Source organism: Suricata suricatta, chromosome 4, assembly GCF_006229205.1.
Source record: "Suricata suricatta isolate VVHF042 chromosome 4, meerkat_22Aug2017_6uvM2_HiC, whole genome shotgun sequence".
Taxonomy (NCBI): domain Eukaryota; kingdom Metazoa; phylum Chordata; class Mammalia; order Carnivora; family Herpestidae; genus Suricata; species Suricata suricatta.
In genome coordinates this window covers 19,039,312-19,111,400 of record NC_043703.1, presented here as the reverse complement: position 1 = coordinate 19,111,400, position 72,089 = coordinate 19,039,312, and the positions used below count along the sequence as shown (strand labels likewise).

The window sequence follows — 72,089 nt, the reverse complement described above, 5'->3', positions numbered from 1 at the left end:
ATTTTTAACACACGATGTATGGATAAGAAGACTGTGGTTTCTCCATTCAATGGCATAATACTCAGCAATTAAAAAGAATGCATTCCTGATACATGGGTGAAGTTCAAAAGCATTAGGATAAATAAAATAATTTTATATATTATAAATTATGTATACAATATTAAATTTATAAAGTTATAAATACAAAAGATTCCAAGCCATTTAGTTGGATTTTTATGACATTCTGGGGAAGGGAAAACTCTATGAACTAAAAACAGATGTGAGGGGCCATAATTAGGAAAGGCATGACTTCAAAGAAGCAAAAGTAGACATTTTAATTTGATGGAAATGGTCTAATTACAGAGGTGTGTAATTGTACAGATGGTTGCATGACTATATATATTTGTTTAAACTTTTTTAAATTGTACAAATTTAATGATACAGTTTTGCATGTTTTTAATATCTAAAATAGAGAATTTTAAAGGAATATGCCTTAAGGAGTTTGCTTGATAAAGCCTTTAATTTTCTTTTTAATCTGACTTGGGAAAACTAGAATCTGGGTGTTCTGAGTGACACATAGCATCACAGATAAAGCAACTAGGTTAGCAATTTCTCCATTTCCTAGACCCAAGTATATCAGCCTGACATTCTAATACCTGGTCAGAATAGTTTCTCAGAAAATAATAGAAATTTTATTCATGGAAAAAGATGTGGTTCTTAGCCAAATAAATAAAGCTGAATGTTAAATCCAAAGAATGAAACAAGCGTTTTAACAAGAGACCATATCAAAGGTTAGAAAAAGCTGATTCGAATTTATGAAACAGGGTGACTAAGTAAGTTTGAGCATTTTAGCTACTATTTATCTGCATGTACTATGAAAATAATATAATCTAACCCTTTTGTAATTTTTCTAAAAGCAGATTAGTTACTTTATGCTGATAGGATCCCAAAGCAAAGTTTGTAGTAAATAAACACAATTCTCAATGTGCTTCCACATTTTATCATTTCAAATGTGTTTTTATAATATTTTAATTATATGAGATTTTAAAAATCTATTAAACTTTGGGGAAAAAAAACCGTTTGAAGTTTCAGATTCGTCAAGAAGAAAAAAGCAACTACAAACTCTGAGCTGAAACTCATTTCATATTTTGATTTTTGTTCCCAGTGCAAGTGGTAATTCCTTCTGCCTCCCCACATAACAATTAGAGTCATTATCCACTGCTTTATTGTAATGCTACATACACCAACCTGTAAATTATCATCCATACCCTCTAAAACTACAAAGTGGCTGACTGTAGTAAAGGGTAATTTATTGATTACAATTTCCCGTTTTCATATCCTGCTAATGAATACAGGATACATTCTCATCCTACTGATAAAATGCAGTCCTTTGCTCCACTGAGATGTCAAATCCTGCAGAATATCCTGTTGAGCTAGAAAGATCTAAGAATGGAGATGATATGAATGAATACAGCATTGTAATTCTTACACATTTTTCTTTGCCAATACTGTGTATGAGGACACAGAATTACAAAAAATCTAAAGAAAAGAAAAACTGTCCATTTTAATAAGGATAAGACTGAATGTACCATTACTATCACGCTGACACAATGAAAAATCTTCAGTCTAAGCTCCAAGCGCTGAGAAATCTCAAAGTCATATACTGTTTCCTTTAATTGTCCAATTAAGACTATAAAGATATAAGAAATATATAATCTTCATAAATCAAATAAACCACCTACTAAGTGAATAAAGAAAATGATGATAATATTACTTGTGGAAATGACTTACATGGTTAAAGAAAGTAGGCAAAAAATGAAAATAAGAGCATTATAGGGGTGCCTGGGTGGCGCAGTCAGCTAAGCATCTGACCTTGGCTCAGGTCATGATCTTGCAATTCCTGAGGTCAATCCCCACAATGGGGTCTCTGCTGCCAGTGCAAAGCCCACTTCAGATTCTCTGTCTCCTTTCTCTCTGCCCCCTCTCTGTTCACAAGGATGTGTTCTTTTTTCCGCTCAAAAAATGATAAACATTAAGAAAAAAAAATAATAGCATTATACTATTCAATATGCAGAAGTTAAGTATAGTAAAAATCTAATAGCGCAAGACATGCAACCCTCCATTTTCCTCTCATAATAATAATAAAGATTAAGTTGGTTTTCAGAAACCAACATTTGTTGATGAATTTAGGGAGGCAATATTTAGATATACTGTGCACAGCACAATGAAGTCACCCCCCCCCCCCATATTTTTTTAAGTGGAGAAAAAAAAAAGGATCCTATGTTAAGATTATCAGGCATTTATTTGCTACAGCCCTGGGAAAGAAATAGTGGTTTCATACAGGTCTGTTGACCTTACTTATGCATAAGAAGATAAATAGTTGTATCTGTCCTGTTTCTCTTCCTCTTTCCCTCTCTCTCTCTCCACCCTCATTATCACAAGATGGTTGCAACAGTGTCAGGCATCATGCCCTCACAATGCAATATCTAAAAGTTGAAAGAGGGCATGTTTTAAATGTTCATTTAAAATGTCAAATGTTATTTATGGAATATATTGAAAGACTATCTTATCCTAGATTCTAAACGCCACTGAATGTCGTGTTTCATTTTCAGAATATGAGCTAAAATTAAGTATTCACACATTTCAAAGAGTTAAGATACACACAAAACCAGAACAACGGGAAAATATCAGTCATCCTTTGAAGATTTGTTTTTAACTCACTGGTGCCATTTCAGAAAGTGAGTAAAATATACTTTATGTAATTTTAAGTATATGGAAGAGGAGAAATATTTATAAACTAGTTTTCTTCAAATGGAAGCTTTAAAAAATACTTGATCCATTAAATGTTCTTGGAAAAATAATCCCTTGATCAGTGAAGCTTAAGAAACATAATTCATATTCAATTATTTAGAACTCTTGGTAGCCATGCTATAAAGAAGTTTTTAATGTTTTCAACCCACAGAAATCGTGGTTTGTATGTGCATGAAACTGTTAACAAAATATCATTTCAAATTACAAAATCATTTTCTGTTCTATTGAAGGTTGACATTTCTACAAAGCATTGAATTCAAATATGGAATTGTCTTATGATGATGATTCACAAAATATTGCATGTGTCCACTTCCATTATATATTTGGATGGCTGGTATTGAAAGAGAACGGAGAAGACAATCATAACCGGATTAAACATATGAGTATGTTAATAACTGGCTTATTAAAATCAGATTCAAAATTTAGATTCAAAAATTAAGACTCAAGTTGTTAATGGGTTAAACTATGTGGCTAAGGACGTTCCAATTTTGGAAATACTTTTAAATATCAATGTATAAAAGCACCCATTCATAATCTTTTCTGAAGATCATATATTAATGAATGTTTTAGTGTCTTTCATTTTTAAATAAGTATAGCAATATTAAAATTCAGTTGTTTCTCTCCTTGAATCAAATTAAGTACTCTATATTTTTTCCCAAATATGAAGAGTAATAAGAAGAACAGATGGAAACCCTAGAAGTGAGAAACATAATTTCTGAAAATAAAAATTTAGTGGGTGGAGGTACCTGGGTGGCTCAGTTGGTTAAGCGTGTCACTTCGGCTCAGGTCATGACCTCACAGTCTCCTGAGTTTGAGCCTTGCCTTGGGCTTCACACTGACAGAGCAGGACCTGCTTGGGATTCTCTCCCACCCTCTCTCTCCGCCTCACTCTCTCTCTCTCTCTCTCTCTCTCTCTCTCTCTCTCTCTCAAAATAACTAAATAAACATGAAAAAAATTATACTGGGTATACTTAGCCAAATGAAGAGAACAAAAGAAAGACTAAATGACTTTGGTAGTAGAACAACAAATAATTCAAGATAAAGAACAGAAAGAAACAATATTTCAAATAATACTTGGAGCCTCAGGAGGTTTAATGGCATCACAAGGTCAAAGGTGCATGGAGCTAAAATGACATAAAAAGAGGATAGGACAGAAAAAAATTTCTTTATTTAATGTTTATTTTTGAGAGACAGAGAGAGAGAGAGAGACAGAACGCAAGTGGGGGACCGGCAGAGAGAGAGGGAGACACAGAATCTGAAGCAGACTCCAGGCTCTGAGCTATTACCACAGAGTCCAACACAGGGCTCAAACCCACAAACCATGATCATGACCTGAGCTGAAAATGACTGTGTTATTAACCAACTGAGCCCTCCAGGCGCTCCAGAAGAAAAATTCCTAAAAGATGTCATGGTTGAAAATTTCCCAAATTTTAGGAAATGATTTGTAGATAGATGTTAAAAAATAAAATTAAACGTACAAATAGACTTGAACAAGGCCATACCAGGCACCCATAGTCAAAGTGTTCAAAGTCAGGGATGAAAAGGAAATTGCCATAACAGCAAAAGGAAAATGACATATAGAATACAATGGAACAGCAGTCCGATTAATGAGTCAATTACAAATGATGGTGACAAGAAGAGAGTGGACATTTTTAAATTGATGAAGGAAAAAAGATATCAACCCCAAATTGTAATTTCAGTAATAATATAATTCCTGACTGACAGTAAAATATAGGCATTTTTGATAGAATTTAAAAAAAAAAGAATCTGTGGCTAGAAGAACTGAACTAAAAGAAAGTTAAACTAAATTGTTTCAGCTGAAAGGGAAAGGATACCAGATGGCCCCCTGAGTTCCTGTAACAGAACAAGGAGATAAGAAATGGTAAATAAATGCTTAAATCCAGAAACTTTTATTTTTGACACTTTCCTACTTTTTTTTTTATAAAACGTATAATTGACTAAGACTAAAATTATAACACTGTCTTGGAGCTTTGTCATGTAAGCCTGTATTACATGTAACCATTATAATGTAAAGACAGATTGTAATTTTGCTCATTTTTAAGATTATAATATACGCTGAATCAGAGCACAGAATTAATGGAAATATCTCCAAATAGTTTTGTGGAGTTTGCAATAAAAGTGCTCAAAAGTGAAGTTTAAAGTTTATCAGTTATCAACCATATAAAATTGGGATTTCTTTTATTTATCCATCCTGAAAATCTCTGCCTTTTATTATATATGTGTAATTGTTGTTATGATTGGGTTTATGCCTACTATTTTAGTTTTCTTTTTAAATTTTCTTTTTTTCTTTCTTTGTTTCTCTGACCTCCCTTTCCAGTCTGTTTTTCCACTATTTGGATGTTTTCTTAAATAGAATTTTAATTTGAATGTTGTATTTTTGTGGTGTTTACACTAAGGTTTATAACATATCTTCAGTAGATCTCACACCTAAAGATGTTTAATTTTTGTTTCACATGCATAATCATACACAAAATGTGAGGGAAATGTGTATCCCATAAAAACATTCATTAAAATTATCTTTCTTTTTTCCTCATCAACATTCTCTACCCACTGAAATTCTTTTATACTTCTTTTATATGTGTAACAAAAAAGTGTCTTCAGTGTTTTTCCCCCCTAACTTGCTTTTTACCTATTATCTGTTCCTCCCACTTCTCCTGATTCTTTTTATTTATTTTTGAGAGAGAGAGAGAGAGAGAGAGAGAGAGAGCAGGGAAGAGACAAAGAGACGGAATCCCAGGCAGGTTCCACAGAGCCTGACGTAGGGCTCAAACCCACGAACTGCGAAATCATGACCTGAGCCGAAGTCAAGAGTCAACACTTAATGTACTGAGCCACCCAGGCGCCCCTTACTTCTCTTTATTCTACCTTATAAAACTTCCAATTTTCACTGAAAGGGTCCTCCTAGAGTTGGATTGCAGCGAGCAAAGAATATATGGGAAGAGTAGGGCCTGTTCTCCATCAACAAGGAGATGGGATCCCAACTAAAAACAATGCTACATTAATTATTTTGCATTCTGTTCTAATAAACATTTGTACACACATAGTATGGAATTGTTTCAGATTTCATGAGTCTCAGTTGTTATCACCCATTCTTTTTACTTGTATTTCTCATCACCCAATTTTTGTTGGGAGCCGTAGGAGTTTTGGCCGCCTCAGGCAAGGACATATCGCTCTCCAGGGAGCAACCAGAAAAACAAGATTTACATCTGGAGGCTAGGAGAGTGCATTTCCTGGTCCAGGATTTCGCAGACTGTCCTACTGAGCCAGACGTAAAAAGCCAAAATGTACAAAAGATCAAACCGCATTTTGGTTTATGCAGCGCTAATCTGGGCGCTTCTTTGATGCTGTGTCGGGAGTTTCAGTTTCCGTTTTCCCCTTTCTCTAATTTTCATTTGACTCTTGTTACCTGGCAACCGACCTGGGTCAGTTCCGCGCCCCAAACCCTATATAAGAGGAATTACTTTCTTAATAAAAAAAGAGGCTTGATCAGATACCGTGGTCTGTCTTCACTCTCTGTGCGCCCCTTCCTGCCCTTTCTCTCCCTCCCTCAGGATCAAGAACCAAGGATTTTCCGCCCTGCTGGCCGGGCGGACCGGCAAATTTTCAGCTCTTTTATTGTAATTAGTGTAGTAGAAAACACTATGCTATGTCAAAAGCTCTAGATTGAAAGCTTCTGACGTAAAATGTAATCTTTATCATTTATCAGGCATGTAACCTTGGGAAAATTACTTAGCCACTCTATTTCTGTTTCCTACTCTATAACATGAGTATAAGAATAGTAACCTACTCTGGTAGCTATCATAGGCATTAAATTAATGTGCAAGAAGTTCTTAGAACGATGACTAAACCTATGCTTCAGTAAACGATAGGTATTTTCTTCAGTTTGAATCCATCTTTAAGGATCTTTTTGTTAATAGTGTTTCAGGGGAGGTCTATTTTATAAGCCTTTTCATAAATAAAAAATTTTTTTGCTACTCTTACAACTGAATTAGCAAAAATAAATTGAGGAATCTCAAAACTGTAAAATCAGTCTGCAAAATTCCTTTTTCACTAGTGTTTGGTATTGCAGCACTGTCTCAGTTTACCTTGAATTTTGTCTCTCGGCATACAATTTTATCTACCTGATTTTTTTTTTTGTAATTATAATCCAGTTGTATTTTTAGAGTGTATCTATTTTATTGGCTTTTTAAAAAATTTTTAAGGTTTTATTTATTTTTAAGAGACAGAAAGTGTGAGCAGGGGACGGTCAGCGAGGGAGGGAGATACAGAATCCAAAGACAGGCTCCAGGCTCTGAGATAGCTGTCACCACACAGCCTGATGCCAGGCTCAAACCCACGAACTGCAAGATCATGGCCTGAGCCAAGTCAGACGCTTAATTGACTGAGCCACCCAGGCTCCCCTGGCCTTTTAATTACTATAGTTGCTTGAATTGATCTGACACATGGTAGTTTGTATACAATTTCGATCTTATATATGAGAAAGATTCATATTGTGAATTTTAAAAATGTTTTTGCATTCTCCCTCAAAATACAAAGTTTCTATATGTTGGGTCATGTTTCCTGCTGTTGTACATCATTTTCTTTCTCACCATGTTTATCCCTTTGCACTTCTCTTCTGTATTTGGGAATGCTATGCAAGCTTGCCTTCCATATTATTGATTTGATTTTTCCACAGAATCAGTTCTCTTTTACCCTAAAAGTAGTTTTTTTTTTTTTTTTTCAGTTCTACTGTTTCCATTTACTACTATGCCTCAGTTCACTACCAAGCATTCATCATGCCTTGGTCATTTTGCTATTTCTTAGCTTATTATCTCTTTACAGAGGCAAAATTCTTTTATAGTGATCTGAGTTATGACAGTGTCCTAAAACCTGATCCTTCATCCAAATGATTCTGCTTTAGGAGTATCTGCTTCTTCTGGGTCTCCTAGATTCATTTACTCTTCCTTTTATGTATTACGTTTTTCTTAATTACCTTTCTTTTAGCCTCATTACTATTTCAGTGAAATGGTGAGATATGTCCAAGTGATTACTCCACAGTTTATTTTGAATTATGTAGTATATAAGACAATAATGTAAGACCAAGATTACAAAAATTGATAAATGTGTACAAGGTAGAAGGTGAATGTGGGATAGGAAAGCTACTGAAGTCTTTGTATCATAAAATTCATGTTGTATGTGACTTGGACATTTAAATCAATGCATGAGGAGCAATTCAGATTAATGCTGTCTGGTTAATTACTTAAATCACATTCTCACCTGGACAGTAGATTTGAATATCTCCTAGTTTGCTATTATATACCAGTATCAATCACAGTTCTATTGACTTGTATCTTTCTTCTATCCTCACTGCATGGGTCTTTTTTATTCTACATAAATAAAATGTGTAGAAAATTTTGACATAAAGCTTCTACTGCTGCTGAAGTTACTCTTCCATAATTCTTACATCATAGGCCACTGACTGTCCCTTTCCTCAAAATATCCCTATATTCCACATACATTGCAACTCACTATTATATATTCCCATAATGCAGTGTTTTAATCAGTTTTGCATTAACTAATTAAGTGAAGTTATTTTATTAAAAAATATTTGGTTGTCAAATATTATGCTGGCATTTGAAGTGGTGAAGAAAGTAGTTCTCTGCATCACAAAGTACTGAAGGAGGCCGGGTTTTTTACATATGAGACAGACTGACTAATATCTACAGAGTCAGTGGACAGATGGTAGGAGAGGCATGAAGTACCTTATCTATTTGTATGTCCTCTCTTTCATAGAGTAAAGGCTTGGTATGCCAAAACAAATGCCTAGGTTGGTTTTATCTCAATCTCATTCCATCTGTGTTTTAATTAGTATCAATTCCTCCAAGATTTTGGTATTAATTGCTTATGAGTTTAGCTTCAAATGCTATTGAGTGTTTGGGTTTTTATCTATATTTGTATAGAATTTTTAATGACAAATCAGTAGTAGATGATTTAGTTAGATTCTACTTTAAACTTTAGCAAGATGACTTCTAGATTTTAAAGGTTGGATAATTCAATGAAGTAGTACGAATCATTGATTAAAAATCCATGTCAAAGTCAAGGTGACTTCATTCTTCTCATTCTTCCAACTAATAGTTTAAATGACTATCAGCTGCCAGCCATGTTGTCATTTTCAGTGGTGGACTGAGAACCATAAATGTTATCAGCTTCATTAGGTTTGATATTTATTGAGAAAACAGATAACATATAATCACACAAAAGAATTTAACTCAGATAAGTACAAAATAAAAAGGGTGGTAGATGGTAGCATATTACAAGTGGATATGGTCTAGTTTCACATCTCAGGATAGAGACAATAAACTGATATCCACAGTTTAAATAGGAACAACTTATCATAGGGAAGAGATAAAATTACCACAAGTATGGATGGGCAAAAGTCTTGGGGTACAACGGGGCACAGTGTGCCAAAAGCTGCTAGATGGAGAGTAAAGTTGATTAATACTTGGACAAAAGGAATATCTGTTAGAAATGCTTGAGTCTTACTGGCAATGTTAAATGCTTTGTTCTTTATCTTTAGACAAACTAGATGTCATTGCATGGCAAAAGCAGAGATAATTAAATTCAGTTTTTGATATATTTACATTCCCTTGAACTGTTTTTTCTAATCATAGCCACTGTGCTGGCCACAAAATTTTGCACTAGTCATTTTCAACTGTTCAATAGCCATATGTGATCTTTGGCTACCATACTGGACAGCATAAGTATATTTTCATCACTGCAGAGTTCTACAGGACAGTGCTGGTGTAGAGAATGTAGCGTGAATCATACGGGAACCAGAGAGGGAACAGTTAACCCAGCAGTAAGAAATCTGTTGTCCAAGTAAGAGCCAAGAGCAATTGGTATGGGTATCAGTTTATTAGAGTTGCCGTAACAAAGTACCATTGACTATGAGGTTTAAATAACAAAAATTTAGTCTTTCATAATTTCCAGGCTAGCAGTCTGAAATCAAGGTTTTCATAGGGCCATGCTCCCTTGAAAGATACTCAGGAAGAGTCTATTTCATAACTTTTCCTTAGCTCTCAGCCTTGCCAACAATCCTTGGCTTTTGGATTATGAATTTATCACTCCAATCTCTGCCTTTGTCATCACACACCCTCCTCTCTAGGTGTCTTTGGGTCTTTGGTCAGTTCAGAACTTACCAATGCAATATCTGATATGTAGATACACAGAACACTCTCGCATGCCAATTTATTTTTTTAAAACATACACTGAGAGTGTGTAGGTACTATTAAGATCTTTCAAGTTTTATTCTTGTCTCCCTAAGCAAGTTACAAATAATATGAGACCTTTAACTTAACTATATACCTAATATAGTACTTGATAAATATTTGTTGATTATCACAATTAAGTGATAATGAAATTATATAGTTTAATTTTTGGAATCAATTCCACAACAGAAGAACATCATCATTAAATATCAAGTAAATATTCAAAAACCAAATGAATATTTTAAGTGGATTCTATATCCTCACATTTGAATTTTACATGGTAATGAAAGCATTTCACATTTTGTTAACTTGACAACTATGAAATTAATAAAACAAATGATATAAGATCCACGTTTAACGAACAAAAACTTTGGAAGCCATCAGTGTGGAAATTAAAATGCCTGTTTTATAAAAGCATTTGGAACTCTAGAATAATATATTTCATTTATTACAATGTGAAACTTGCATCTTTCATGAAAGTATAAGCCAAAGAGCAGCTGCTCTAATCAGAGTCATCAAAATGCCATGGAATTTGTAAAAAAGGGGTTTTATCCACAGAATGTGTAATGGTTTGTTTGAACACAGCTGCAGTTCGGATTTTCAAGCTGACCCCCATCTGGACACAACTACTGATGCCTTCTGAAAGATTCTCAACAGAGCTCAAATGACCAACAGAGTAGGTTGAAACAGAAGAACAGATGGTGAGGTAAGTGAACAGGATGATAATTTTCAATTATGAAAAAAAACTTATCCCCTTAACTTCCTAAAAAATATTCTAGAATTTGAAATTAATGCCCAATACTAAAGAACTTGCTTGGGGTTTTGAGGAAAAGGGATCTGTGTGTGAAATAAAGCGTTGGAAAGTTGTTCTTTTTAATAATATTTAGATAGGTGGTTTTAAGTCCATTTTCCTGGCTTTAGAATCTGATTTTAGAAGCACAGAGAATCATTAGGAAAATCCCCCTACACGTCCACTGTTTAGTTTCTCATTCAACTAAATTCTGGTTTTGAAGTAATTGTAGGCTAGACACATATCTCATTATTTTCAGTGATAGTTGACAATACAATGTGCAATTTTAAACCGCTGAATTTCACATTCTAACACAAAACCAGTATTATTTATAAATATTCTAGTTATCAAAATTTGAATTATAAAGTTCATATTATATAATGAATACATAAAATATTGCATATATTGGTAAAAATAAAAAGTTTTCAAACCATTAAAATAATGCATGTTATAAACATACATATATATATATAATTTGAATTTACTCTGCTACAAATTACAAGAAATGAAAAAATTATATTTCAAGTTTTTTGTGATTATACAATATAAGTATTTTTTATTACTGGTGCCTAGAACATGTCTATAAAATTATTGGAATTTTTATGTATTGCCAGTATAATTCAAAATATTGGAACTGTTCAATTTAAAACACATTATTTGAATCTCATGGATTATTCTATATAATTTATACTTAAAAATTTCATAATTACTAAAATAAATGTCCTAAAGATCAATTCTTTCTTATTTTTACACATTGTAAACCTGTTTATTATATGATTTTATAGCATACACTGAATTCACACACGTTAATACTTATGTGACATATCGAGTCATCTGCATTGAACCAATGTATTTATGTAAATTTAGAATATGCTAGAACTATTATTTTATTTTTCTGAAATATCACTAGAACATACAAGAATATGTATATGCTTCACCTATGTTTTTATTTCACAAATAGTGATTGTTTTAGTTCTTGCACTGTGTTTTCTGACTTCAACAGTTGCAAACATTTAGCTTTTAAGAAACCAAAGAGTTTGGAGAAAAAATCATCAACTTGTTCACAAGTTAAAACCAGTAATTAAATGTTTGTTAGAGCATTGAATTTGAGACCTTTTAGCTGCTCTTCTATCAGATTATTTAGATTACTCTTTTCATGTTGCTGAGTTTCTATTTCATTACCAATGCAAAAGGAGCAATCCATGTTGTTTTAAAAACCTGGGATAATGGATTTATGTAATCTACAACGTACTTTGGAAATTGCTATTATTTTTGTTTGTATTATGATGTGATTGTGAATGAATGAGAGTTACATTTTAGAGTATAAATAAACTTGAAACTGAAGATAATGTAGAAAGGAAAATTCCAAAACATACTGATCAAAAGGAAGTGTGCCCTCAGATTCGTCATAATCATCAAAGGCAACTTAAAAGTTTAACATAGGGGCGCCTGGGTGGCTCAGTTGGTTAAGCGTCCAGCTTCCAGCTTCAGCTCACGTCATGATCTCGTGGTTCATGGGTTTGAGCCCCACATCAGGCTCTGTGCTGACAGCTCAGAGCCTGGAGCCTACTTTGGATTCTGTGAATCCCTCTCTCTCTGACCCTCCCCTGTTCGTGCTCTCTCTCTCTGTCTCTCAAAAATAAATAAAAAATGTTTAAAATAATTAAAAAAATAAAAGTTTAATATAACATGGAATTAAGTAAGTGAAAGGCAGAGACACAGACCATATAAAGAAAGTTGAAAGAATACAAAGTACAGCAATGAAGTCTGTGTGAATTATTAAACCTTGGCATTTTGTCTGGCTGCTAATGTAAAATAAGTTATACATTTTTATTCTCTTACCAAGAAAATATATAGATTAAGAGTTGTAGAAAATTCATGTGAAAATGTATTGTGCATACATCGTGTATTAAAAACCACTTAAACATAGGCTTATAAAGACTTACATATGTAACTATCATGTTAAAAATCAGTATAAAACAAAGTGTACTGACTTTACTTTTCTTGATATTTAATAACATTTGAACCACATATTATGTGAACTAGTCCATTAATCCATCCCTAAATTTTTAAAAAAAATTTTTAATGTTTATTTATTTTTGAGAGAATATGAGCTAAAAAGACACAGAGAGACACACAGAATCTGAAGCAGGCTCTAGGCTCTGAGTTATCAGAGAACCGATGCAGGGCTTGAACCCACAAATCATGAGAAAATGACCCGAGTCAAAGTCGCTGAGCCACCCAGGTGTCCCATACCTAAAATTATTATTAGTATTTCCACAGATGAGTGAAAGAACACACACTGCATATTTCCCACATACTCAGTGCCTTTGTATCTGCTACAATAATTTTCCATTACCTAAGTACAAAGTGTATCCAGATCCAAGGGAATGAAAATCCCTTTAGAACATATGTTCTGTTCACCACACACAGGCTACCTTAATTCTCAACTAAGACTTTTTACTGATACCTAAACTCGCTACCAAGAAGAAAAGCAAAATGAACATTTTGCCTAACCAACTAGCATTTTACCCTACTACTTAGAATGTTTAAATTCAAATTCCCTTATGTGTGTTACCCAGTCCTTCAGTATCTGAACTTTTCTTCCCTCCTCAATCTCATCTTCCCATCAGTTGTTGCATTTTGTGCCCCAACACCTGAACTACTTCCAGTCCCCTAAACACAACAGTTATTTACCTTGCCTCACTGTTTCTTCACAACAGATGCTCCATATCTACCTAGATGTTTCTCCATTATTCTCCTTTAACTGGGTAACTCTTACCTCTCCATTCAAGATGAACTTTTTTTTCTAATTTTGGAAATTTTCTATCACCACCCAATCTGAGTTTCAAGCCCTCATCTGTCCCCCTAGAACTGAGAGCATCCTCTTAAATTCCTAATGTCCACAGTGTAAGGAAGAGCAAGAGTATTCACTATGCATACTCTTAATCTCCTGAGTTTAGTTTAGAACTTGACAAACAGAAAGTACATAAGTATTTGCTAGTAATGTATATGATTTCTGACAAAATACATTAAATGAAGATTTAGTCAATACTGATTGTGAGCAAGTGTTTTAATTAAACAGAATTAAACGAGAAGTGGAACACCTGGATGACTCAGCCTGTGGAGCACATAATTCCTGGTCTCAGGATTGTGAGTTAAAGCCCCACATTGGGTACAGAGATGACTTAAAAATAAAATCGTAAAAAATAAGTGAGATGGGAGAAATGGTCATTTGATAAGCAAACAAATGCATGGTAATATTTTTTGTTAGAACTATTTATAGATTCCATCCGTTTGGTTTTATTTTTGTATTTAGATTTGTGTGTGTGTGTGTGTGTGCATGTTTGCTTAGCACACAAAAATCTTTTGTTGTGTTGTAAAGAATAGTGTATTTTAAGTAACTATTTCACATTTATTATTTCCTGAAAGTACCATTTTACATTATTATACAGTTATGTTTATATTACGTACAAGGTAACTAGAAGCTCCTCTGATTAATCACCAAATAGCAGAAAGGAAAAATAAGAATGAAGAAAATAACATAAGGAGATTATTGCCCAGATCCCCCTCTTAAAAAGTTTCTCAGTTTGTAACTGCATTTCTCAGTTTCTCCTATCCTCCATCCAAAAATAATTTAACCAAGTCAATGATCAGGAGGATAAATGTGTTCCATGATATCAAAAGTGCTTTTTTATTTTAATTTTCATTAGTTCTCTATTTGCAAGTTCTTGGTTTAGGTGTATAAGCCTTCAAACATATTGAGATTTTGAGTGGGTATATGAATCTCACTATTAGATGTCTAACAAATACATTAGCATTCATCTGGGCAACATGATATCTGAACATTCTGTAAGGTTTGTTAAAATACAAAAGAAGAAAATATAATAATAAATTTTTCTAATAATTGGGTAGCTTGCCAGTGAGGACTTAATTATTTAATTTATTAATACAGAAAAAGTGAATTATTAAATATGTATTAGGGTATTCAAGTTCATATAAGTAATTTCCAAATTAATCTTGTTTATCGAGGTGCAGGGAGAAATGCATTATTATAGTTTAACATGTACTAAATAACAACTTTTGTCATCCTAGTCTATAAAACTAACCCATTTATTGATTATCATAATTGTTAGTTTACAGTGATGAAAATAAAGAACCATATTAAATTATTAGATAACTTGCCCAAAGTCAAATAAATATTCATGGCAGAGCACACATTAGAATACTATGCTTTCTGAGTTTAAGTTACTTGTTCTATTAGACAATGATACCTAAAATGTATGTTGTATGTAATTTCAGTTTTGAAGTGGTTTGTAGAAGAATGAAAAAAAGATTACCTTTCTGGCAATTGTGAAATAAAATATTTTACTATTTCATTTATTAGTAGGCAGTTGTAGCCAGAAGTTGTGATAAACATTCAAATTTTCTTCATTGTAAAAAATATGTAACTAATTTCTTATTTTATATAATAAATTTTACAAAAAGAAAAAATCTATTAAATACAACTTTTATAGAGTCCATACTTGGTAATGGGTATGGGTATAAGAATCATGTTATTTTATCTACAAAAACTTCAAATGAAATAAGCTTCAGAAAGGGATTAGATTTTCCTATTAGTTACTGAAATCTGGCTTTTAATTTGGTGAACCATGGCAGAAAATACTTTGACATAAAATATAATCAGTAACCCTTGGGGAATAGCCAATTGTACCTTTCTTTCAGAACTGTTCTAAAAAAAATACACAAATTTAAGCTATTTTAAGTTTATATAAATTTCATTCCATTGAAAAAAAATAATGGACTTTCCTTAAATGTAAAATGTAGAAAAAATGGTTATCCTCACTATACAAACTGTTGGTGATTAAATTGAAAAACCATTTACTTTGATTTTTTAGTGATAAGTTTCTATGTTTTCATCCATTCCATCTATCGACTCTTACTTAACTAAAGGTCTGTTTTTCATCAGGCGCTATGCTAACTATTGGGGATACAAAAAAGTTTAGGACACAATTCCTTTCCTCTAGAAACTAAAAGTAACTGAGCAAAGCAGAGAAATGGTATTTAAAACTGGATGGCCTGCAGGTGTCGGGATTAAATGGTCTAGAAGGGAAATTGCAAATGATATACATACTTACCTGAAAACCTATATTTTCACTTAAGTCATCTCCTACAATCCTTACTCCCACAGGTCCAGTGACACCGGCCTCCTTGCTATTTCTCAAGTACACCAGGTAGGCTCTTATCTTGGCCTTGGCTTTTCCTTGGAATTCTCTTTCTCCTGATAATTCCAACACATTTGCAATAATTTTGCTCAAATCGTCTTCTCAATGAAATCTACCTTCTCCATAGTGTTAAAAAATTAAACCCAGAAATTATATTCTTCATCCTTCATCTGATTCCTTGACCTACTCTCTCTCATGGCACTTATTTTGATAACAATATTATTTACTTTTTATTTACTCTGCTTCACACAGTAGAAATAAGCTACAAAGGTAGCAGGACCTATGTTTATGATTTTTCACTTTTTGTAACAAGTTGCTAACAGTGATGACCTAATGAATGAAGTCATACAATTTACAATTTTACGCTCCTTTGTCAATCTTTGTATGGAAGACACAGGCTTTTTTTTTTTTTTTTTCATTAAATGTGGCTTTAATGACTGGTGTTCTGCATAATCTTTCTTGAATCAAACTCATCTATACCGTGCCATTTAAAATTCAGGGTTTTTTTTAAAGCAGAAAATGAGAAAGAAAAAGCAGTCTACAGTAATATATCTATATGGAAAATACATCTCAATAGGGTGCCTCAAAAATCTGGAATTGTGAGTATATTATCATTCTAGATGTTTCTTTGGGAAATAAGCCTTAACTTTATCATGTATTATTCCCAACACATGTTAACACTTTAGCCACAGGAGATTACAGCTTATATAAAGTCAAAGAATCCCACATAAAATGAAAGCAGGATAGTAAGTGAATGAAATATTACCTATTTTCTTAGGCTTTGAGAACATTCTGCAGTTGTCACTACAACATAAAATGTGACATAGTTTCCACACTTGTTTTTCCATAGCATTGAGGTCAGATTTTTACAGGAAGAAAATTACTTTTACATTCATAATGCATTCCTAACATATAATACCTAAGTGTGTTTTAACTCATTAAATAAATGTCTATGTTCTTTCTTCTATAATCCTTCCGCTTTTAGAATGTTATAATAAATATACTCTTTTCCTTATATATACTTGAATGATAATGTCTATTACATTTGCAATTAGAAAAAATAAGTATAAGTAAATTAGATTTGACTAAACATCCATTCCAGGGTTAAAAGTATGTGGCCACAGCTGGACTTAACATCTTTAAACCTCGCTTATTACAGTAGATACAGATCTTCTCCATGGTAGTAGACATAAATTTATTTTGGGGAAGAATTCATACGATCAAAATCCACCTCTGAATTAAGCCAAACTAGAAGGGTATAATGCATCAAATTGGAAAACTTTAGGATGAGTTAAAAAAAAAACAAACTATATTGTTATTTGATATTCTATAGCCATTGTACCAAAAGGTGAATTTTTAGATAGAGGTCAATGACATCATTTGGATTTTACTGTTTGGATGATTTCTAAGTCACAGATCAGTATTTTTTTTTATTATATCTTTTGTGGAATATCAAAAATGTTATTCTTAGTTTCAATACTAGGGTCTTTTTTCTCTTGAGTAAATAATTTTGTTTTAGAGTTTTGGTAGGTAGGCTGAATAATGGCTTCCCAAGGTATCTTGAGATTAATTCCTAAAGCCTATACTTACTACCTGAAATGGCAAAAGTAAGTTTGAAGATTTGACTAAGAAAACTGAGATGAGATTATCCTGCATTATCCCAGTGGACCCTAAATGTAATCATATATGTCATTATCAAAGAGAGAGGAAAAGTTAACCACAGAAGAGGTAAAAGGGAAATTATCACAGAAGCAAAGCATTGCAGGAAGACTTGGTGATGCGCATTTCTGGTGTTAAAGATGTCCAAGAAAGGGATCCTGAGCAATGACTGCAGTTCTAGAATTTGAAAATGATGAGAACATAGATTCCTTAGAGTCACTGAAAAAGGGTAGGCCTACCAACAACGCTGGTTTTGAACTGGTGAAACTCATTTCAGACTTATGATCTCCATAGCTATAAGACAATATATTTATGTTATTTTAAACCATTAAGTTTGTGGTAATGTTATAATGGCAATAGGAAATCAATGAACATGGTAAATCATGTAACTATTCATGCTAACGTTTTTGCCTTTGTCTTTAAAAAGCTAGGATCAAACTGTCATCCGAATTTTAATCAGCACAGCTGGTTGGTCTTAATGGCATTTAATTTATTCAGCCCCATCTCATTTTCCCTTCATGTCTATCACTTCTGATTTTCAAGTCTATCCAGTAATATTTGCTGTATTGTATGCATTACATAAGGTCAGCAAAATGCATCCAACAATTTCATTTGCTTTCTTTGATTTTCTTTCTTACCATTTTCATCTTAAGGATCTGGAACTTTATGGGGTGCCTGGGTGGCTCAGTCGGTTGGGCTTCCGACTTCGGCTCAGGTCAGATCTCACGTTCGTGGGTTCGAGCCCCGCGTCGGGCTCTGTGCTGACAGCTAGCTCAGAGCCTGGAGCTTGCTTCCAGTTCTGTGTCTCCTTCTCTCTCTCCTCCTCCGCCTCTCATGCTCTATCAAAAATAAATAAAAATATTAAAAAAAAAAAGGATCTGGAACTTTGTAATGGATTTCCTAAAATATGATGGCTCTTAGTGACCTTTGAAGTATCACACCAAGGGGATTTTTATCTCCCTGTGGCCTGAGGCACTGCCGGGTAGTAAGTTAAGGACTTAAGAAGATACTTTAAATCTTATATACTCTAGAGTGCTATTAATGACACTGAAGCAGTAGTGCACTAAATATACTGTTATATATTCAGCACAACACAGCAGGTTTCATGATCTATATATTTTACCTTTCCTACAGAACAGTACTGTGCAGAAAGAATACCCATTGATCATGTACTTTGTGTATATTATTGTATTCTTAAAGGAAAAACTATTTTATGTTTCTGAAGCATGGCTATGAGCTTGTGCTTATGCAAAGGAGATCAGACATCTCTCATAAATTTTAAGAATTTTAACAAGCCTCTGCTCTAAATGTCAAAAATATGTATGAGATCCCCGTATTTATTTGTAGTTTCATTTGAAATAGTTGAAACCTAAAAATTAAATAAAACTTTTTTCCTACGCATAGAGATATTCTGCCGTATTATCTCTATCATCCTTGTGTTGATCTTTCAATGTTAGGCCTTTGATACACATATGGAGTCCACCTTACATAAAGTATAGAAATCTAGTGGTGACAATTTTTCTATATATATGCTGTACTAATGAATTTAAATGAAAATTGAAGAGGCCAACATTAAACTTATCTTGAAATTATTTAAAAAACATGTTTTTGGTCTGAATTGGCCTGTCAATATTTCCATTATTGTCTTCCTTGTGTGTCCCTAGTTGTTGGAATCCTTCTCCATCTCTAAAGATGAAGCAGTCAATTTCTCAAACCACTTTCTTGAATCACAACAAAAGCATGCTAATTCAATGCCAGTGCAAAAACTATCACTTAGAATAAATAACCATTTAAGCAAATTGAAGCTTTATTTTTCATTATTTTAAGTAAAAGAAAAATTATGTGAATAAATCTAATAGAAAATGCTATTATTTTGAATGTTTCAGTCCACTATTATCCATTTGATAAATTGTCTTTTAAAAACACTAACTAAAAATGTGCTTCCTGTAGATCTGCAATTTACTTTTTTTTCATACAGTGATACATGAAAATAGAGAAATTAAATAATCGAAATGAAGAGTAATTCAGTTTAAAATTAAGGAATAACTCCGTGATGGGTTGGGAAGTTAAACAAACCTGTGGAACAAGAGGAGCTTTGGAAACTCCATTCGTGCAGCGGAAACGGGGTATTTATTCTTCAAAGAATGAATCCTAAGTTTGTCATCCTCAGGGTGTGGGAATTTCTGCCAATTTTATTTCTATTTTATCTTTAGCACCTGGACTAGAATTGTGTACATAAAAGGTGCTCAATAAATATGATGACTAATTAAAGAAACCTGTAGTGTCATGGACAGCTGGACTGATGTTTGCATCTTTAAAACTCTGTAATTTGATTTCTACACAAATTCTATGCTTTTAATTTTTAAAATTTTTAATGTTTATTTTTGAGAGAGAGAGCAAGGGGAGGGAGGGCAGAGAAAGAGAGGGAGACAAAAAATCCAAAACAGTTCCTGATGCAAGGCTCAAACCCAGGAACCACTAGATCATGACCTGAGCCAAAGTCAGAGCCTTAACTCATTGAGCCACCCAGGCACTCCAGCTTCTATATAATTTCTACACACAAAATCTAAAGGGATGACAGTTGGGACACTCAGCAGGATGGGTAAAAACAGTATGTGATGGAAGTCTAAGGGTCTTGGTGAAGGTAAATGAGATTGACTTTTTGATTAGCAAAGAAAAGTTTATGAATAAAAAAGAAGTATACTGACAGTTGGAAAGAGGAAATAAGAGGAGGAATTATGCAGGGAGATCATTTGTTGATTGTGGCAAACTAGGCTCTACGAAAACAATTTTTTTCTAATATCACTTAGTAACCTTGATAAAACTCAAGACACTGTCTGAAGCAAAATTATAGTCTTAAAAGTCTAGTTGTTTCTCTATATGAAAAGATGAGTAAAACTATATGAATATATGTAATACATATCCACATAAAATATGCAACATGTACATAAGTAGTCATTCAGTAAGTATCCATGACATAAAACTAACTAGTAAAACACATGAATTATTTAACATCATCTTATTAACATTTCAGAGCATATACAATTTCCTTGGGAGGAAAAGATTAAATATAATTTCTTTCCTCAAAAAGATGACAGCCTTAGTGTATACCAAAATGTCATTACATGATCTATTATAAATAGCATCTATACATCAGAACAGAGTTTAAGCCAAAACTAGATCTCACTGAGTTTGAAATCTAAGCAGGAAAACAATATACAACTTTGAAAATTAAATGTATTACTTAAAAAAAAAAGGAATCATTAAATCTCAGTTAAAATTTAACTAGCCAAATGTTTTTTCATCCCTTTTTGATACGAAAAATACAAAATATGTTTATTCATTTTTTAAAATACATAATATAGTTAAGGTAGGAAGAAAGCGTTAATCAGCATTTCAGCTTTCTTATTCTTTATCTGGATCTGCCTTTCCCATAGTTCTGTTCTTTTATTAACAGTCAATTCTCTGATCAAGATTGTGACTTTAAACTAACAAGAGCCAATTGTATGAATAATTCAACAAAGTATGTCCATACAAACAAGCACACAGACAACAATGAACATGGATGAAGACTCACAGGCAGATGATGGGGACTACTAGTTTTAATCACTGTTCTAAGATCTGTTTCACTTGAACCACTACAAAGTTTATATGGAATATAATAATTACTGATTTTACCATATTTATAAATTTAAAAATAAAACATTTAAATTGTACCTAAGCATTCATAACAAATATGAAGTAACTATTTCTCATCCTTTTTTGTATTTTTGTCTGATATTTCATTGTGTTCTCAGAAATGTGCTCTTAATTATCTCTAACAGCTTTTGAAATGTCAAATCATTGTTTTAATGGGTTAACAATAAACATTCCTCTGAATACAAACTAGATTAAAATTATGGTATGCTATGTACCTTTGCTCCAGCATCCTCTTTTCACTAGGGAAATATCTAAGATCCATTATGAGTAATCCAGTCCTTTTATAGATTTAACACACACAGATTTAGCTGCTGTAAGAATACAATCTCATGACGTAAAATTCCTCTCTTCATTAATACATCCATTGAATAAGTAGAATCAAATACCTATGAAGAGCACTGGATGAGAGTGCAAAGGAATGTAACAGATACTAATATGATTTATGAAATTTATAGTCTTGGGAGGGAGAGATTTATGCTAAGCAAATAATTATAAAAAATGTACATTACAAATGTTTGTAACTAAGTGCCACAAAGAGGAATTTAAAAAAAAAAAAGGAACATTTTGTTTTAAAGATAATAGGCGAAGTGCATGGTTAGGGCTAGAGAATCAAGGGAAAACAAGTCTGATACTTAAACAGATAATCATGGCTGAATAAGGGTTTTAGTCAAATCAAGAGTATTCCAGACAGGACAGAATGCCTGTTAAAGCCACTAATAAACAAATAAATAAATAAAAGCTTGGCATTTGCTGAAAGGAGATCCACATGTGATGTAACCAAAAAGTGTGACCAATTTAGTGACCAACTCAACAAGCACATACTGTAAAACTGCATTAAATGCAGTAAGTTATATTAAGTCTATTCAGACTGCCATAACAAAATACTACAGACAAGGGGGTTTAAATCACAGAAACTTTTCTCTTTTTTTCACATTTCAGGAGGCTGGAAGTCCAAGATCAAGATATTATTAAGGTTTGGTTTCTCCGTAGGCCTCTCTGCTTAGCTTGAGACAGTTCTTCCTCCTGTGTCTTCACATGGTCTCTTTTTTGTCCTCAGTCATCCCTGGTGTCACTGTTGTGTTCAGACTTCCTCTTCTGATAAGGACACCAATCAGATTGCATTAGGACCCACTCTCGGCCTCATTTCAACTTAATCACCTATTGTAAGTCCCCATCTCCGAATACAGTCACATTGTGAGGTACTGGGGTTTAGGGCTTTACCATATGAATTTTGGGAAGACATGATTTCGTCTATAATACAAAAATATTTTTATATGTGGCATTAAACTAAGCAAAATATGTTAGAATAATTTCAGAATCCTACTCTCTCCCCCACTTTTTTTCTCAAATACACAAGTTAAGGAAAAAGCAAAATATGGAAAATAAAATGTAGTAGCCATAAAAAATAACAGAAAAACAGAACATGTTAATCATCAACTGCATAAGGATGTACCCTGAAATTAATGAAATCGGCAAAACCACTGTTTTCAGTGAAAACAGGGTGATGGTGGGTTAAGGGCTGAAATGAGTTTACATACACAAAATAGAGGCAAGCCTTTTAATAAATCTGCTTGATGCCACAAAACATTTTTTCTTTTGAAGTCAGGGCTTTTATTCATAATTGTGAGAACAAAAAAAGTATCTGAAATAACCTATAGGTCATTCTGTATAGTCTATAGAACACTAGATATTCCTTAATGCAAGGGTCTGAAGTGACAAATGCACGTATAAAAAAATAAAATAACACACAGGTATTACCATTTTGATTAAATACACATAAAAACATAATATTCAAACTAAGTAATTTCCAAAAATGAAAACTTAATTTTGGTATCATCAGAACAACTCCCAATACTGACAAATTTTGCCTGAGAAGTTTCTTTTAACATAGCTTAATTTTATCTCAGACTCAGTTTATAATGATTAGTTAAATATAAAAAATGTAGAGGAATAACGAGATTAAGAATTTCAGTGGGACAAAATCAAGCTTAATATTAAGTGAAATTCATCAAGCAGTACACTGATAGTAAACATAAAATTTATTCATTAAATTTAATCTTTGAGCCTGCTGCTATGATGGATAACAGAGGGTATCAAATGAAATATAAAAGTAATATCCATGTTGTCAAATCTCATAGTTTACTAGAAAAATCTAATAACTGGAGAACAATTAAAGAATAAAACTATGAAAAATTTACTGACATTAAATATAAAAAGGTTACCAGAAAAAGAACCTCCTTTTTTCAATCTATCTTTTCCCCCTTTTGTTTCTTCTCTCCTTCATTTACTTCCTTCTAAAGTCACTCGTCTACTAGCACATGAGAAGCATCATGGTAGAGACTCAGAGTAAAATCTGACCCATATACAACATCCGTTCTCAAAAACTTACATCATAATAGGGAGTCATCACAGCAATCTTTATCTCTACAGTAACTATCCCTCTTGTAATTAATATTTAGTTTTCTTAATATCCTCAACTGGCAAAAAGTTCACATTCTAAATTAAAATGTATTTTATAATAAACAGTGAAAATGTTGAGAGAGGTTACTGTCAAGGAGAATGACTGATTTAACATACCTTTCTTACCAGGAAGAATCAGGATAACAATATATTCTGAGTATATGTCCCAGGAATAGAACTTTGAAGTTTGAGACATTCTAGGTGAAAAAGAGAAGGGAGGGTTCTATTTACATCAATATTTAGAACTAGATAATCAGGAAACAAACATGCTCAACATTAAAAGATGTGTAATTTTAAATGTATTTCTAAAATAGTAGGTGATAGAAAACATATATGTGAGCAAACAAAATAGGAAAGGAAATACAACAGTAGAACAGGAAAAATAAAGTACTCACACTATGATAATGCTAACTTCATGGGGTGACTATATTATCTGGGTACCCGAAGGAGTTGAGTTTACAGCACACACACAAAAAAAATGGGCATCACTTTGGGCCCATATAGAGTGAGAATTGAACATGGCACTCTTACATGAAAGTGTAACAGCAAAGCTACATTGAAGCTCTACAACTTCAGTGACTAGCTGGATTAAGAAAATACATTTCTTACTAACACAGCAAGAAACAAGCCAGATCTGTCTCTAGTTCTAAGACCCCGCATAACAAGTTTTATATTGTATTCATAACAAGACAGAAAACTTCCTTTATTTTTGAGGTTCACCTGTTTGTTCTCTGGACTTTCTAATAAATCTCAGACTGAAATATTAACCTAAAACACTACATTGGATCACACCATATGGGTAACTGACAGAAATAAGCCCAAAGCCACTGTGAATTCTTTTATGAAAAGAACTGAATGAAACAAAAAGTAAAACTTACAGAAATAAAAATTATATTTAAAATGTTTTACATATGCATATTTTTAAATGTGGGAAGATAGAGTTGACACACTTTTCCTTATCTCGCTAATTATATATGGTCACATTACATATAAAACCAATATAAAAATACTCTGAAAGGTAGAGAAAAAGAAGGCAGTCTACTAGGGACATTACGATTTGGGGAATGACAAGTGATAAATTCCCTGGGGTTTTCATTTGCCTTATATATCCTAAGCTCGGAGCTTAAGAAGCCACAACTTCTCAATTCCAATAGTTATAAATAATAAAAGGTCCAACAAAAGTCTTCTCTCTCTATTGAAAAGACCAGAGAAAGAGCAGCCTAGAAGGACAGTAATTGTTTTGGTAACAACCATTCCAGTACAGCCAAACACAGCCACAGAAAACTGTTGCCCCAGCCCACTCCCCTACACATACCAGTAAACACAAGACCTCGTTCTCCACGCTGTGACTAGATACCCAAACCCTCTGGCATCCTCGTCCGAGAATAGCCTGAATAGGGACCAGAATTTTTCCTTCCACCTATATACTGTGACAAGACCTCAAGGAGAACGTGGAGTTGCACCCTCGTCCAGCAGGAAAGACACTGCCTCCAGTCCGTGCCGCAATGGTGCCAGACGAGGTCTAGTGCTGAGGCAACTAGGCTTCTACCACTGCCCAACTAGAAGAGACCCACAAAGACCACACTCACTGAGAGTGGAGACTACGCGGGGAGCTGAGACTTCTGGCCTTGCTCAGCAGTGACAGGAGCCCTGCTCTCCTGGGTGTCAACAGGACAAGTGATTGGAAGCAGGACTTCTATGAAAGGGAGGAGGTAACGCCTCGCCTCCTCATTTTCACTTTCCTGCTGGAGAGGTGTCAGAAAAAATATAATAAATAGAAGTGCTCATCTTTTTCTGACGAAAACACAATTATTTGTAGGGTCTCACAGGGCCTCTGGGGTCCATATAACTTGCTTTGAGAACCTCCGTTAGAGACAATGGAAACGTTTCACTTGTTTTTTTGTTGGTAATGTAGTAGGGGTAGCAACCTTATACTTAACAAATAATTAATGAATGGATTATTGAAAAGATTTTAAAAATACATATGTAGGCAAAAATTAAGAAAACAAAAATAGTAATTTTTCATCTTGTAGTTACATTTCTAACAAATTGTTACTTATAAAGGACAATTTAAAAAAAGGAAGTGAAGCAACACAGGTTATTAACTTTTTTTTACTAATAAGATCATCACACGCTACATGAGTATGAATTAAAAAGAGGGTGTGAGCTACCAATGCCTATAGTTCACCAGCATTACAGTTCAATACAGCTCTGCCTCAACGAGTACTAACGTACCGCATCAAGATGATCCAACATGAGACAGGTGCTTAAGGAGAGATAAAGTAAGCCATCTGTTTTCATTAGCATAAAAATTCATATACTAAACAGGAAATTTAGGGAGAAATCAATTTTACAAAATAGTCATTTCCTCAGTGTTCAACTTGATGCCATACAAAATACCACAGACATGGTGCCTTAAAACAACAGACATTTATTTCCCAGTCCTGAAGGCTGGGACCGTCAAGATGAAGGTCGTACTGGAGGATTTGGTTCCCGGTGAAAACCTGTTTCCTGGCTTGCAGATGTCTGCGCTTTCTTCTGCTATGTTCCCACATGGCAAAAAGAGCTTTCTCTTCCTCTTGTAACAGCCTTTTTTAAAACCTGGGAACTCTGTTCCCACAAAGCTGAAGAATAGAACCAAGGAACAAGGTTAAGAGCAGCACAGGTACCAACTTTATTAGGGAGAAAATGAAATGAAAGACTCCCGCTCCCCGGGAGGGGATCCTTACGGAGGAGGCTGCCAAGGTGTCCTGCAGGGAAGACTTCTATGGGTTACAGTGGGGGTACATTTTCAGGGGAGCTGCTGTGTAGCTGCTAAACCAAGAGGGGGTCTGGGGCAGTCTGTTCCAGGCAGCGGGCGTTTCAGAACGTCCAGTACTTTCAGCTCTGTTGTAAGTAAGGGGCCACCTATCCCTAGCTGTCCAAGACTAGCCTGTCTCTGGTCTCACTCCTCTTACAAAGATACTAATACCATGGGGGCCGCACCATCATGAATTCCTCTAAGCCTAATTACCTCACAAATATCCCACCTCCAAACACTATTCCACTGCGGTTCACACTTGTTTTAACGCATGAATTCTGAGGAAACACAACCATTAAATCCATCCACAACACTCAGAAAACACATGTAAGAAATAGAATATAAGGGTATAATTACAAAACAGTTAACATCACTTGGAAGAGAACATAACTAATAAAAGAAAAATCTATTTCACTTGTTTACCTGAAGCTTTCTGCTGATTTGAAATATAAGTAATTATGTTATTCCTATTTTCTAGTAGAATATATCACAATATGTTCATGAACATTAAAATACCAGGGCTTAAGTTGTGTGTTTCAGCATTTTGTTTTCCTTTTGTCTCTTACAGTTTCCTTTTTGTTAGCTTAATGATTTTAAATAATTGGTTTGCTTAATTATTTGTTTGCTTTTCTTAATTATTTTAATAAATATATGCAATTGTACTATATAATTATAATTTCAGATATATCTAATTTTCATAGAAAGTCTTCCTTAATTCTCTGCATTTAATTTATACTCTCATTATTTACTTTTAGTGTATTAAGTCTTGCTTTATACTTCAGTTTGTACATTTTAATCTGCTTATATCTTGCAAAGTTTATGGTACAGTTTTTCCTGTGTACAATTTTCAAATTAATCAACCTGAGATTATGAAAATTCCTGACCCCACTATGGTAACAATATCAGTATTTTCACTAAATTAGTAAATGTTCAGAATCCCAGGATAATAGAACTAGCCTTAATGCATATGATTTTGGATCTAATTAACACAACTGACATCCCATGTTGGTATTTTCACTTTAATTAAATTAAAATCTGCCTACTCCTATATGAAGAAATCCAAAAGATATAGCATGACAAACATAAAATGTGTCTTAAAAGTACACTGAGTAGTATTTATCTTGGGGACTTCTGAAACAGAGAGTGTATAAGATACTAATTTTTAAGGAACTGTGTGATTTCTATTCCTACTCATTGTATTAGAGAAGATCAACATACACATCTTCCTTTTGTTTTTGAAATTTCTCATTCTTAACAGATAAAACTGTCAATACAACTTAATAGATTCAATTTTCCATCTATATCCTCAGTATTCATACTAGAAAGGATACTCTCGTTTTCAAATATAAAAAACTCATTCATGTAACTTATTGAATTTTCATGTTTTGATTATTCAAAAAAATATTTGAATATCCTTTCAACACTACTCTAATTAGAACTTCTCTAATTCAGAACTCCACTTTGTTCTTCTATAATATATTTCTACACCTAGTTTCTTTGGTTTTTCTCTTATCATACTGCTCTGCAATTGTTTTTGTCTTTCTCTTGTATTATAATTTCCTTGAGGAAGAACCAAGTTACTATGAATGAATTCTTCACAAATGTAAATAGTCTTATATATATGGACACTGAAGGTAAAGATGAAAATTAGGTGAAACCCTCATGCAAAAACAATGTGGAAAATGGAGGCTGGGAGTATAATAAGGAATCAAATGAATGACAACAACAAAAAAGGAAACTGTCTAATCATCATTTGCTTCTAGTCTAATGATGCTAAAAGAACTTGCATATGCAATTTTCACTTAGAGGACACTTTAGATGTTTGGTTGAGGAACCCATTCAAATTAAGATGCACAGAGATTCTGCTAAAATGGCAAAATGAGCATAACTATACTTCCTCTAGAACTGAATATTACCAGAACAGCACAAAAATGAGACAGAACTATTAAGCAGTTAGAAAAAGTAGAATGAACATGGATAAAAATAATCAATTTACCACAGAAATATACAGAAACAAGCTGATTTACTGTGAAGTATTAATATCAGAAATTAGGGTGAGATCACTGAACATAAAAGATATTTTTTCTACGATTCTAAGAAACAGACAGATGGTTAACTAGATTTATTGTGGGGATCATTTCATAATGTATAAAAATATCAAATCACTATAATGTACATATGAAACAAACAGGATATTGCATATCAATTATATTTCAATTTGAAAGATTTAAAAGTTTAAAATACATAAAAATAAAAATGACATTTTGTACATTTCACAGGAACTCTCTGGATTCCCAAGAATAGTTCACAAATACATGCAGGAGAATAATGAATCAGGGTTTCTAATAGATTGCTACAACTAAAAAATAAATAAAGCATTTATTTCTTCACAGCCCATTCCTGTTTCTCTATAATTGGGAAACCACTTATCTCACCCAGGTAAAAGATTAGAAGCTAATTTTGAAGAAGAAAAATGCGGCACCTGGGTGGCTCAGCCTGTTGAGTGTTGGACTCTTGATTTCTGTTCAGGTCATTATCCCAGGGGCACGGGATCAAGTCCCCATTGGGCTCTGTGCTGAGTGTGAAGTCTGCTTAAGATTCTCTCTCTCAGTCACCCTCCCCTGTGCAGGCGCTCTCTCTCTCTCTCTCTTAAAAAAACAAACAAACAAATAAAACAAAACAAAAAACAAACAAGAAGAAGAAACTAATTCTTCAGAGGGTGAATGAATCAGAGGGACTCAGAACAGGTAGATCCAAAGCAAAGCTGAGAGCATTTTCTGGAGAGTGGAATTAAGTGAAATTCTAGATAGTCAATGTTGAATTCTTTCAGTTATCTTTAAATGCTAGGATTCTGAAAAGTTCTGAGAACTGTTTACGTGTATGTGTATGTGTGTCTATGCAGAGGGAGAGAGTATTTCATATTAAATATAAATGAGAATTTATCCTGAAGTATGTCCAAAGGTGCATCTGTGTAGCTACCTGGTTACATGGTATTATTTGTAGTTGCTTAATATATCCAAAATTCAACTGTGACAACCTATATTTGCTTTAATGCTTCCTTTGTTCAGTAAGATTCTGACATTAAAATACACATAGGGCTATGTTTTGCAATGTAAGGTTGATTATCCTTGTAAATTCATCTTTAAAATGCAGATATAGCTCTGGTAGCTCTGAGTAGAAATGAGATTGTCTCCTACTAAAATCACCTGAGGATGAAATTAAACATATTCTAACTGGGCTATACCCAAGGGAGGTCTTTGAAAAGTCTGTTTGTAGAGGAAATGTACGAATTGCTTTTCTTACCTCCTGAGGTGATCCATGATGACGAACCTTATTGAAGAAATAAGTGCTTTATAGCTTCCCCAGAGTCGAGGAAGTACCAAAAAATATATAATAAATAAATAAATAAATTAAATAGGCCTCCAAAAAGATTTCAAACGAGAAGAGTTTCTCCAATAAACAGTTTTTCAATAATTATAAGTCATCAACTCTTAATAGGGGAGCATGCTTTCTACAGAAGGGTTTGTCTTATTTCTGTAAATTTACTTTTTCAATTATTTTTAAATCTTGGAAGAGATTTTCTAACCTATATAGGTTTGGCCATTAATACCAAATTGTTAAATAAAAATAACTATGACAAATTAAAGGTAAAAGTTAATCATCAAAGTCAATAATATGGTTATTTACAGTAAGACACTGAAATAAAAATAAAATAAAAATAAAAATAACCTAAAATATAATATTATAATGCTCATGACATAGATTTTAAAATTTTGTTTGAGTACTCAATATACCCAAAGGAATGTGTTTTCCTCTACATAATTCATACAAGTGAAGGGCTGGGTGTATTATTTCATACTAGTTAGTATACAATCATAAGAGAAATCATGAATAGTGTTAACTAAACATTCTTTAGTAAACTGAAGCTCTGTTGCTTTATCCTATTTCATCTGAATATTAACTATATATATTATATTATTAATAATATATTTTTGCTTAAGTATATGAATATTGGGAGCATAAGTAATATTAATAGATTAAAATTTAATGGAAAAACCTGATCAACATCTAATGGTTATACCCATATACAATATTTTGAATTACAAACTTTAATATAATTGGCTATAAAATATCTCAAATGAAAAGTTACAAAATATATACATAAGTGTGTTATAATTTCAAAAAGCCAAAACATGTTAAAATTTATGAAATTCAATTTCTGCATATTGTTCCAATTAAATCAAATGCAATTAATAAATATGGTATCATTTCCATGTAGGCCCAAGGCAAAAAAAAGCATTGGAAGGAGCCAAGAATAACAAATAGACTTAACTAGTTTTTGTAAACTTCCTGAAAGATTAAACCTGATAATTGAATCAGGTCTAAAAACAAACAAACAAACAAACAAAAATTTTCAAAAACTAGTAGACCACAATAAATGATGAGTAAGGAAAGTACTGTTGCAACTTCATTTGAATTTCACAGACAGTATCTCTTATAAGAATTCAGTGTGTGAGCAATATATAATGAGGCAATTATAATGAGGATATGGTAAGTTGCTGTATAGATAGTGTATGAAGATCACACAAAGCAGGCGACGGGAAAAAAAGGCAGTACATTTAATGTGGTAGTTATCATCAAGAATGTCCAATGAATGGTAGGGTTGAGGAGGGGAAATTGGAGGAAGGTCATCAAAAGATACAAACTTCCAGTTAAGAGGCATCTGGCTGGCTCAGTCAATACAGCATGCTACTCTTGATCTTGGGGTTGTGAATTCAAGTACCACATTGGGGGTAGAATTTACTTTAAAAAAATTAAAAATATTTGTTTTAAAAAGGAGGTACAAATGATGGAAAATAATTGCATATGTTAAAAAAATAAATAAATAAATAGAAAAAAAGGAGGTACAAACTTCCAGTTTTATAAGATAAATAAATAGAAAAAAAAAAAAGGAGGTACAAACTTCCAGTTTTATAAGATAAATAATGTTGGGACTTAATGTATAATATGATGACTAATGCTAACTCCTGAGTGACAAACAGGAAGTTATTAAGAGAATAAATCCTAAGAGTTCCCATTACAAAGATAAATTGTTTCTTTTTCTTCTTTTTTTTCATTCTTTCCCTTTTATTGTACCTATATGAGATGACGGAGGTGAGCTGATCATTTTTGGCAATCATTGTAGCAATTATTTCACAATACATGTAAATCAAAACATGTTGTGTGTCTCAAACTTATACAATGATGAATGTCAATTATTTATCAATAAAACTGGAAAAAATAAAGCAAAGATTTTGAAATGTCCAGTGATAACAAGCTCAAGGATTTCTTGACAGCCAGAGGAATTCTGCATTAAACAGTGTCTAGGTATAAAGAAATAACACACCTTTCAGTATATTTTCATCATTACAAGCACCATATAATGTCCATGACGGCAGAGACTTTTGTCTTTTTTCACTGCTCTACCACTAGTATCAACAAAAGTATCAAGAACCAAATGCATACTAAACACAGTATGTACTGAAAGAATGAATGGTATAAACTACAAACATTAGCCACATCAACAGAAAGTAGTTGAGACTAATACAAGAATCTTACAATTCAAGACTAGAACCCAATGTCTGGAAAGATTTGGGAAATGGTGTAGGAAGTATGGAACAAGAGTGCCTGTGAAAGGTTTAAACAAGATTGCCACCTGACTCCTAGAGCTGAGAGTTCAAGTTCATCATGAAGTTAGCTGAAAGGTTGATTTTGCAGTTGATTATCAGAGATACTTATAATAGTTTAATTAGAATTAAAAAGCTCAAATTCAGTTCAAGACCCTATAATAGCTAAACAAATGCTTCAGGAGAAATCTCACAATACATGACCTTGAGTGACATCATATATTTTCTTAATAGCTTTCATCAGCTTTCCAAAGGGGCACTTGATGTCTTTTGTTGGTAAAGACCAGCAACTTACTTTCCCCTTAACAATATAATAGTGTTATTCAGACTTGGGATTCAGAGTTCTGGCTAAACTCATAAAGGTGAGGCCAAATTTAGGTACTGATGAATAGTGGAGGACTTGGGTTTTCTGAGGTAAACAAAAATTATTTTCCAACTAGATAAAATTATGTGAGAAAAGTAAACATGTTGGAAAGTATAAGGCATACTAACTATAAGAAATTAATGTACCTACCATATAAGCAGAGAGAAAGCAGTCATAAAGTTTTAAATAATTCAATGGACTTCTAAGCCCCAGAATTCAGCAAAATCCTATTTTCCTATTTCCTTGAGATAGTCACTATTAGGTGCTGGGTGAGCTACAAGAGATTTAGGGAAATAAGAAGCACTATCACCCACATACCTCCCCACAGCATATGTGTCTATAGGGAAAAAACTGAAGTAATTCTAAATATCTACAGTTTTATTTAAAAGGCTTTTTTTACAAAAACGGTAAATATGTTTGGCTCTTTGGACCATAAGGGCTCTGTTACGACTACTTGGCTCTGCTATTTTAATAAAAGAGTGAATATAGACAATATTTTAAAAATACGCATTAATTAATAAAAATAGGCATTAAATAAAGGCAAAAAATAGGCATTAATAAAAATAGGCATTAAAAAATAGGCATTATAAAAGAGTGAATATAGACAATATTTTAAAAATAGGCATTAATTAATAAAAATAGGCATTAAAGGCAAAAATAGGCATTAATAAAAATAGGCATTAAAAAATAGGCATTATATTAAGTGTTCTTATCACACATATACAAAAGACAATAATAATGAAGGAGGCAGAAGGGAACATTGGGAGGTGATGAATATGTCTATGCCCTTGATAATGGTGATGGTTTCACATGCATACCTAATCCCCAAATTCATCAAGTTGTGTACAGTAAATATGTATAACTTTTTACATATCACTCACACCCCAATATTGTGTTTTAACAAGTAACATTAAAAAAATAGGTGTGTTTCAATAAAACTTTAGTATAAGTTTTTGGCTGGATTTCACCCATGGACCAGTTAGTCTATCTCACATCTGTATGAGTATTTCCAAATGGACTGAATATTCCTTAAATAGTTCTTAGTTATTTCATGAAGGAAAACACCATTATTAATGATAAAGGAGAGTTTCAATTAGATTATAGGCTGAAACAAGTCTAAAAATTGAGATTTGCCTAATAAAAAAAACAGGAGAAAATACTCAGGTCATGAGAAGAATTAACAAAAGTGTGGTGATAGAGATTAAACCACAAAGTTTCTCCAGTTGAAAAAAGGGGAAAAAAAAAAACCAAAAAACTTTTGATGAGAAGCAAATGAAGTAAGAGCTGGTGTTGAGTATTTTCTTTATTATCTATTCTAAGTAATAAAATATGTCATCTCTGCCATGGGTTTCTGGAACTTTAACAGTAACAATGTTTTTTAAAGAGTTTTTTTCTCCCTTTTCTCAATGGCATTTCCTACTAAAACTAAAACCTAGCTGTCAGTGGACAATTGTGATCTAAATTTGAAGACCTTCTGCCTTAGTCGTGGAGAATGTTCTAGTGAACACTCATGAGCCATCATAGCATCAATTATTCATTTTCTTCTCAGGCCCTAATCTGTAATTCTCCCTTTTACAGCAACAGGAAGAGGATAAAAGGTCCACCATCCGAAGGACAGACTGGCGTTTGTTGGGCCCAGGTATCAGAGGAGAACTAGCCAGAATACAAGGCACTCACAGGAGATCTGCACAGAGCAGAACCACAGCAGTTCAATCACAGCAGGGAAAGGTCACTCTCCAGAGCAATAAATAACTAGCAACAGTGTGATTTTTGGAGGAAGCAACCTTTTCTAATACAACTGAGACAGTGCTCATCCTCATAGTAAAGTCAACTGCAGAGAAGAGATAAAACAAGTTTTTGCCAACAGTAAGTTATCTGCAACAAGACACTGGCATCAACAAAGCCTCGTGCCCTATGTTAGGAATCTCATGAGGTACATAAAGAACAGAAGCAGAATGAATGGATGAAAAAGATGGTCTGGAGCAAACCAAAAGGAGACATTGTTCTTAATCACATGAGACATGATTTTCACAAGACCTTGACCAAGACAGCCTGAAGATTTCCCTGAGCTTGACTAAATTTAGATAGGCTTCTTCCTGACTCCAGGCCCTGACCTCTCTTTTCTTAGATGATTTTCTTTAGCAAACTTGTAGTTGTAAATTCTTTCTCTGGTCCTCTGAGAAATAAATCCTTTTAAAAACCTCCTGCCAGTTTTCTAACCCAAGAATGTCTTTCTCAAGGACCTGGGAGTCATTTCTTTGAAATGTAAACATGAAGGAAGACACGGCCTCTTTCTCCCAATCTTCAGTGAGCACCTGTCCCCAAATTATAAAATACCTCCTGTGATGAAAAGACAAGAAAGTTTACATTCCTTCAGGTAAAGCCAATTAGCAAAATCAGATGTCTTATGATTTCCACACCCCATTTCTTAAAAACTCCCCCACTGTCTTTGTTTCAACAAAGCTTAGTTTGGCCTGTGTCTGGTCTCTATTCTACATCACAAAAGACTCACATAAAATCTTCCATAACTTTGAGTTTGGTTCAATTTGCTTTCATGGTCCTTGTAAAAAGGAAGCAAAAAGAAATCCCAAAAGTCCTCTCTCTTTTGTGTAATTATGATAATTAAAACAGGAAAAGCTTATTTTACTTCATTTTTAATATTTTAATGGTTATTTTGAGAGAGAACATGTGCAGTGTGAGAGTGAGAGAGAACAAATGAGCAGGGGAGGGGCAGAGAGAGGAGGAGAGAGAATATGTCAAGCAGACTCCAGACTGTCAGTGCAGAGACCAACGCTAAGCTTGATTCCACAAATCGTGAGATCATGACCTGAGCCAAAATCAAGAATTGAACACTCAACCAACTGAGCCACCCAGGCACCCTGAAATGATAATTCCTAGAGTCTAACTGATGTCTAATTTCTGCAATGTTTCCTTATTTATCTGAATTGCCATGGAAATTGTTAGCTTCATTGCCTCAGGGAGAGTCAGTCCTGATTGACCTGATGCAGGATTCACCTGAAACTATCTTTTTCCCCCCTCAAACTCTGGATTATCTAAAATGTTTATAGTAAGAGCCAAGGGTTGTGGGGGGGGGGGGGTAGTGTATTTATTTGAGATGAGAGGCATAAACAGAGAAAGAAGGGAAGGTTAAGATTCCCCCACTTTAGGTAGGAAATGAAGTTCTGGGGCCCAGTAAGGAGTGATGAGTAGACCTGGAGTATTTTAATGTACTCCAGGAAAGTGATAGGACCTGGAATGCAGTGGGCAAATGGAGGCCCCAATTTATTTTTGAACCTTTTTAAAAGTTTATTTATTTATTTATGTTGACAGAGACAGAGACAGTGTTGAGTGGGGAAGAGGCAGCCAGAGAGGGAGAGAGAGAATCCCAAGCAGGCTATGAACTGCGAGCACAGAGCCCATTGCGGGGACCCAAACCCATGAAACAGTGAGATCATGACCTGAGCCGAAACCAAGAGCCAGATACTTAACTGACTAAGCCACCCAGGCGCCCCTGGAAGCCCCAATTTAAAACAAACAAACAAACAAAAAATACAAGAAAGTTTTTCATTCAAGCACACACAGTCATGCCAAATAATCCTATGACAACAGCTTAGCACAGAAACAAGAAAGCAGAGCTTAGCACAGAAACAAGAAAGCAGACATCCTCTAGGCACTATGTGACCTTGAGCAACACACATTCTCATTATCAAAATGTGCACCAGAAATCAAGGATACCAATTTCCTTTTTTGCCCTAATATTCTTCTCCCACGGATCTTCTACAGTTCAAGAGAAAAGGAAGAATCCCCAGTATCTAAGGCTTCATTTCTCATATTCCTGGTTGAATAGTGTTTAGGTTTAGATTCAACTTGACTTACATAATATGAAATAAAGTGACATTTCTGCAAAACTCAGTTTGTGAATCAGGTTTATAATTCCTATAATGATAATAGTTTCAATATATTAATATTTTTATTTTAGGATATTTCACATGCATTAATATAGTTAACTTGTACCAAGTAGTTGTATAGATTTTATATTACATAGATTTTGCAGAAAATGAAGATGAGGATTAGACAATTAATTAACATAAACTATGGTACAGAATGGTGCTTAATCTATGAATGGTTGTAATTTCATCTTATAGGCTTAGTCTTTCATAATTACCATTTTAATTATTTTTATTAAAATTACCAAAACAAGACCACAACTAAGAATTTATGTATGTACCTCTATTTTTATTTACAAGAGAATTTGAAGCAGTATGTCAGGTGTCCTTATAAAATTAATTATAGTTAATCTAATATATAGGGTTAATGGGGTGTCCCCCAACATAGGCACATAGTGGGGAGACACACACACACACACACACACACATGCACACACACCTCTTATTAGATTTGTGCCTCTAGATGGGATAGCATCCATTACACCAAGAAAAGAGGCTCACAGCAAAAAGATAGGCAAAAGAGCTTTTTATTTTCCAAAATATGTCACAAACACTCTTCCCCAGGTGTAACATTAATTAATAAAGAAAGGAAGGAAGAAAAGAGGAGGAAGGAAGGGAGGAAGAGAGATGAGAGAGAGAGAAAGGGAGGGAGGGAGGAAAAAAGGAAGGGAATAAGGGAAAAGTTCACTATAAAATAAGTTGTGTCCTTCCTTCCCCCTTTCCACCTCTCTTCTGCCAGGCTAAAGAAAAATAAAGAAAAACAAAAGAATCAGAAACCAGGGTGAGCATGGACCATGCTATTATGTGTCTTCAGCTGCTGTGGCATAAAAGGATAAGAATGTATGAGGATGTGCTCTGTGGTTAAACAGATCAGCTTCAGAAAGCCTCTTTATTTTGGGGAGTCCCAAGTAAGCCACAGCATGCAGCCAGAGATGGGCCCACGTGGCAGTAGTGAGACAGAACACACTACTTGCAGAATTAAAGGGTGCCTCAATGTCCGCCTCAGAGGACATGGCATGGGCTGGGTGGATCTCAGATCAGAAATCATCCTTAAACCATGATGCTCGAGTTCAAAAAGGAGATGTCACCCTAACAAATGACTGTAATTTACAGCTATATTCTACAAAAGTCCCTAAGTGACAAGGTTAAACCTTAATTAGCAAGATTGTGTTTTCTACCCAGAATGTCCAACAAACATGAGGGGTTAAAACTAGATTATCCAGAGGCAAGTTTCCCAGAAAATAAGCTAATAGCATCCTGCGAAAATTGCGCCAATAAAAAAGTTGGATGTGAAAAAGAGTTATAATATGCTAAAAATATACATTACCCTTCTGAAACTATAGCCAATTAATTAAAATTAAAAAGGGGACGGGGAGATCCCTCTCTAGCATTTCACTAAATGAAATTCATTAAGATATTCATGTGAGAAACATTTACTACAAATAATTCACCTGATTGATACACATGCTCTTACTTAAACACAGTCTTTCAGAAACTATTTTATTTGCATTTTTTCTGGGCATCAGAATATGAAAAAAAGAGAAAGAAAAAGAAAAGAAGTGGTCCCTAAAATAATATTATTAAAATAGTTTTATTACGTAACTGCCCAAGTTATTGTTTTAAAATAAAATAAAATGAAGTCAATGTATAAAAGCATAATTTCTGAACTCAATGTATAAAAGTAGCATAATTTCCAGAATATATTCTTACATTTTTCAAACCCTCAAAGATATTTTCCTCTAATAGTATCATTCTAGGCAATTATAAATATGATAATATGTTTGCATGTATGAATGTGTCCCTGCAGAAAAAATTGTTATCATTAATACTTAACTTTAAAAATATGTTGGAAGCCTGGTGAAAAGAAAACAAAATTGTCTTGATTTTTCTTTTAAGTTTTCATTTAAATTCCAGTCAGTTAATGTACAGTGTAATATTAATTTTTTGATCAACTTAACTTGCAGTAAGTTTTAATACAGATAGTCACCAATTCCTATAGTTCGACTTAGGATTTTTCAACTTTACAATGTTTCAAAAGCAATATGCATTCAATAGAACCTATACTTCAAATTTTGAATTTTGCTCTTTCCTGGGCTACTGATACACCATACAATCCCCTCTCGTGATGCTGGGCAGTGGCAGGGAACCAGAGCTCCCAGTCGGCCACCTATCATGAGGGTAACCGATTGGTACAAGCGTTCTGTGCCCATATAGCCATTCTGTTTTTGACTTCCAGTGCAGTATTCAATAATTATATGAGATAGTCAACAGTTTATTATACAATAGGGTTTGTGTTAGATGATTTTGCCCAGCTGTAGGCTAATGTAAGTGTTACTGAACATGTTCAAGGTAGACTAGGCTAAACTGTAATGTTCAGTAGAATAGGTATATTAATTGCATTCTGGGGTGCACTGGTTGGCTCAGTCAGCGGAGCATGCAACTTCTGACCTCAGAGTTGTAAGTCTGAGCCCTAAGTTTGGGGGCAGAGTTTATTTAACAACAACAAAAAATAATGCATTTTTGACTGGTGATATTTTCAATTTACAGTGGACTTATTGGGATATAACTGCATTATACACTGAGGAAGATCTATATATTGAAAAGAATTTTGCTCTGAATGTTCAGTTCAGATCAGATTTACTCTATTAGGTAACAGAAATCGACAAAGGCCATAGAAATCAATCTCATATGCAAAAACACTTCACTATTATACAAGGTAAGAGTATGACCATCACTTTCTGCATATAATTACTATATAATATAATAAACACAATGTATTAACTAGACTATATTTAATTTTAGGAAAATGTGAAGATATGTGCACTTCCTATAAAATGAAAATATAAATTAAATTCAAAAAGGGCAGCAATTTTGAATTAAATCCAATCTACTCATTTGATGATTCAGAGAAGGAAACCAAGGGACTTAAAGGTAAATTTTATCAAAACAAGTTTATGAGGCCAGCATTACCTTTAGAGCAAAATCAAACAAGATTGTATGACAAAATAAAACTACAGATCTCTCATGAATTCGATGCAAAAACCTCAACAACATTTTAGCAATTGAGTTCAACAATATATCAAAAGAAAAGCACAACATGACTAGGTTGGATTTATTTCAGATATACATGATTCATTATGAAAAGCAATAAATGTAATTTACAATATCAATATCCATTAATTATAAATATCTTTAGAATACTAGAATAAAGTGGATACTTTCTCTATATTATAAAGAGCATCTACAAACAACCTATAGTTAGCACCATGCACACTGTAAAATACAGTGATTCTAGTTTTAGGCATGTATCTTAGAAAAATATAAACTTATTTTTGGACAGAAATTGGACATGGAATCATAGAAATAAAAATCTAATCTGTGGTTGTCAGGGGTAAGGATGGGAGTCAGGACCGGCAAAAGGGCAGGAAGAAATTTGGAGGGAAATGATAGAAATGTTCTAGAACTAGACTCTAATGAGGGTTCCACAATTGTATAAATTTGGTAAAAATCATCAAACTGTCCATCTATTTTTTTTAATGTTTATTTATTTTTGAAACAGAGAGAGAGACAGAGCACAAGCAGGGGAGGAGCAAAGAGGGAGCCACTGAATCCTAAGTAGGTTCCAGGCTCTGAGCTGTCAGCACAGAGCCTGACGTGGGGCTTGAACCCATGAACTGTGAGATCATAACCTAAGTGGAAGTCAGATGTTTAACTGACTGAGCCACCCAGGTACTCCAAAATCTAAGTAAATATTATACCCAGATCAGTTTTCTGGCTTTGATAAGTGTAGTATCATTAGCAAGACACTACCACTAAGAGAGGCTGAGTAAAGGGTGCACAGCGTCTCCTTTAAAAATCTTCACATCTTCCTATGAATCTAAAATTCTTTGCAATAAAGTGTTTTTTAAAAAAACTCATTTTAGGTAAGAAAATAAAATGTAGACTTTAAAATATTTGTTTTTACAAATATTTAAGTTGTTTGAACAACTTAAAATACATATTAAAAACATACTTTAGATTATGAAAGAATAAAATAGCATTCCATCTACAACTATGTCAGTATTTTTAAAGATTTCTAAACTGATTAAAGCCTCACAAATATAACAAGCATGAATAGAAAGATTATTTTTTCAGACAATGGGCTTCACTACAGATCTTGACTTCCAATTTTTCATTAGAAAAATTTACTTTGCATTAGAATGGAATTTCTTCAGAAATGATAAAGGATTATAATTTCAGAGAGAGCATGTCCTATGGTGTGTATGTGGATAGTGGGAAATGTATGAATGCAGAACTGGTATAACTCAAAACATAATGCCAAGTTGCAAAGATAAACATTTTTCAGAAATCCCTCTAATGAAATCATATGTGTAGAAAATATATGCATTCATATTTTTCATTGGCTTTCTTATGTCACAAAAGAGACTGCTTAGAGCTAACCCAGTGACTAAAATAGTTTATTCTTTTTAAAGAATAAATATCACATGCATTACTGCAAGATATTTTTCCTTTTTATGCTGCCAGTAAACATATTTTTCTTCATTTTGCTTTGGCAGCACCAAGTAAAAAGTAATAATTTTTCATAAAATATTTCAATTAAACAAACTCTATCTCCAAAGAATATACAAAGAGTAAGCTGATAATTTTAGATTAAGTACCAAGATAACTCTTAACATATGTGTATATGTTCACTTAAAAATTCCCTTTTGTCCTAAAAGTACAAGTAGTTTGTCTACGTTGCTCTAACTTCTTAAGCACAATTGCAAGTTTTAATTACATATTTGTAATGATATAATGTAATTTGTAATGTCCATACACAAATGAATAGACAAGTGGTGAAAATACCTGAAGAATGTACCAAAATGTATCTAATGGAGAGAAAGACACTACTGTTTCCATAGTAACAGGAGGTTTGACTGGTTGCTCTAGCACCATGGAAACTGAAGAATAAAGAATATAGAATAGACAGAAAACAAACTTCTAAATTAAAAGATTCATATTGATAAACAAATTTGGCATCTAACTGTGAAGAGCCACACTTTCCTAATTCTATTTGGACCAGGACTCTGTTTATTCCTATACAGTTTGGCTTAGGTAAACTAGAGAGGGCTATTGTCTCCATTTTTATAAGGAATGATGCCCTACTTCCTTGTTAAAATATGCTTGGCTAGTCTTTCTGAAGATTGCAAGGATTAAGTAAACTGGGATAATATATGAGAAAGTGCTCTATAAATTGTAGTTAGACAAATCCATCATTGTCATTTTTCCAAATCTTGATAATAAAAGTCTGCCACTTCTTTTGTTAGTAACACCACCAATTCTTTTATGTGTCTTCGCATAAAAACAGATTATTTTGTTCATCACATTTTGCACAGAAAGCTTATTTCTTTAAATTTATCCCCAAATACTTAAGTCTAGATTTCTCGTTTTACATGAAAAAAACTATAAATTAATACAGCTTACATGATTAATATATGAAAGAACACAGTGAGCTTTTGACCTGTGACCAATTTTCTTGCAGTAGAAAAAGTTAATTGAATCTGATGATCCAGCACCATAATATATAATTCTTAGCTTTTAACTTAAAGATCTGATCTAATGGAATATGTCTGAAGTTTCTTCACATCATAATTAAATTTAAATAAGAAAACAATGTTTTGGCCAGGGCATTATGTCTCTAATTTTAGAAAATTCCTCTAAATAGTGTTTCATTATACGTTTTGTTCCATCATATGGAAAGCATAAAAAATTTTATGTGTGTCTGAGTGACATAGCTAAATGTTACTTCTTTCTATGGTCATTTTGCTTTCCATGTTGATGTCAAGAAGTCTGAGTTAATTTTCTCAAAACAATAGAAAGAATCGTGGTATAGCCACTCTATTAGTTTTAATGACATGGAAATATAGAGTAGTGGGTAAGCGTTCCAAGTCTTGAGATGTACTGTGTGACTACAGTCAATCCATTTCGGGTGCTTACCAGAAATTTCTGAACTGGGGTAAATTACTTATGCTTTCTTCCTAATTTTCCCATTGTGAATTAGAGGTTATAGTACGTACATCACAGGTGATTTGAAAACTAAATGAACTAAGATGTCTGAATTAATTATAAAGGTGTCTAGCATGAAAAAGTCATGCTATAAGAGATGGTTATTATTAGGGAAACATCCATCTTTATTTACAAGTATTTCAGTGATGCTAAGCAAGAAAATATGCTGGTAGAGATGAAGGATACAGACAGAACTAATAAATATATAATGTCTTATAATATGCCCAATCCCTCTTAATACAAGGATAAGATTTACTACATAGGCATATATATATATCAAGCCACAGAAATAATGTCTATCCATCCAAATCTGTGTACTCTTTTATACTAGTGAAATATCAGATCAGTAGTTTTAATGTGATTCTCATAGAATTTTTCCACACTGTCCATAGTTTATTCATACATTGTTTCCAGTATATTAATGTCTAGTATTTCCTCTTTCGTATTTTGTATGTCCTGGAATATTGTTATGTACTGGTAAAACCTAGAAGTTTTCTTTTTGATTTCTTTAAGGTATTATTAATTTTTAAGCAAAATTTTAGCTTTTACCAAATATGATGTTAAGTTGTGAGACTTCTCTACATTTGTGGTTAGTGGCCATATGCAAATTATTTTGTTAGATAAAATGGAGAAAACACTACATATAGAATAATCAAGTAAAAACAGTACATTTATGAAGAGTAAATAATGTGATGTCTCCTAAACTTAGGTTCTAAGCTCTACATCTACCTTTTATTAGTTATGTAAATATAGCCAATCACCTAAAAAAAAACTCCATCAGTACAATTGTGATAAATAGGCCTAAAAATTTTTCACAAAAATGAGAAATAATGATTTTAAAGTAGTGTATACAAAATGATACAAAACTAACAGAAATTTGCTTAGTAACAATACCAACAAAATAATAGATATTTATGATTATATAGAGTTTGAATACTTTTTGGCAGTTATATTACGTTTCTGAAGTTAAACAGTCAACAAACTATTATTAAATTCTCAAATAGTATATTAGTGTCTTGGGAAGACCAGACTTAACTTATCATCTAAAACTTTAAAAATATATCATAAGACTCCGTTCTCGTTCTATGCATGGACGCCTTCACCATGTCAGGTCTTCCTTTGCAAATGAACTAATCACTGGAGCCAAAGGAATGAAATTCTTCAACTGGCAAATTCAGGGTCACATTAGCTGTCATTTGTTCTAATAGAAAGAAGTAGGTTAAGCCTCAACTCCTAACCTGTAAAAAATGCATTTGCTATAGTAAAAAGAAGTTCTGTTACTAAGAATAGTGACAATAACTTTGATTAAAAAATACATTATTTCCAATTTATGGAAGATTTTAGATAAAGTAAACAGTTATTTGGTAACTCATGAAAATACTGTTATTACTTGCAAATAGCTATTTGTTATAGAACTTGTTTGCTGAAGCAGGCGGAGAAAGCTATAGATTTATGTGTACATGAAACATTTTTTTATCTCAATGTACTGTGTTTGTCAAGGAGCTGAAGGGAAGCATCAGAACATTGCAACATTGCAAACTAAGAACAAAAGGGATAGAAAGAGTCCGATATTTAGAACTTTAAGTGTCAGAGGAGACAACTTTCTCATCTTTCTCATCACCAACTAGTTATAAATAAAACTGAGAAAACCTTTGATCAGTAAAAACAGATTATAACCTATCCTTGAGATGAGTATCAAATTAAAGGATGATCAATATACTTGATATCAAAAGCTTTAAGATGCCTCAGAGTAAAAGTCCAGCTAAGTGTTTGAAATCAAGGAAATCTTTCAATTGGATAAAACTGCAGTAAAAAGAGGTGAAATTTATCTACAGGCTATACCACAAAGTCTGATAAACTGAAAGTACTCTCAATTAATTTGAGAAGGGATAAAAATTATTAGTTTAAATTGACAGTTCTGGGGTTCCTGGGTGGCTCAGTCGGTTAAGTGTTGGCATCTGACTTCCTCTCAGGTCATGATCTCATGGTTGGTGAGTTCAAGGCCCACGTCGGGCTCGTGGCTGACAGCTCAGAGCCTGGAGCCTGCTTCCGATTCTATGTATCCTTCTCTCTCTGCCTCTCCCTGGTTCGCATTCTGTCTTTCTCTTTCTCTCAAAAATAAATAAACATTAAAAAACATTTAAATTGATGGCTCCAGGTAGGTGTAAATCTAACATTCAAAGATAGGCAGTCTAAACAACATGTATCCTTGTAAAACTTCAAAAGAAAGACATATGACAACACGCTATCAGGAAAACAAATGAGAACTGTATTATATCTAATTTCTTATCAACAATACCAACTGACCAAAGAAAATAAGATAACAGTGACAAAACTGTGAGTGAAGGAAACTTTGGGTCTACAATTATTATTCCATCAAAATATCCACCAAATGTAGTTTTCACATATACAAAGATTCAGAAAGTTTACTTTTTTTATAATATTCCTCAATGAAAAATTCACATGAGAATACATCCTGGTAGGAAAAAAAAAAAAAAAGAAAACATGACATCCAAAAAGTGGTATCTATTCCAGAGTAGAATAAAAATTAAGAATAAAAAATAAAAAACCAAATGTGACCTAATCTATAGATGCCAAGCACTGGGAGATTTCAACCAGAGAAGTTTTTTTTTTTTTTAAGTATATTTATTTATTTTGAGAGAGAAAGTAAGCACAAGTCAGGGAGAAGCAGAGAGAAAAAGAGAGAGAATGCCATGCAGCCTCCACACAGTGCGGAGCCTGATGCGAGCGAGGCTCCATCCCACAAACCCTAAGATCATGACCTGAACCAAAGTCAGACGCTTGCCTGACTGAGTCACCTAGGCACCGCTCAACCAGACAAATTCAGATGGCCATTTGTGGACAGAAAGCACACAAAACCTATTCTACTCAGGTGTGACTGCCTAGAAGATGGTGCCAGGAAGGCCGTTTCAGCAGGAGTCCAAAGGATATAGAAAAAAGAGAGTTGCAGAGGAAATAAACCATGAACATCTTAGAAATATTCAAGACACTGCCTTACTTTCTTAATGTGAGGAGAATAAAGATTTTCATACTTCATTAAAAAAAATTTTTTTAAGGGGGGTGTCTGGGAGGCTCAGTCGGTTAAGCATCCAACCCCAGCTCGAGTCATGATCTCATGGTTTGTGAGTTTGAACCCCATGTCAGGCTCTGTGCCGAAAGCTCAGAGCCTGGAGCCTCTCTTCCGATTCTGTGTCTCCCTCTCTCTCTGACCATCCCATGCTCACACTGTCTCTCTCTCTTTCTCAAAAATAAATAAAACATTAAAACATTTAAAAAATTTTTTCATACTAAAAACATTTAAAATAGGCAACAAAATAAATGTATATACTATATTGATATACTTTTATGAGGTCAGGGACACTGTATTTTTCACCCTGTAGTGATCAAAAAATCTTCCTAATTAAATGTTGTGTACTTTATCTGTGAATGAATGAATATATAAATGAGTTAATAAGGGTCAATTATTTTAGAAATTTATTCTCTCATTCTGATCAATAGTCCTTCAAGGTAATTTAAGCAGGTCAGCAATTAAGAATAGACAGAGAAATAATTCACCAGTTTTCATATATTTGAAATAATATGAGAGATAATGCTAAATGAAGTTAAAACATTAATAATTTTGAAATCTAACATAGTTTGTTACTAAAAATATATCAGAACTTTACATAGAATTTAAAATGCATGATTATATATAATCATTTATTGGCAAAACTAAAAGCTATAAAACTTTTGGGGTCCCTGGTGGCTCAATTTCTGATATTAAGTTTCTGACATTTGGTTTCCACTCAGGTCATGATCTCACAGTTCCTGGGATCGAGCCCACATCAAATTTTATGCTGGCCATGTGAAGCCTACTTGGGATTCTCCGTCTCCCTCTCTCTGCCCCTTCCTCACTAATGCTGTCTCTCTCCGTCTCTCAAAATAAATAAACTAAAAAAATTTTTTTTAACTATAGAACTTTAGAGACAGTAAAAGTTAATCTGACAGTTCAGTTATAATTCTATAAGGTAAAGAGCCTTTACAAAGCAATTAATGTACATATCCCATTAAAGGGTCTTGTAAAAGTGAACTAAATCAATTAATTCATGAAAAAACTTATAATTAAACCAAAACAACCTCATGGAATGTTATTAATAATGTGTGATTAATTTTTGCTTTCTAAATTTAAAATATTGGTCATAAATGTGTGTTTAATATGAAATTTTAACACAATGTTATCACAATGTACTTTTTTAAATTTTCTTAACATTTATTCTTTTTTGAAAGATAGAAACAGAATGAGTGGGGTAGGGGTAGAAAGAGAGGGATACACAGAATTCAAAGCAGGCTCCAGGCTCTGAACTGTCAGCACAGAGCCCAACACAGGTGTCAAACCTGAAGACCACGAGATTATGACCTGAGCTGAAATTGGCCACTTAACCAACTGAGCCACCCAGTGCCCCAAAATGTATTTTGTTTTCTAAATAGTTTTCTTTTTGTTGCAATAGTAAATGGAATAACTTTCTTCTCTTTCTGCTATTTCATTATTAATGTGTAGAAATGCTACAATTTCTGGGTAGTTCATACCCTGCAACTTTACTGAATTCATTTATTACTTCTAGCAGTTTTCTAATGGAGTCTTTAGGCTTTTCTATGTATAATATAATGTCATCTGTACATAGTGAAGGTTTAACTTCTTCCTTATCATTATGGATGCTTCTTATTTCTTTTTCTCATCTGATTGTCATGGTTATGACCTCCATAGCGATGTTGAATAAAAGTGGTGAGAGTAGACATGCCTGTCTCGTTCCTGACCTTAGAGTAAAAGCTCTCAGTTGTCACCATTAAGTATGATGTTAGTTGTGGGATTTTTACATATGGCACCTTTATTATATTGAAGCATGTTCCCTCTAAACTTCCTTTGCTGAGAGCTTTTATGATAAACAGATGTGTTTTGTCAAATGCATTTTCTGCATTTATTGAGATAATTATATGATTTTTATCCTTTGCTTCATTGATATGGTATATCATCTTGATTGATTTGCAAATACTGAACCACCCTTACATCCAGGAATAAATACCACTTGATCATGGTGAATGATTCTTTTAAGGTATTGTTGAATGCAAATGGTATATTGATGAAGAGTTAATATCCAAAATATATAAAGAACTTTAACAGCTCAACACCAAAACCACAAATAATCCAATTAAAAAATGGCCAGAAGACCTGAATATACATTTTTCCCAAAAAAGACAAACAATGACCAACAGACACATAAAAAGATGCTCAATATCATTAATATCAGGGAAATGCAAACAAAACCACAATGAGATATCACCTCATCCTTGTAAGAATGGCTAAAATAAAAAACACACAAGAAATAAAATGTGTTGGAGAGAACGTGGAGAAAAAGGAACCCTCATGCACTGTTGATGGAAATGTAAACTGATACAGCCACTGTGCAAAATAATGTGGAGGTTGCTCAAAAAATTTATATATATATATATATATATATATATATATATATATATATAAATGGACTGTTATACAGCCACAAAGAAAAAAGAATAAGATCTTGCCATATGCCATGACATGGGTAGATCAAGGAGGATTATAGTAAATGAAATAAGTCAGACTGAGAAAGACAAGTACCACATGACTACACTCATATGTGGAATCTAAAACACAAAACAAATGAATAAACAAACAAGAGAAAAACAGAATTAGACATATAATTACAGAAAACAAACTGATAGTTGCAGGGAAGGAGGGAGGAGGTTGGGGGGATAGGCGAAATGGGTGAAGGGGAGAGGGTGAAGGGGAGAGGGAGATACAAGCTTCCAGTTATGGAATAAATAAGTCATGGGAATAGAAGGCACAGTATAGGGAATACTGTCAATGATACTGTGATAACATCGTATGCTGTCAGATGGTAACTACTCTTGCGATGAGCAAAGCATATATAGAGAGAAGTTGAATCTCCCTGTTGTACACTTGAAGCTAACATTGTGTGTCAACTATCCTCAAGTAAAAATATTTTTTTAATTTAATGTTTTTATTTATTTTTAAGACAGACTGAGACAAAGCACTAGATGAGGAGGAGCAGAGAGAGAGAGAGAGTGACATATAATCTGATTGTACATAATCTGTGCTATCAGCACAGAGCTCAACATAGGGCTCGAACTCCTCAACCACAAGATCATGACTTGAGTCAAAGTTGGACACTTAAACAACTGAGCCACCAACATGCCACCAAATTTTTTTAAAAACTTAAACATATTTTAAAATCTGTTTCCCAAGAGATACAGGTTAGAAAGAATAAGTCTTAACACAAAAGGGATATTGCAAAGACTTTGCTTTTTAGGGAATTTATACCATAAGTTTAAACTCTTTCTGTTCTCATCCTAGTTTAACCTCATCTTCAAGAATAACAATTAGCAAAAAAATCAAAATTAAACAATTCAAATTCAACAGCACACAATTAAAGGTTTACCTCATTATTATAGCTATTATTTTTACTTTCGTGAAGGATATTTTTGAAATGGTTTATCTAAATTTTACTGTAAATCTCACTTTTGGTTTTCTTCTGAAAAAAATGTTAAATCATTCCTTATTTCTCTACATTTTTAAAAGTAGCACTAATGACTTCAATTAATCATTTTCCCCAAACAGAAACAACAAAATGACACTTCACTGGGTCTTTACCAATATGCCTACATAACTAATTAGTAATTTTTCTGTTTACTTGTCAAAATCAAAGCATTAAGTTTCAACATTATGAATAATAATTTACGAGTCTTATAAAATCTCATGTTTATGACAGATTGAAACTTCATACTTCCCTGTATTTGAATAAGCACACAATTGGAAGTAATATTTCAATTTCAGTCGTCTTTTCTATTGAGACTTTTTGCTCTTTTTGTCTCCATTTTTATAGTGGCTCTAATTCATTTCAAATTTGCTCTTATTCTAAGTACATTTTTCACTGACAGCCACTTCACTTTTAAGAGACCATTTCAAAACTACAGAAAAGGTAGTTAGGTAGATAATGTATATCCATTTCCTTTAGTTACTGGCTTGAGGAAAACCAGTGCTTAAGTCTATCCTTATCCTATCCTCCAATGTTGAAAGCCATTGACACTCCAAAATACCACCTATGATATGACCATTCATATCTTCCTCATAGAATGGATTGTGGTAGAGGGATATATTTAATATTTCATAGTGTCATTACCATGTGTTGTTGATCAAATACCTCTAACCCTGAATTCCACTGAATAGTCAAACTTATATTCATAAGGAGTATACTCCCAAATAAGTTAACATTGATGACTGATTATTTTATTTATAGAATCAGAACATGGGTTTTGATCTGATTTGGGTAATTCCTAAAAAAAACAAGAAGTGACCATATCCAAAGAAAACATACCCTAAAACTTAGAGAACAAGTATTTCATTGATCTTTTTCTACTTGCCTTCTCACTATTCTGTTTTATAATTCGGGTCTGATCCATCCCCATACAGTACTCAGAACAGAACAGTATTTGCCACATTCCAGAAACTGAATGCTTTTTTCAGGAGTCTGTGTATCTTTGAAATTGGTTATCTTCTTTCTACCTCTGTCACACCTAGTATTATGAACTAAAATGTGTTATCTCAAACTTTGATAAGCTGAAACCCTACCCTGCAATGTTATAATATTTGGAGGTGGAGTCTGGGGTAATAATTGATTATGAGGGTGGAGCCCTCATGAATGGGATCCTTATAAGAGACGCGAGAGCTTGTTCCTTCTCTCTGCCCTCCACCGTGGGAGACTACAAGGAGAAGTAGACCATATGCCAACCGGGAAGTGGGGTCCTCATCAGACACTGGATCTCCAAGCACCTCGATCTTGGACTTATGAGCTTCCAGAACTGTAACGAACGTTTGTTGTTTAAGCTACCTACTTTGTGGTCATTTGTTACAGCACCCAAACTAAAACACCTACTACCCAAACCTAGGTTACATATACTTCAGGGCACCTGGGTGACTCAGTCAGTTAAGCACCAATTCTTTATTCTATGTTTATTTATTTGATTTTTAGGAAGCAGAGAGAGGGGGGGGGAAACACAAAATCCCAAGCCGGCTCGGTGCTGATAGCACACAATTAAAGGTTTATAGCTGATAGCACAGAGCCTGATGTGAGGCTTGAACTCACAACCCTGAGATCATGACCTGAGCTGAAATCAAGAGCCAGATGCTCAACCAACTGAGCCACCCAGGAGCCCCTAAATATCCAACTCTTGGTTTCTGTTCAGGTCATGATCATGGTTTGTGGAATCAAGCTCCCCTGAACTGACAGTGCTGAGCCTATTTGGGATTCTCTCTCTCCTCTCTCCACTCTCTCTGCCCCTACCCCCCCACACCAGTCTCGCACATGCACTGTCTCCCTCTCAAAATAAATAAACATTAAATTTTTTTAAATAAATATATTTCATCTTAAACTTTAACTTTAAATAACTCAATTTCCTTCTCGTGAAATTTTATAACTTTATAGATTTAGTAAGTATAAATATATCCCACTTTATAGATACAAACAAAATTATAGCAATTCTAGAATTTTCTCAATGTCTTTGACCTATGTGTGTGTGTGTGTGTGTGTGTGTGTGTGTGTGTGGAGAGAGAGAGAGAGTTGTTTTTATTTAAACTACTTTCACTGAAAATTCTCTGCCCTTTTTATTATCCTAAAGTGCCACATTCCCTTTCTTCCTTCTCTCCCTCCCTCTCTCGCCTCTCCACCTTTCTCTCCTCTCTCTCTTTCTCCCCCTGCTTATCTTTATCATTCACTGGCACATAGTAGGTGCCAAATATTTATTCATCTGACCTGGGAAAAGACTGTATTTGTCAAGAAGCACTGCACTATTTACTATGAGCAAGTGTCTTTTGCTTTTCTTGAAGACATGCCAAGAAATAAATTACTTTTGAATGCACACATTATTCCATTTTGGCATGCCTGGAAGAATTATCTGAAGCCCTGTAACTAATATAATCAAGGTAGTGTGACTTAAAGATGCGCTGACTGGTAGGGCTCAAGAAAACATTTGGCACCTTAACTTAGCTCACTGATATGAACTAATAGGTTTAATAGTTCTGTCAGAATGCCGAGGTACTTCTCTGAGAGATGCTCAAGGAATTTTTTCTACATTAAAAGTTAAAGATATAATTTATGGTTTCTAACAGGTCTTAAGAAGTCTGATCTACAGGGATTCTTACCAATCGTTGTGTTCAAAGGTTATTTTTACGTAAACAGGAAACACCAAAAGAGCATCGCTGAGTATACTTGAACTCCACGGTTAGCAGCGTATCAAGTCATTTACACTTTTTTGGCAGCTTCCTGGAGTACAGCAATGTTATTTCTTGTCATTAACAGATGGAGTCTCAATATGAGAATTGCTACTGTAAAACCTGCAATATGTCAGGTTAAAGATTAAGTGAAATCAATGTTACAATTGTATGTACTCTGCCAATTATAAGCCTCATGAATTTACTTATTAGAGATCAAGATTTGTGACAAATGCTTCAATATAGATAAAGTGCACTATGGAAACAAGTATGCGTCCCTGATGTGAGTGGCAGGTGCTATGGAAGCTGCAGAGCAGCAAGCTCCTCTGCTTCCCAAATTAAAGATGTACAAAACAAGAACATTTCTATGGGTTGCTATTAAGGTTGATGAACCAAGAAGTTGACAGCTTCAAAAATGTTTTAAATGCATATAGTTACATACATCAACATCAGGAGTTTTTCTTTCTCTTTTTCCAGGTAAGTGGCTTAATCCCAAGGATTGTTTTGAAATTCATAAATTTTATTGGGCATGTGTCTTAAAATATATGGGCTTGAGACTCATGCTTTCCATTTGTGTTTAAATTCAAATATCTTTGTAATAATGCAAAGCACTGAATGGTCCGATTAGACTAAACAATCAGAGAACTTGATCATTATGAAGACTTACTAGTAGTTTTAATGATTTAATCAGGAAGGAGGCATGCACAGGTAAAACAGAGAGAGGCCTCAGACATTCCTTCCTCCTTTATATACCAGACATACAATCTTTGGCCAGTGTAATAAATGGGGTCCTTAACAAGGTGTATGGGTTATTACTTCACGCAGCAGGAAGCATGTAGGTTATAAAATGGCTCTATTTTATATCCCAGATGTTACAGCTGAAGTAATACTGTACAGAAAGCCATATGTCATAATTTAATTTATCCTAGGTTTTTAGACATAAGCAAAGACAATCCTGCTCAAAGCATTTCAAAAAATATTTCAAAATATTTCCAAAAATATCTTCACCTATTTTCAGGAGGATAATCATTAAAAGATTGTAAAGAAGTTAGGTTGGTCACCTAATTTCCTTCTAGGTAATCCACTGACTCCCAGTAATCAAAGACAAATAGAGGAGTGGTCTTGAAGAATTCCATCCAGTGCTTTGACGTCTCCTACACACTTGCTTTGGTTTCACTGATACCAGCTATTTCTGAATTTTTGGAACATGTTTCCAAAATACCTGAAGTTTATGTTAATTTATATGTTATCACTTAGTTATTAAAATGGGCATCATAAACAAAAAAGAAGAGAGAGAGAAGGAAATGGATCAGAGACCACGTCTATTATACCTTTCTTAAACTGTCAGAGAGTCAATGCCATTTTTACTTTTTTTAAGTTTATTTATTTTGAGAAACAGCATGCATGAAAGAGGGTGGGAAGGGGCAGAGAGAGGAAGAGACAGAATCCCAAACAGCTTCTGCACTGTCAGTGCAGAGCCAGACCTGAGACTCCAGCTCACAAACTGTAAAATCATGACCCGAGCCAAGATCAAGAGTCGAAAACACTTACCTGACTGAGCCACCCAGGGGCCCCAAGTCAATGCCATTTTTAAAGAATTTTGTGATCATGGAAAACAGAAAGTTACTATCTACCATGGGATAAGTGATCCCACATGTTCTATGTATTCAAGGAAAGAGAAATTGGATGAAATCTCATTTAATACTCAAATTTGTTTAAGTAAATATAAATGCAATAAAATGATTCCAGAACACATTAAATATCTAAAAACTTTATCAACATATATAATACAAACTTACTTATGTAGAATAATATTATATATCTATAAAATCCTTTTAATTTTAAGAAAATAAAAATTCTGCCACTGAGCCAGATATTTTGAGGAAATGGTTCTCTTTCTTCTAGGAAGACATTACCTAGTAAAAAACAGATATATAATTTATAGAAACAAAGAGTTAGTCAGACTTCTCTCATCCATATTACACAGACCTTGAAAAGTGTGCAATTTGCTTTCATTATTAAATAATAATAATAGTGTTTCATTTACTTTGTCACTATACAGAGGCTGGCATCATGGGAATGTCACCAGGGCAGTCACACAGAACTCCATTTAGGAGTTTAGTGCTCTGTGATTACCATTTTGAAATTCTTAATAATTGTATCTTTAAATTTGTGGTCTGCATGGAAAATTGGATGGGCCAGTGATGCATATGCCTGGGGCTTGGATCCTTAGCTCATACATGAACCTGTTCCCCACCCTCATTTCCTAGGTCTGGTTCTCACCTGCCTATTCCCTGACCCTGGTGTTCCTGATTCCTTCTCAGCTCCCTTTCCCCATGAGCACCCTGTAACACTGCTGCTCTGTACCCCAGTAGGGATCTGGGTGTGACCCAGGAATATCAAGCGGTGTACCCTGATACATTTCAGGGAGGAGCAAGGGGATATCTGGAAGTGCCATGGCACATTTAGCAAAAGAGTAAGCGGCAGCCTCTCACCCGCATCTAATCCTAGTACCAATTATCTTGCATAACATGTAATTATTATATACATTTTTAATTATAAGATTATAAAATTCAAATACAACTTAAAGTCTGTACAGCAATAATTAAGTTTAAATTATCTAAACCTAAAAACTTGGAGGAAAGTTTCCAAAGCTCCAGGATCTACACCTCTGAAGAATAGGGTCATCTACATGGTGATGATACCTGTAGACCCTGGAGAAATGGCTTCGCAGAGGCAGGATTCTGACCAGGTGAAGGGCCCTTGCTAGAGGCAAGCTTCTAGGAATAAAGCTAACTAGAAGCAGCAAGTCCCTTCTCCCTTATCTTGGCCTGCAGGTCTCCATCAAAAGCTCAGAAACTGCAAAATATAATAGAGCGTTGTAAGGTGCTCGGGTGGCTCAGTCAGTTAAGTGTTCAACTCTTGGTTTACGCTCAGGTCATGATCTCATGATTTCATGAGTTCAAACCCACCCTGGGCTCTGCAATGACAGCATGAGGCCTACTTGAAATTCTCTCTGTCTCTCCCTCTCTCTGCACCTCCGTGACTTGCACTGTCTCTGTCTCTCTCAAAATAAAAAAAATTTTAAAAACCCAGAGAGTCCTCTGGCAAAGGAAGAAGGGACTATGAGTTCTGGTATAAACAAAACCTTGGCTTCTAAACAATCGACTTCAGTGATCTTGCTCATACTTTTACTGATTCCTATCATGTTTCACTAACTTTTGCCAATGGACGTGGTTTTCCCAGTTCCCCCATTTCATATTTATAGAAGCAAACTAATTTCTCAAAAAAAAAAAATTAGGATCAATCATCCCAGCCAATACAGTAACCTTCCTAGCCTTTGTTCAGTGAAATAAAAAGGACCACAATCTACAGATGGTTTTCTTAACTTCAGTTCAATGATATATTGTCGTATCTTCTGGTGGAAGTACTCTCTCCCTGAGAACAAAATCTCCAAATGTACAGAGTTCAAAGATTCAAGAATAGAAATTGATACTTCTATGTCTTGTTTCCAATACCTGTACAGCCTAACAGTGGGAGAATAAAAAAGCATGTATTAGTCACTGATTCAAATCAGATGCTGCCTCTATTTAGGATGTGTCAGACCTGGTTCAGTTAATTAGTATTCAATAGGCTATTCCACTGGGTGTAGATAAATAACAAACCATTTGAATGTTGTGGATTGAAGCCCGTTGATCAACTTCTTTTACTTCTTAAAGAATATTTAATTCAAATTGGAGTACTGCACTATTTTTTCTGCATTATGTCAGATTTTAGGCAGAATTTTAATTTTTTTATTGTTTATTTATTGTTGAGAGAAAGAGAGAGAGAGAATGGGGGAGGGGCAGAGAGAAAGGAAGACACAGAATGCAAAGCAGGCTCCAGGCTCTGAGCTGTCAGTCAGCACAGAGCCTATGTGGGACTCAAACTCACAAGCTGTGAGATCATGACCCAAGCCAAAGCCAGACGCTTACTTGACTGAGCTACCCAGACACCCTGAATTTTTACCAGCTAAAATTTTCTGATTCTTATATTGTTTCAGTATTGCAGGAGTTTGGTTAGTACCTTCACTATGTTTTCTCTATTTATTTAAAAACATTTTATCTTTCTCTGGATCAGAAATAATTGATATGGCTAGGTGGATGCTGATGGTTTTAATGGCATCCTATGGTTTTTAGTTCATGGGCGCCTTTCCTGTTGATAAAGTGAGGCACAATGTCTTTACATGATGGTGTCTACCAGAGCAGAGTGGGATAGGACATGTTTTTAATTTTGTAACTCATTTCTGTTCCTGTAGGATCTGTAATTTTCACTAGTTGCTTAAACTTTTCCTTTTCTTTCCTACTTCAAAGGACATCTTCTAAATGGTTTCGCTCCCAATTCTGTTTTTCAGTAATAATTCATTTCTAAGATTATTATCTCTAAGTGTAGTATTTTTGCTTTTGTTGTTTAATTCGCATGGTGTTTTTGAGGAAATATTGAGAGATTAGGATTTGGGCAACCAGCATTACGCTACAGCAATGTGAAACCTTACATATATTATGAATCCTACAAGCCATTCTTACTATTATTTAGATTTTTCTGGTTTTGCTTTTCAGTCAACATTTATTTAGAGTTATGCATGTATGTGCCCATTTCTTGCTCATAAATCTTGCCAATATTTCCATGTTTCTATTTGGAATGATTCTCATTATGCCTGAAGGAATTATTTCGGTACGGCTTTTACTACAGTTCTACAGGTGCCAAATTTGTTTTTGTCTTCAGAATGTCCTTAACTTACACTTTCAAAAAGTTAACTTTCACTTTTGAAGGATGCTTTCATTAAATTTAGACTTCTATGAAGTATCAATCCAAGTGTCACCTGGATTTCACAGTTTCATTTGGAAAATTACTTCTTAATTTTAGTGTTGATTCTTTAGAGTAATATTTCCAACACAACATTTAAGATTTTCTCTATATGATTATTTTAAAATTCTTAATTAATTTGGTATTATATGCCTAAATGTGCTTTTCCTAAAATCTGTAAGCATTGTTGAATCTCTTGGTTAATATCTTTCAGTAATTTGGGGAAGTTCTCAGGCATTATTTCTACAAGTATTGTGTTTTCCCAATTGTCTCATTTTCTTCTGGAATTAACAATTATACATATGTCAGATCTTTTCACTGTTTCCCATATGTCTCATATATTCCTGCTATTTTGCTCTTATATTTGGACATTTTATACTGATATTATTTCCAGTTCACAAAATTTTTGCAGTGACTAATCTTCTGTTAAATCCATCTATGGAGTATTTAATTAGGTTATTGTATTTTGCAACATTTGAGTTTAAATTTATAGCTTAACTGGTTCCAATTTCTGGTGAAATTCTCCATCTTTTACATCTTTCTTAAACTTGCAGTTTAAGAATTGCAGTTCTTTAAATTGCAGTTATTTAAATATCATGTATGGTAACTTCAAAACCCAAATTACCTATAATTATTTTTTCTCTTTGCTGCTGTTGTCTAAGTTTTTGGACATTTGGACCAGGTATATATGATACTTTTGTTTTAGTAGTAGACATTACGAAAATATTTCAAGTTCTAATACCTTCTATTTTTTAATGTTTATTTATTTTAAGAGAGGGAGTGAGCACAAGCAGGTAAGGGTCAGAAAGAGGAGGAGAAAGGATCCAAAGTGGGCTCTGCACCAACAGTGGCGAACCTGATGTGGGGCTCAAACTCACCAGCCATGAGATCATGACCTGAGCCAAAGTCAGATGCTCAGCCAACAGAGCACCCAGGCACCCCTAATACATGCTACTTTTATTCAGAGAGTATCAATTTTGTTTTACGTAATACTATCAAATTTAAGACAAATCATTTGCTTCTAGTTTTATTGAGATATAATTAATATATATCACTATGTAAATTTAAGGTGTACATGTTGATTTGATACATTTATATACTGCAATATGATTACCACCATACAGTTAGTTAACACTTGCATCAAATCATATAATTACCATTTCTTTTTGTGGTGAGGACATTTAAGATCCACTCTGTTCGCAAATTTCAAGTATACCATACAGGACTGTTAATGAAATCACAATTCTGCACATTAGATCTTTTAACTGAAAGGGTGTGTTCTTTGACCAACAGCTTCCCATTTTCCCCTATTCCCCTAGGCGCTGGTACTGCTAACCACCAATCTACTGTGTTTTCAAAAGTTTGGCCTTTGTGTGTGTATGTGATTCCATTTATAAGCAATATCATACAGTATTTATCTTTCTCTGACTTAACCCACTTAGCCTATACCCTCAAGGTCCATTCAAGTTGTTGCAAATGGCAGAATTTCCTTCTTTCTCATGGTTAAATTGTTAAAAAGATAAAAAGGTAATAATTAAGTGAAGCCACAGAAATTCTCATGCTTTGTTATTTGTTATTTAAAATTCTATATGTTTGAGGGTTTTATTTGATGGTACTGAAGTTTATATTTTTACATTAATTTTCTAGTTGTTTTCTGCTCAGACATAGAAATTAATTGATTTTTAAATACTGAGCTTGGGGGCGCCTGGGTGGCTCAGTCAGTTAAGCATCCGGCTTCGGCTCAGGTCAGATCTCACGGTTCGTGGGTTCAAGCCCCGCGTCGGGCTCTGTGCTGACAGCTAGCTCAGAGCCTGGAGCCTGCTTCCAAGTCTGTGTCTCCCTCTCTCTCTGACCCTCCCCTGATCCAGCTGTCTCTCTCTGTCTCTCAAAAATAAAATAAAAAGCAGTAAAAAAAAAAATTTAAATACTGAGCTTGCACCCAGCATCTTTGCTAAATTAACATTAATTCTGAATATATGTTATTTTGCAAATACGTATATACATATATACATATATATACATATATATATATACATATATATACATATATATATATATATATCCCTACAAATAATTAGCGTTTTTTTTCCCTTTCTGGCATTTATACATTTTATTTTATTGCCTTATCGTCAACTGGTCAGGAATGCCAGCACAATGTTAATTAAAAGTGGCAATAATATGTGTCTTATTTTTGAATACAGTATTTTAATTTTGTTGAAATTTTAAAGAGAGGTGTTGAATTTTGTCAAGTGATGTTTTGATGAACCAAGCATCTTCCTTTGGTTTTAACATATTAATATTTTTTAAACTCATTAATACATTTGGTATTCCATTAAAACACATTAATGCAATTGGTATTAACATGTATTGATCAGGTAAATCATACTGATGGAATTTCAAACAATCTCACATTCCTAGAATAAACTCCACTTGACTATGTCCACTTGACTATGTTATTTCTTTTACATCCTAATGACTTTATTTTGCTAATATCCTGTGCTTCAGATATTTAAAAAAATTGTTTACATCTGTGTTCATTAACAATACTGTATTTTAATTTCCCTTATTTTTTTAAATATTAATATCCTTGTTTTATTGTGCTATCTTTTCTTTTTTTTCTTTTTATTTTTTTTCCTATCTCAATAAATAAATTGGAAATATTCTCTCTTTTCTATATCCTGGAAAAATTGTGTAAGATTGGGATTTTTTTTCTTTAACTATTTAGATGAACGTACTAATGAACACATTTGGGCCTGAAGTTTTCTTGTAAATTTTTTTTTAAATGATACAAAGTTGTTCCTATTTTTTTTATTTTTGATTAAGTGTGCATTTTTCAAGAGCAATGTCCATTCCATGTAAATTGGAAAGCTCACTGTCATACAAACAAAACCACCAAACCAGTTTTTCTGAGCTGGTGAGCTGACAAACCAACTGAGGTATGCGATGGAATTCTACTCAAATAAAAAGGAATAAAATGCAACAACATGAATCTTAACTGTCCACACTCAAAGACTACATACTACAGGCCTGCATTTGTGATATTCTGGAAAAGAAAAAACAATAAGGAGAGTGCTTGCAAGGGGCTGGGTTTGTGGGGAGGGCACAAACAAAATTTCAGAGACTGATGAAATTGATCTATTTTTATCTTGGTAATGATAATTGATTATATGCAGTTGTTACAGAATTTACCCTGTAATGGGGTATATTTTGCTATATGTAAACATATCTTAATATTTTTTAATCTAAAGAAAAAAGAAAAAAAAACTACTGCTTTAAGTGATTCTCAAAATCTAACCAATTATAGTATCTGTAATAATAGTTCTTTTTTTATTACCTTTATCAATACCTTATCAGTACTATAGGACTCCTGTCACTTTCTTAACTCACTTTGGAGTATACAACATCTATGGTACTTGAACATCATGAGGGCAATGACAATTAAAAGAACTGTGAAGTTGCCTGGCTTTGTTTGCCTGCTTTGGAAAAAGTAAGAAAGAAGAAATTAAGGAAAGAAAGAGGAGAGGAGGGAAGAGGAGGGGAGAGGAGGCGAGGGGAGGGAGGAGTGGAAAGAAGCAAGCAAGCAAGCAAGGAAAATAAATTCAGGTCTATCAACTGCCAAGTCATAGTTCACTCTAAAAATCAAGAGTTCTTAGCAGCATTAAAGAAAATCCAAAATGCTTGCATTTATTCTTGACCTAGAGTAAGTCCTTATAAGGATTTGAGAAACTAAGAAAGTATTAACCAGTTTTGGTATGAGACCAGAGAAGCTACCATCTGATTATAGCCCTCGGTAGGGCCCTGAGGATGCTTCCATTTAAATTATTTGACTTAGCCTAGGTTCTCCTCCAAACTAGCTGCCATGGCTAGTTCATTCATGAGCCTTTTGTGTCAGCACCAGACCAATGGGGGGTGTTAGTTAACTTTCAGCAGAGTCAGTCTTCCTATACTCTTGGCTGCTATATTTAGTAAATACTTCCTGGAGAGCAAAAACTCTGTATACCTAGGGCTCAGAAACCAGAACTATATATATTATTCTTTACAAAGTTTTCTTGTCCCTCTCTCCCTTTTACTCTCTCTTTGTTCACCTCCAAGCTTCTGATCAACCAGACAATATACTTACTCATGTCTAAGCCTCTATCTCTTCCTACATCTTGGGCCACTTCGCCATGAATTCAAAATAAACATCTTCTATTACCACTCTTCATCTCTGCCTATACACTTTGTCATCACATTTTAGTCATAGTGCTTGAATAGCTTTGTTCCTTGAATCAACATAATGAATAATAATGAATAATAATGAATAATAATGACTCAGGCCCCAATTTGTCCTCTTTGATGATTGGTGCAGGAAAAGTCATCAGGAGATGAGAAAGAAGCATCAATTCAAGAGATAGATGCCACAACAACCTGGGCCACTCATTTATTTTTGACTTCTGGATTTGAGGGGGGGGGCTTTATTCTGGATGTATCTTTCCATTACACAACAGATTATTGCTGTTCCCACCCACTTTGGACCACATATTTGTGACTTTCCCCACACCCCCACAAATCCACATGTTGGTTGATAGCTTAACCTCCAATAGGATGGTAAATAACTTGGGACCTTTGGGAAGTAATTAAATCATAGGAATACAGCTCTTTTAATAATATTAGTTCCTGTATAAGACGAGGAAGGAAGCAAGCTAGCCATATGTATATCAGGAAGACAGCTCTCACCAGAACCTGACCATGCTTACACCCTGATCTTAGACTTCTAACCCCCAGTACTATGAGAAATAAATGTTTGTTGTTTAATCCGTCCAGTCCATGGTGATTTGTTATAGTGGCCTGTGTTAACAAAGATAACACTAAACTTAATAACTCAGTCGATCTGTGAAAACTCAGTTTATGGTGTACAACTCTAATCATCACTTAATTCACAGACTCTACTAGATAGTAGTAGCTGTTTTCAAGAGTGGTTGATTCTTTGCCATGGAAAGGACGGTTTAGCTACAGAATTATAGGGGTCTGTATTAGTCACCAGAGTAAAGGAAGCAATAAAATAAACAAATATAGGTATAGGTATACGTATAGATATGCAGATATTTGAAAAAGATTTACTATGCAGGATTTACATATAAAATAGCTAACACAGGGTCTTCCTGTCACTTCTTTATTGGGACCCGGAATACACTCCACTTAACATCCTCATCCTCCTTGAATACTTCTTGGATACCTTGGGCATAAAAGGCCCAAGTATTAGAGCAGATTTCAGATTTCAGAACAGCCTGAACCTCCTCCGGTAACCTCTCTCCTTTGAACTCTACTAAACTGGTTCAAATCCAAGCTTTGCTTCTTCTTAATCACCATATATTCAGAAAAGTATGTTCCACCATGGCTTTGTTTTCTTAAATATTTTAAAGAAGTATACTCCACTTTCTAAAGTTATTCAGAAGAAATTTCTATAAGTTATTTTAAGTGATGTTTCACTACAAACATGATATAAAGAGAAAACTTTTTTAAAATATTTTTTAATGTTTTATTTATTTTTGATACAGAGAGAGCCAGAGCATGAGAGGGGGAGGGGCAGAGAGAGAAGGAGACACAGACTTGGAAGCAGGCTCCAGGCTCTGAGCTAGCTGTCAGCACAGAGCCTGACGCGGGGCTCGAACCCACGAATGTGAGATCTGACCTGAGCCGAAGTCGGAGGCTTAACCGACTGAGCCACCCAGGCACCCCAAGAGAAAACTTTTTAGACTCATCTAATTGGTGTCTTATTAATAAATAAAATTGATATTTTTCAGTATGTATTTGTTTTAATTGACCTCTCAGTTAATTCTTATGTTTCGTTAATATTGTCCTTCCTCCATTTTTAAGGCTCTCTCCTATTATGTGACCCAAGGCCTGTTTGTCTTCTGGTTTTTCTTTTTCTCACTAACATGATTTACAGGGTAACTACAAGGCCTAAGTTTCCAAAACATTTTTGATAGCTCTTTTTTTTTTCACATTTATGGAAAAAATATATTTCCAAGTTTTCTGTTTGTGGCTTTTTTCAAGTTTCATATACAGTCTCCCACCTTAGATCTAATTTATGTCTAATATTTTATTTCTCACCTATATTCTGATGACTCCCAAATATGTATCTGTTCCAAATGTCTCCCACCAGCAGAACATTCACATATGTGGTTCAGAATCTTTACATCTCCCTCTCATATTCCTCTCACAACCCACTATTACCAAATTTAATCATTTACACCACTTTGTCCCATTATATAAGAAGGCATGTATTATTTTATTTTCCTAAATCAAATAACATATATTCCCCATGGGGTAAAATATTAAATCTCAGTCCTTCTGAGGACACACTCTCTCTAGGGCCCTTAGAAAGTTTAGAGAAAATGAATTTTTCAGAATACTCTTGCTAGGTCTTATGGTCTCCAAGCCACACTGTGACCTACACATGTTTATAATCTACAAACTATTTCTACACAAATAGTTGAGTTGGCTCTTTCTGAGCTATAAATGGAGACAAGGAGCTTTGAAAAATTTAGCAGTACACAGTCTAATCGGCCTTTCTTGGGCATAGTCTACCTCCATTCCTCTCCAAGATCCTGGCTGTCTCATGTAATTCTTGTCTCCTGTGCTCCCGGACCCTAAACCTACAAAATTCACAATCATAGTCTCCTCATTTTGACTGCTGAGGACTCTCCCCCATCCTTGTCAGCAGTCTCCTCTTTGTTCTGCCAATCATCTTCTTTAACACCATCCAACTCTGTGCAATTCTGCATATTCTCCCCGCCCCAACCTTTTCGAGTAAAAGTAGAAAAATCAGAAGTGTTAGGTCCTCTTTTTTGTTTTCTTTACAACTCATCTTGTTTCATCAGTATATGATGCTATTACTTCAATCAATTGACTATGAAACATAAGAATCATTCAAGTTTTTTCCCCTCTCAGTTTATCAGCAAATCTTTGTGATTCTATCTGTAGTTGTCTCTCAAACTCATCCTTTGCTCACTGGCTTTATTGCCATTGCCTTAGCATAAACCCCTATCCTTTGTCCCTTACTAGTCTCACTACCTCCAACCTCAACCCCTTCAAACAATAGTTTAATCTCTTGAGAAAGCAAAATTTCTAGAAGCAAATCTATCTTACTCTCCTCACCTATTTAAACCCCTTATTAGATATTATAAGAAAAGTTAGCTTTTAACTTTTTCTTTGCCTGGCATTTAAGTAATAACCTAGCTAACGATAGCTGCTATGTACAGGCTTTACAACCCTTATCTCTGTTGGCCTACAATACTCTGGGACATACATTATCCTATTCCAAGATAAGGAAGCTAAACCTAACTAGTTGGCACAAGTTATCTCCTTTAATGATGGATTGAAGGTTTCTACTTGGGTCTCTCTTAGTCATTTATTATTCATGTATGGACCTTCAATATTTCTTCATACCTTTGTCAAGGCCTGACAAACCACCTGCATTCTAGTTAAAACAAAGTGTCTAGGTTTTCCCTCCCAAAAGCCTGTCATGACTTCATTCCTTTAAATATACCTTTCACTACTTGCAACTGATTCTTTTCCTTGCCCAATTCAACTTGTACTTTAGGGCAGCAAATATATCACTATCTCTAGGAAACCATCAGTGAGAGTCAGTGTGTGTGTCAGATGCCCCTCTTTTAAGCATGTGAAAAATCCCATGCATAACATATCACCACCATAAAATTTATCTCTCCACACTTTGTCATTGTTTTTCTTCTTGAATATTTTCTGTAGTAGAAAGGGAGCTTCTTGAGAACAAGAACTCTCTCTTTCATATTTATACAGCACAAAAGGATGACAAATGGTGCTAGGGATCTGAATACAAATAAAGATGCATTTACTAAAGTGAATAAATAAATGAATGAATAAATGTATTCTAATGTTGTTCCGTTCTTATTTCTGATTTATCAGGTGAATCAGTTATGATATCCATCATGTAGCAGGGATATGTGTTTGGATCATGAAGCTTTTTTTTCAAAAGGCCTCAGTAGTTCTGATTAAGGTGTTTACACTTAATGTTAAGGATTCTGTATAGATTATAAAACTGCAGAGATGAAATTTGTTTATATATTTTTATCTCTGGAATCTCAACTCTCTACTACCCATCTCATCCATTTGAAATTCCTATTTCATAAGAATTACTAATGCCCTAATATTTTAGTATTATTTATTCTTTCTACTAATGCATTATTAATCTTCTTTGGTATGCTGATGAATGTTCTATTTTTTAAGTTTTCACAATCAAAGCAATATTAGTTTTGTTAACATAGCTTCCCATGAGTAGAAGAACTCGAAGATGGCCCTTAGTTTCCTGTCACCTGGTGTACACATTCAGACAACTCTCTCTGCTTGAATGTGGGCAGGACCTCTAAATATAATGGGATAATCACCCCTGTGAGTATATTATATATTAGACCCTATCCATTATAACAGACTAGAGGAGATTCTTCTGCTGGATTTGAAGAAGCAAGTTTCTATGTTGCAAGAAGGACACATGGTTAGGACCCAAGAGAAACCTCTAGAAGCTGAGAATACTGACAACCATCAAGAAAACAGGGACTTCAGTTATACAAGCAAAAGGAACTTAATTCTGTCCAGAACTATATGAACTTAGACTTGGATCCTGAACTTCAGTTGAGGTGGTACTCTGCCAACACTGATTTCAAACTTGTGAGACCCTGACCACCTACAGTCCCAGCGAACCTGCATCTGGACTTCTAAACCATGAAATTGTCATATAATAAATGTGTGTTCTAAGCTGCTGTGTTTGTGGTGATTAATCTGTTATGCCACAACAGAAGATGAATGCACTGGTCCTCATTCCTGTCAGTAGCCCTATGAAAACTGCTGGTAGAGTACCTCATTTCCACACTTACTGATTAAAAGTGGAACACATTTTAGAAATATCATATCATCTCTTCCTTTTCCTATTGGATACTAACCTAAAAACTGTCTATATACTGTTTGTTTTGTAAACTAATCTCCTTCAGATCTGAGAGTTTTTGCTTCATAATGCTTTCCTCTGCTCCACTGACTAGATACAATACTGTCTGCTTCTAACAAATTGCCACCATTTATCAGCAATTAGCGGCAGCCTAAAATAGAAAAGAAAGAAACCTCCAAGCATTAGAGAAGAAAACTTCACATTCTGACCTTCGAATCTGTGTGTAAAAGGCAAGCTTTGGATTTGTGTGTTCCTGGAGCGTTATTAAATGGAGTTCTTAATTTGAATAATATAAATTTATATTTGTATAGTAATTTTAACATTAATCTTCACACTACAATTGTGAGAATCATGGGACATATTATTATCTTCATTTTATCATTTATTTGATTTCACCAAGATTATTTAAAGGATAATGGGAAAGCTAACCATGGAGTCAACCTCTTCTTATATATCATATCTATGCATTCTGTTCATCTACCTGCCCTGCCATATAAGGAAATGTAAGCACCCATTTATAATCTTTTATGTTAAACTTCATATTATTCATAAAACTCTTATTGAGCCTTTGTCTTTTTTTAATGACTGTTCTTTTTCCAATTATTTTTTAAAAATGTTTTTTAATGTTTATTTATTTTTGAGAGAGAGAGAAAAAAGATTGTGAGTCGGGGAGGGGCAGAGAGAGACAGAGAGAGGGAGACACAGAATCCAAAGAAGGCTCCAGGCTCTGAGCTGTCAGTACAGAGCCCAACGTAGGATTAGAACTCACGAACTGTGAGATCATGACCTGAGCCAAAGTCGGACGCTCAACCAACTGAACCACCCAGGCGCTCCTCCAATGATTTCGTAGATATTTTCTTTTTTAAACAACTTTTTAAATTTTATTTATTTATTTGTAGAGAAAGAGAGAGAAGGAGCAGAGGAGAAGCCAAAAGGGAGAAAGCAAGAGAGCATCCCAAGCAGTTCTGCACTGTCAGCGAGGAGCCAGATGTGGGCCTTAAACTCAGAAACTGTTGAGATCATGACCTGGGCATCTGAAATCAAGAGTCAGACACCTAACCAACCAAGCTACCCTGGTGCCCCTGGATATTTTCAAACATATAACTGAGTTGAAGGAATTTTACCATGCCCACCGAGGCACCGCCATAACATTTCACTGTTCATTACATATATAACAATCCACCCGTCATTCCATCTTATTTCCAATCTATCATAAATTGAATGTCAGACAGCATTACAGTTTGGCATAAATAGCCTGTATATCATCAAAGTTCATAAGTTAAAATATTGTTTCTCTTGATATAAGTTTTACATATGATTGAATGCTTCAGTTTTGACAAAGGCATGTACCTGTTTAAGATACTCAGAAGACAATGGCAACCTGTTTCAGGTTTATGTAAAGATTAAGATCTTTTGTGTAACCCCTACATCAATATGCCTCTAGCCTAAAGTTCCTGTTAAAACCAAAACTTGTTTAAATTGTCAGTTTTCCTTGTTAAACCTGAACCTGAAGAATATGCTTCCCCAGCCTTGCTTACCCTGAGGCCATTTGCTTTTGAGAAGTGCCTTGCCTGGCACTCGTATTCTTGTTTCCTTGTACCTTTTACTCAAGATCAGCTTGCTTCCCTGCGTCATATAAAACCTTTGCTTAAGGCCAAAAGGCAAGGGAGTCTTGTGTTCATAATGACCCTCCTACTAGCAATGAATAAAGACTTTTTCTTTGTGGTTCCACTCGGGCGACGCTTTATTCTAGGGCATTTTGATATGTGGATGTTAAATTCTTTATGCAACAAAATAGTACTAAATTATTATACATTTAATGGAAATACCATTTCTAATTTATTAAAACAAATATAAATCACTGGCTAACAAATAGAACCTTATTGTGGCACATATTTTTTTTCTATTTTCTTATTAATCTCTCCTGTTTAATTTTTATAAACACATGAAAGCAGGAAAGAATACAGAAAAAGCACAGCACAATTCCTAAAGCAGTAGGGGCTTGTTGCAAACTGAACTTCATCTTGATACAAATTCTCTATCAGAAATTAAAATAATCTCAAGTAGATATTTGAAGGTAAAAAGAAGCTGCAAATGGGTAGTGAAAAATGTGTGAATGTATGTATGTGTATCCTCATTCTTTTTCAGCACCCAGATCAACAACATCCAATTCACAAAATAAGATTCTAATTACCTTAACTAGTAAGAGATTTATTAGAAGGCGTTTGGTGCTTATATAAGTTATAAAATATTTGGAAGACCAGATCCTTGGCTGAGACTCAGATATTTCTCAAAATATAAATAACTAGTGCCAGTCACCCCTGGTGATACATTGGAGGCAAGAAGTCACCACTGCCCCCAGTGCTGTCAAAGCAACTACTTCTTGACATCCAGGAACCTGAAGGATGGACATCATAGCTCCAATGCAAGAAATAAAAGGCTATAGCAAAGAATCTGTCACTGTAACCACTTCTGCCATTGCTGCTATCACTTTCGCACAACTAAGAAAAACAGAAAATTTTCACACGTCTTTTCAACCTCAAACAATAAACAAACGAACAAACAAACAAGCACAGGGTTGCTAGCAGCCAACTTCTGTGGAAAGCCATCTAATTGTGAAAACAGATTCCCATTTAGAACTAAAAATGGATTGCAAGAATGGGTTGAATGATCCAATCTATGTTACCATTGATGTCTATGTTACCATTGATGTCATGACCTAGTTAAGACCAACAGTTTGTTGTATATTTAAGATTATATACAGAAATATTCCAGTTTTTAACTAAGAAGAAAGTACCCTTCACAAATCAATTTTCTTATTTGAACAGGTCACATTCACATAATTTAAATGAACCTGAAATTAAATTGGAGAAGTGGATGGCAAAGCAACTGATATGAAATTAAAATGACTGCTCCTTTTGAAGTGAAAAAATATATAAATTAAAATAAGTTTCCAATGAATTGGTGTAACAAGAACTTAACTAGGACATAGAGGCAAAACATACTTTCCAATAATTAATTTAAAAAAAATAAAAGAAAATGCATGAAACAACTGAACAAAAATGGCCACACTTTTCCTGGGGAGTTTCAGTTACATTCTTTGAAATCAAGTCTTAAGGGATGCTCCATGCTTATCCTTCCTTTTTTAGAGTTAGCTGATACCATTTGGCAGAAATGGAGAACAAAGGGGTTAACCCAATTTCAAGTTTGTCTTTGATGCACTCCCAAATCTCCTCCTGTGAGAAATGAAAATGAATTGCCGTAAGTGGTTAAAGAGTGGAAATAGATCAGAGCACTCAATAGCTGGCCTTGGTAAGAGGACGGTTTAGCTTCTTTCTTCTTTAGAACAATGTGTCTTGGTTATTGTCAGTATCTTTTTGAAATAAAATGACCTGTCTGATCTCTGAGGCAAATTTATCTTTCAACAAGTACAGTTTTCTCAAAGGAAAACTACTAATGGGAGATTATATGTTAATCAAAATGCCATAAAGGCTTTAAGTTTACTTGAGAGGGTTCTTGTAATTTAGAGCTTTCTGTTTCATGTGTTTATTTAATACTTACAGAGGCTGAAAAAGGTAACAAAATCTTTAAATTAAATTAATTATGCAAAGCTATAATTGAGAAAAACCCAAGAACATTTCACAGTAGAAAGAAAACTTCTGTTTTACATTTAGAAGTCATACATTCTGGATTAATTATAAAAATGACTTCCTATTAAGTATGACTGGAAGTACACACAATACCCAAAGAGTCCCCAAAGACAAACATGATCCCTTTCAAAATACAACCTCTTTTTCTCCAAAGAGGCGTGGACCTGTAGGCAGGTCATATAGTGCGTATTTTGGTGCAAACTCCCATGGTCGAGGTTACGGCACCCTACTGCCCTGTAAGTCGCGATCCCTCTGTTTTTTCACATTCACTCACATAGCAAATAACATCAAAGACATGTAGCAGTTGGAACAGTAACATGACCATCAACATTTATTTGTTCAAAAAGCTCAACTAAAGATTTTTAAGGGCACCAACAGCAGGGTAGTTACTGCCTTCCCCATATCCCTTCAAAAATTATAGTGTGGCCAAATCCTACAGGTCAACTCTACAACTATATCAGAGAACAAAGTAACCCCCTGAGCCCTGAAGCATAAACAAATGCTGAAAAGCTGTTGGCAGTCACTTATGGCTACGGTATGTGCTTAGGAGGAAACAAAGGTAAGGCAACTGGGCTTCTGTTAGCTTGAAAACAGGATTTTAATTTCCATGAATTAAAGCAGGTAATATGTGTCTAGATCTAAGAGTTCTTAAGTATTGGTTTCTATTCAGATCACATAAAGCTTTCACTTTTTAAAATGTTCAACCTTGGAGAATGCTAGGGAATCACTTTGCTATTTTGAAAGGCAGTAAGTATACGCCAAAATATCCACCATATATTCTGTCTACTCTTCACACATTGTACTTCACAGAACCAGACGATGTGAGGTTAAGTCCAGTTTTACAAGCAGTGCAGCTAACAAAAGAATAAAGCATGACAGAATTACACTACTACCATTTTGCAACCACAATGAAGAATGAATCCATATAATAAGTATTACTGTTTTAAAATATTACAGAAAAAAATGACATTATTATTTGCTTTTTAAAACATACAATATCATCTATAAAGTATTCTTGACTCTTACTCGCCTCAGAAAATCAAATCTTCTTTTCATCAAAACTCTGTAACTATTTACAGAGCATACAAGGAAAAGAAGAAATGCCTTATGTCACTTACATAGATGCTATCAGAAATATCAAGATTATGAGTAGCTCTATAGGATATATGGCCTAGAAAATTTTCTGTAAAACTTCCATCTACAGATCCAAGAAGCTAAGGATACCACCAGCAGGATAAATACAAAGAAAATTTAAACTACGCGTAACACAACCTTACTGTCAAACTCCACGACAAAATTTCGAAGCAATCAGAGAAGTTAAAAACACGTTATATACAAAACAAAACAATCACGGGAATGATGGCTTATTTCTTATGACCCTAGATGCCAGAAGCAAACAAAGGATACTTTGTAAAAGTACATGAGTGAGGTTTTGGGGGTGAGGAGGAAATAGTTAACTCAGAATACTATATACCCTGAATCAATATTTCAAAAATAAGGGTGAAATAAAGGCATTTATAATAAAAAAAAAATCTAAATGAACTCATTGCCAATAGATCTGCACTATCAGGAATGCTAAATAAAGTTGTTCAAGTTGAAAAGAAAAATTTACCAAGATGAAAACTCATGTCTATAGAAAAAAGGAAGAACTTCTCAAATTATAAAGATATGCATACATTTTCCTTTCCTTTTCTTCAATTCACGAAAAGCAACTGAACCATTTAAAAAAGTTTTATTTGGGGTATGTTATATATTTAGAAGCGAAATATGTGACCATGATAGTGTCAAACATAGTATTGGGTGCATGAGAATTTTACCGCAAAAAAATTTTTAGATTTTACCTGAAGTATTATAATATTAATTCTCAGTACATTGTAACAAATTAAAGAAATATGTTTACGTGTCTAGTTATTCCACTAAAAATATATATGAAAAGTCATTCTAAAAAGCAAATTGTGGAGCCCTTGAGTGGCTCAATCAGTTGAACATCTGACTCTTGATTTCAGCTCAGGGCATGATCTCACTGTTTGTGGGACTGAGCCCCATGACATGCTCACTCTCTCTCTCTAAAATGAAATGAAATTAAATGAAATGGGGTGCTTGGGTGGCTCAGTTGGTTAAGCGTTAGACTTTGGCTTCAGTCATGATCTCACGGTTCATGAGTTTGATCCCTGTGTCAGATTCTGTGCTGACAGCTCAGAGCCTGAAGCCTGCTTCAGATTCTGTGTCTCCCTCTCTCTGCTCCTTCCCTCCCATGCTCTGTCCCTGTCTCTGTCTCTCTCTCTCAAAAAATAAGCATTAATTTTTTTAATAAGAGGAAATGAAATAAAATAAAATAAAATGCAAATTGCAAAAATAACATGGAATGTTCAAACAACTAAAAAAAGGCATAAAAGTGGGGCAATGGAACAAAAAGAAGATGTAGACAGAGGACATAAATAGAAGTAATTTTTTAAACATAAATAACTACTCACTCCAATTTAAAGTAAGATATACGAGACTGGCCTTTACATGCACAGATAGACTAAATGTAAGAAGAGGGGAAAAAAATAAACCATACACAGTATAAGCATAAGAAAGTCAGTGGTTTATTAATA

The 72,089-nt window shown here is 34.1% G+C and overlaps 1 long non-coding RNA gene across 1 annotated transcript; it reads right to left on the bottom strand.

Moving 5' to 3' along the window:
* Positions 1-22,330: 22,330 nt before the first annotated feature.
* Positions 22,331-41,574, bottom strand: LOC115290461. Its single transcript, XR_003908109.1, has 3 exons — positions 41,514-41,574; positions 24,009-24,088; positions 22,331-22,526 (listed from the first exon to the last, which is right to left on the bottom strand). It is a non-coding gene; the product is annotated as an uncharacterized LOC115290461 (long non-coding RNA).
* Between the last annotated feature and the right edge of the window lie 30,515 nt (positions 41,575-72,089).